The sequence below is a fragment of the Pristiophorus japonicus genome, chromosome 18 (genome assembly GCF_044704955.1).
Source record: "Pristiophorus japonicus isolate sPriJap1 chromosome 18, sPriJap1.hap1, whole genome shotgun sequence".
In the NCBI taxonomy this organism is placed as follows: Eukaryota; Metazoa; Chordata; class Chondrichthyes; family Pristiophoridae; genus Pristiophorus; species Pristiophorus japonicus.
Genome location: NC_091994.1, coordinates 114,346,970 through 114,419,058, shown reverse-complemented (window position 1 = coordinate 114,419,058; position 72,089 = coordinate 114,346,970). Strand labels below are relative to the sequence as shown.

At 48.5% G+C, this 72,089-nt stretch overlaps 1 protein-coding gene across 2 annotated transcripts; it reads right to left on the bottom strand.

Moving 5' to 3' along the window:
• Positions 1–14,812: 14,812 nt before the first annotated feature.
• LOC139228991 (solute carrier family 2, facilitated glucose transporter member 1) lies at positions 14,813–51,410 on the bottom strand. Of its 2 annotated transcripts, XM_070860647.1 has the most exons (10): positions 51,128–51,407; positions 38,186–38,281; positions 30,345–30,505; positions 26,013–26,253; positions 24,800–24,962; positions 21,854–22,041; positions 20,479–20,583; positions 18,871–18,972; positions 16,840–17,043; positions 14,813–15,517 (listed from the first exon to the last, which is right to left on the bottom strand). In XM_070860647.1, exons 1-10 carry the CDS (start codon positions 51,140–51,142, stop codon positions 15,314–15,316), a joined length of 1,479 nt encoding a protein of 492 aa, XP_070716748.1. In that variant the 5' UTR covers positions 51,143–51,407; the 3' UTR covers positions 14,813–15,313. The 2 variants fall into 2 exon arrangements, with proteins under 2 accessions (XP_070716748.1, XP_070716749.1); XM_070860648.1 differs by lacking the exon at positions 18,871–18,972 and having other exon boundaries at positions 51,128–51,410.
• Positions 51,411–72,089: the final 20,679 nt, after the last annotated feature.

The window sequence follows — 72,089 nt, the reverse complement described above, 5'->3', positions numbered from 1 at the left end:
TCCCCTGCTGCCACGGTGGGATTTAAACTCATATCTCTGGATCATTAGTTTAGGTCTCTGGATTATTAGCCCAGTAACATAACCACTATGCTACCATTTTCCAAATATCTTTGGAAGGTCTGGGGGCACCATGGGGATTCCTACATGGTGTCAGCTGTGGCTACACTAAAAGATCATCCCTATACTCTGTGGTTGTTCTATTCAGAAAGGAATTTAAAGATAGTATTTTATGATCAATTCTTAAATTACAATGGATTAGTATGTGTCACGAGAGACAAATGAAACTTCAGTTTTTAATGTTAATAAGTAGTGGGGGAATGACTGTGCAGAGTGGCAGGATGGGTTTGTATGGGATGATGGTGATGTTTAAATGTTTTAAATGTGGAATAAATCCAAACTTTAAAAAAAAATGGGTAGCAACCTCTGAGTCAGAAGGTCGTGGGTTCAAGTCCCACGCTAGGGACTCGAGCACAAAAATCCAGGCTGACACTCCAGTGCAGTGCTGAGGGAGCGCCGCACTGTCGGAGGGGCAGTACTGAGGGAGCACTGCACTGTCGGAGGGGCAGTGCTGAGGGAGCGCCGCACTGTCGGAGGGGCAGTACTGAGGGAGCACTGCACTGTCGGAGGGGCAGTGCTGAGGGAGCGCTGCACTGTCGGAGGGGCAGTACTGAGGGAGCACTGCACTGTTGGAGGGGCAGTACTGAGGGAGCGCCGCACTGTTGGAGGGGCAGTACTGAGGGAGTGCTGCACTGTCGGAGGGGCAGTACTGAGGGAGCACTGCACTGTCGGAGGGGCAGTACTGAGGGAGCGCCGCACTGTTGGAGGGGCAGTACTGAGGGAGTGCTGCACTGTCGGAGGGGCAGTACTGAGGGAGTGCTGCACTGTCGGAGGGGCAGTACTGAGGGAGTGCTGTACTGTCAGAGGGGCAGTACTGAGGGAGTGCTGTACTGTCGGAGATGCCGTCTTTCGGATGAGACATTAAATTGAGGCCCCGTCTGCTCTCTCAGGTGGCTATAAAAGATCCCATGGCACTATTTTGAAGAAGAGCAGGGGAGTTATCCCCGGTGCCCTGGGCCAATATTTATCCCTCAATCAACATCACTAAAACAGATTATCTGGCCATTATCACATTGTTGTGTGGGAGCTTGCTGTGCATAAATTGGCTGCCGTGTTTCCTATATTACAGCAGTGACTACACTTCAAAAAGTACTTCATTGGCTGTAAAGTGCTTTGGAATGTTCTGAGGTTGTGAAAGCGCTATATAAATGCAAGTTTCTTCAGTTACAGAGCACTTGCGTATCACCGCCTCACAATGCAGGTGATTTCTCAGGCTGGATCTTCCACTGCTGAAGCCTCGCTGACTCCCGTTTACTACTGCAATGTATTTGCTTCATGGGCTCTTTGCTTAAGAATTCATAGCAACACATTGCTATTAAGAACTAGTTGGTTTATTAGCAAAGGTTTAACAATCACACTACACATTACCAGTTCATCGACCGGGCTCACAACCACCTGCCCCATCGTGGATCCCCAGAACCCAACTGACTGGGGTTTTATTGAATCCTGTGAACATCACATGACTGGCTAAGCCACTCACAACAGCTTGACACTATTTTGATAAAACAATAATCAAGTGTCCCCTTTTAAGGGGCACTAGAACCGACAATTTAACCAAAAAAACTTTTTAAGCAATAAACGGTCAAATTAAAATGTGGTTGCCGGGGGTGACAATGCACTCCAGTCCCTCCGGCGCCCACCTCTCGCGGAAGGCCGCGAGCGTACCGGTGGACACAGCGTGCTCCATCTCTAAGGACACCCTGGCCCGGATGTAGGTGCGGAAAATGTTCTCGCCTGGTTTCGAACCGAAGACCTTTCACGCGTGAGGCGAACATAATAACCACTACACTACGGAATCGCAGTCCTTGGCTCTACAAACCTGTGAGCATACTCACAGGTGCATACATCACAACTAGATTAATATTGTACAAATAGTTCCCAAGTTTACTCCATATAATTGATTCAGTTATTTCACATGGAATTGAAGAATGGATCAAATTCTTGTAGTTTGCCAAAGGACACAAACCATAATCCTGCAAAATCAACAGTGCAGTTTCATGTTCAGGTCACATCCTATCATCATCATCATAGGCAGTCCCTCGCAATCGAGGAAGACTTGCTTCTACTCTAAAAATGAGTCCTGAGGTGGCTGACCAGTCCAATACAAGAGCCACAGTCCCTGTCACAGGTGGGGCAGAGAGTCGTTGAGGGAAAGGGTGGGCAGGGAGTCTGGTTTGCCGCACGCTCCTTCCGCTGCCTGCGCTTGATTTCTGCACGCTCTCGGCGATGAGACTCGAGGTGCTCAGCGTCCTGTAGACCTGTGATCCTTACCAACGTATCCATTACAGTCCCAGGTTACATCCCATTCCTGTGACTTTGGCAGTAATTGTTAATAAATAAATGATTTCACATCACATGTTGTTTGTTAAAGTATTTCTCTGGGGTCTCTCCATCTGAAAACCACTCCAATTTCACTTGACAATCCTTCACATTAAATTTTACAATTTCATGAGGTGATATTACTCAGAACAGTGTGGCCTAGATTCCGACTGGAGTATTTGCACACACGTGCTCGCGACACAGCGCGTGAAGTGGTAACCTTCCAAGTGACCTGTCAGGTAACATTTCCTTCAGGGCAACTTTGGCCATCCATTATTTTATTCATACCCGCAGGTTGGTAAAACTAGTCAGTTCACCCACATTGTTACATTCAGTTGCATTAATCAGCATCATAATCCAGATTTGAAGGGATGTATTTTATCATTAACTTGCGGCTGCTTGCTTTTACTCTGCAGATCAATAATTCATCCTGCTCTTACATTATTTAATCCGTCCCACTCACATCGCTGGCAGCAGTGCTGCTGTTAGTTCATGAACAACGATTTGTTTTATGAATACTTTATTGCTAAATTCAAATATTCATGAAATATGTTGAGCTGGTGAAAGATGAGAATCTGTCGGGAAAAAACAGCGTGAGTTTCATTGACTTGTACTTTGTCTCCGGAAAGTTCTCAAATGGGGAGGCGGAGGGAGGAAGGGAGGCAGAGGGAGGGAGGGAGGGAGGCAGAGGGAGGGAGGAAGGGAGGCAGAGGGAGGGAGGGAGGGAGGCAGAGGGAGGGAGGAAGGGAGGCAGAGGGAGGGAGGGAGGGAGGCAGAGGGAGGGAGGAAGGGAGGCAGAGGGCTCACACTGGACTGTCGATCAATCTCATTTAAGACACCAGCAAAAGTGAAGCTGCAGGGTGACACGGGAACGCGACAAACTACAACCATCAGCATCTCAGGGCTGTGGAGAGGAAGCACAAATGACATCCCAGTGTCCTCTGCTGGGAAATGTGCTTGTGTGCGCCCTGGTCCATGGGATGCTCCCCATGGCCGAGCGGCCTGCTCACACTCACTGTCCAGGCTCACATCAAACAACGGCCCCTCTGGCCATGGGTCAGCTGCCCTCCAGCAGTCCAGCATCAATCACCTGCTTCAGGAGAAGGCAGCGAATCAGGTTGGGAGCAATGCTGCTGCCAGGATGTGTGTGTGTGCGGCCGTGCAGCGATCTGCGAGGTCCCGTGCAGGCCCCTCCCCGTGGTTACACTGTCAATACCACGCATGCGCTAATCAACCTTTCCAAAGTGAGTTTTTCAGCGGTGTGGCTGTCTTAATTTGAGCGTTATCACCACTGAGAAATTCAGCATGCAGGTAAGGTTTCCAACGAGCCAGTTGCTCCCTGGCCAGGGTTTGCAGCAAGGCCCTGAGCGGGGAAGGAGGTTGGAAGGATGACTGGTGTAAGGTGCAAGGAGAGCCAACAGGGTCACTGGAGCTGGAGACACTGATGGACGGTGAGGAGGACAGGAGAGGAACACAGTTTCCTGACGTGGGGAGACCTGGCAGACCGCCAGTACATAATGCATAGAGGGAGATTGCAGGGAAGGTGTCAGGCACCTCCATACATGTGAGGACACATCCTCCCAGGAAGGTGCTGGCCAGTCTGCACCCAGCCCTTCCAGAGTGGCGATAGGTCGACACCTCCTAGCTCTGGGGCAATGGGGATCCTTCCCCTGCCCCTCCTCCTCCTCCTCCTCCTGTGCCTCCTCCTCCTCCTCCTCCTGCACCTCCTCCTCCTCCTCCTCCTGCACCTCCTCCCCCTCCCCCTCCTCCTGCGCCTCCTCCTCCCCTCCTCCTCAGGTGGTGCTGCTGGCTCGATCTCCAGTGACTGACCCCTCATGATGACCAGGTTGTGCAGCATGCAGCAGATCACGACGATGATGGCGACCCGTTGAGGAGAGTACTGCAAGGTGCCACCAGAACGGTCCAGGCACCGGAACCTCTGTTTAATGTAATGTCCTTACACACTACTATAAATTCACACGAGGCACATTCTGCAGACAAGGTCACTCTGTGACCTGAACCTTTATTCACAGGACCAAGAAGTGATGACCCTGCGTGGGACCTCCCTTTATATACCTGGATGACCAGGTAAGGAGTGTCTCCCACAAGTTCACCCCCTGTGGTCAAGGTCTGCATTTCTTAGGTGTATACAGTGTACAGTGTTGTTACATAAAGGTTACAGTTACATGAAGGTTACATACATGACATTTAAGAATGCCGATACACTGCTCGATGATGCACCTGATGGCACAATGAGCGTCACTATATACATGCTCTGGCGCTGTCCAGGGGTTGCACAGAGGAGTGAGCAGCCAAGTGGACAGGGGATATCCCTTGTCCCCAAGCAGCCAACCGCAATCCTGATTGGAGCCGGTGAAGATGGTGGGCACACTGGTCTGGGGCAGAATGAACGAATCATGGCTGCTACCTTCCTTGCCCGCTGCCTCTCTGCACGGTGCTGACAACGACACCTTCTCCTGCGTATCGCCCTGCTTCTGACCAGGTACACCAGGTGTCGCCCTCCCAACACTCCTTCCATCCTCAGGGTGAACCCGGCCAAGCAGGTCTCTGCAGCCCATAGGCCTCCACTAAAGAGTCAGACCTGAAAGTTGTACAAAAGTCTGTGCAAACCTCTGAGCAGCACTCAGCAGGTTTAATGGAGCCAAAACAATGAATAAAACTATTAAAAGATAAACAGTGGATACTGTAATCTTAAATAAAATCACTAATAATGAATAAAACGCTTTCCTTACCAAAGGGCCCCGATCGTGGCGACACTCCAGCGGTGTCCCGTTAGCAGTGACTCGAATATCTCGCGGGGGCACCGCTGGGAAAAGTCTGACCTTTCTGCAGCTGAAATTCCCGGTCCTTGCTGCTTTCCAGCGGCCCGCACGCTGCAGAGCTCTCCGCTGGAAACCTTCCTTTACAGCGGCTTTAACGCCCCTTTTCCGTCGGAGGTGCACACCGCTCAAATTCTCCCCCGAGCTGAATATGGCTCGGAGAGGGAAAATCACCCGACCGCAGTGGACCGCTCAAACTCTGCGGTCGCGTCCCTTCGGGGATGGTGAATTTCGGCCCCCAGAAATCACTGCATTCCAAAGTAATTCATTGCATGTGAAGCTCTCTGAGACGTACGAGAGTTGCAATCTGCTGTTGTGTCGCTTTGAATCAATATTGCTGCCGGTCTGTGTTTGGCGCTGTAACGTAATGTCGACACAATGTTTACACAATGTACTTCAATTACAGTCAGCTCAATAATGTTCGGGTCGGATACTCGGAAAATTGCCCAGGTATCATTTACCAACACAAATCCCTCTGGTAAAGAATTCCTGAATTAGGTTTTTAAATTGGGAGTTTTTCACACGAGCCACTTTTCTGTTCTGATTGTAGGAATATGATTCGTGTTGTACAGACAGCAACAGCTGCGAAGCAGGAGAAGGTTGTAGAGAAGCCCACCCTAACCTGAGAGAATTCCCCATCGCTTTCAGCGTGTCAGATAATCAGTCTGTCATTCCCATTGAGAGAAAGAGAGATTTGCGCACAGCAAGCTCCCACAAACAGCAATGTGACAATAACCAGATGCTCTGTTTTAGTGATGTTGATTGAGGCATAAATATTGGCCAGGACACCGGGGAGAACTCCTCTGCTCCTCTTCCACCTGAGCTCCACTTTCCCGCCCGATCCCCATATCCCTGAGTGTCTCAACAACTCAGCCCCCTGGGGTGGAGAATTCCAAAGACTCAGCTCCTGCTGAGTGAAGAGCAGCCAATGTTTGTCTGTCTGATGTGACGGCTCACCGGGCTCCTACACTGTGACACGGCCAAGACCTGAGTGGCTGCTCAGTGGGGACCCCTTGTCTACACGGCCAGCGGAGGGGGGTCTGTCCCCGTGGCTCCCCCCCCCCTCCCCACACCCATCCCCCCACTTCCACGGGCACGATATCCCATGCTTGCCTCCCCCTCTGTTATTCTGCTGTAACCACTTACATCTCCTCTGGTCCCACCTGCTGTTTCTCTACTTGTCTCAGCATCATCTCCTTTTGCCCTGCACCATCATCACTTTGGTTATTTAATCACTCCCACCCCGTCACAAACCGTCCCCTCCTGTTCTTTCCCTGCCCATTTCCCCTAAAAACTGTTCACCTCTAACTTCGTCCAGTTCTGATGAAAGTTCATTGACCTGAAACATTAGCTCTGTTTCTCTCTGCACAGATGCTGCCTGACCTGCTGAGTATTTCTAGCATTTTCTGTTTTCATTATAAATTAATGTATTCATTTCTAAGCCACATTCGACCATTTTTATTGTGTAATTTGTTCCCAAACCCAGCAGAGGGCAGTGGTAGCTTGAGTATCCAGCACATTTCTACTTTTGAACTCTACATTCAGCAGCTTTTAATGTTTTGAGAGGACTGTGTCTGCTTGGACATTGATGGGCTCGTTTAAATACAGTTTTAAGCGACACAAAAATTGTAACATTTTGCAACAGCATTCGTGATATTGAAATTCTGACCTTTGGTTTTTGAATTACTAATTAAAAACTGCAACTTTGGAGGGCGGGGAAATACAGAGAGATAAAAATACCGTAAAGGGAAGAGGTGAAGCTCTCGAGGGTAAATTCACAAATCCCCTGCTGCGTGCCAGGAGCCAAGCCCGAAGGTGATGTGAGGGGAGAATGGGTGCTATGTGCTGTAACCCTGTGTTCCCATCGAGCACAGCTCTCTCCCGGGTAGTGCAGGAAAGCTGGGTTCGCCCTTAGAGATAAGGGAAAAGCAGCAATTGCAAAATCCTGGAGCTTTTCTGAACCAAATGTTACTTAGTCACAAAGGTATGTTCACCATTTAATCAGGACTCATATCAAAGATCTTCAAATAAGGAAAACTATGTATCTTTGTATTCCTCTCAAAATTTGACCATACTATGAGATCCTCAGCTAGTAATCCAGGGCAGTGCTGATTAACTCCCTATTGATGCCAATCTAATCCATCCAATAGATGGTCAGCTGAAATCATTTTTTAAAAATTGTTCTTAAAAAAAGTAGTCATGGGACTGTTGAACTTTCAAATCAATATGACGCACGTTATATCTATTATTGCACACGGCATCTCTCCATTATCAAGTGAAGCTGTGGTGATCTGATCGAAGGTTTCAGGATATTTCGGGAACAAATAGGGTGGATAGAGAGACTATTCTCGCTGGTTGGGGAGTCTGGGACTCGGCGCACAGTCTAAAAATCAGAGCCAGACCTTTCAGGACTGAAGTGAGGAAACACAAAAGGTGGTAGAGGTTTGGAACTCTCTTCCGCAATCAGCAATCGATGCTGGGGGTCAATTGTTAATTCTAAATCTGAGATCTTTGTGAACCAAAGGTATTAAGGGATATGGACCAAAGGCGGGTATATGGAGTTAGATCGCAGATCAGCCTTGATCTCATTGAATGGCGGAACAGGCTCGAGGGGCTGAATGGGCTTCCTGTTCCTGTGTAACAGGCTCGAGGGGCTGAATGGGCCTCCTCCTGTTGCTGTGTAACAGGCTCGAGGGGCTGAATGTCCTCCTCCTGTTCCTGTGTAACAGGCTCGAGGGGCTGAATGGCCTCCTCCTGTAAGGCTCGAGGGGCTGAATGGCCTCCTCCTGCTCCTGTGTAACAGGCTCGAGGGGCTGAATGGCCTCCTGTTCCTGTGTAACAGGCTCGAGGGGCTGAATGGCCTCCTGCTGCTCTTGTGTTCTATGATTAAGTGAACACTTTGATCACCAGCTCCATTGGAGGTAATGTTGCTCAATGCCATGGGCTACCATTTAGTTCTGGCTGCAATTGGACTTTGCTGGCTGGCTTGTTCCAGCTCCGCAGACTGAACACACCACACAACTACTCACAGTCCATCCAAGTTCCCTGAAATGAGCTTCCGACCACATATCCACACCATAACTAAGACCACCTATTTCCACCTCTGTAACATCGCCCATCTCTGCCCCTGCCTCAGCTCATCCGCTGCTGAAACCCTCATCCATGCCTTTGTTATCTCCAGACTTGACTATTCCAGCACATACCTGGTTGGTCTCCCACATTCTACCCTACGTAAACTAGAGATGATCCTAAACTCGGCTGCCCCGTGTCCTAACTCGCACCGAGTCCAGCTCATCCATCACCCCCTGTGCTCGCTGCCCCGTGTCCTAACTCGCACCGAGTCCCGCTCACCTATCACCCCCTGTGCTCACTGCCCCGTGTCCTAACTCGCACCAAGTCCAGCTCACCCATCACCCCCTGTGCTCGCTGCCCCGTGTCCTAACTCGCACCAAGTCCCGCTCACCCATCACCCCCTGTGCTCACTGACCGACATTGGCTCCCAGTTAAGCAACGCCTCGATTTCAAAATTCTCATCCTTTTTTTTAAATCCCTCCATGGCCCTCGCCCCTCCCTATCTCTGTAATCTCCTCCAGCCCCACAACCCCCCGAGATGTCTGCCCTCCTGAGTATCCCTGATTATAATCGCTCCACCATTGGTGGCCGTGCCTTCTGTTGCCTGGGCCCCAAGCTCTGGAACTCCCTCCCTAAACCTCTCCGCCTCTCTACCTCTCTTTCCTCCTTCAAGACGCTCCTTAAAACCGACCTCTTTGATCAAGTTTTTGGTCACCTGCCCTAATTTCTCCTTATGCAGCTTAGTGTCAAATGTTTTATCTCATAACACTCCTGTGAAGCGCCCTGGGACATTTCACTGCGTTAAAGGCGCTATATAAATACAAGTTGTTGTTGCAGCTAAAGAGGACAATGGGATAACTAAACGGAAGGCAGAAAGGAGGCGTGTTTCCAGAGTCAAGTCAAACATTACCCTAACTCGAGGAACATTTCCTAATTTAACGGATATTTGTGTAAACGGATATCGCTCATAATTCCCGAGCTTTCCATTAGGGATGCTCTGAGTCTTGAACATTCAGATCACAATGGGAGCTGAGGGGAAGGGGTATTGTGGCCCTGAAGAACTGCTTTACCAAAGCTTTGCTGCCTGTTGCAGTCACACTTTGTCTATTGGGCCTTCCTGCTCCGATTTCCCCTTTTTTTTTTGCATTTTCCCCCATTGTTGAAGTGTTTTGTGCGTACTTTTCCCGTGCCTTTTCACGGCCTATGCTATATTCACGGCCATAAGTCCTGTGTCCTCTGGTTGTCAAACCTTCTGCCAATGGGACAGTTTCTCTCTCTCCCTACTCTGTCAGACCCCTCATGATTTGAAAGACAGAGGACCAATGGGCTTCAGATATAAATTTTGGGTGGTTTTCGAGAGCTCATTTGGTAAAATCATACTCTTGGTTAGTGATGAGATAGTCACCTCTTTGCTAACATTAAGGTCAAAATGGCATTTAAATGGCTTTTGGCCAAGAACTGCCTGGAAACATCATAAACAGCCCTTTTTACCCATTGCAGTCATAAAGCTGAAAATTGAAGCAGTTTCAGACCAATTCTGGCCACTTGCTCTCCCCGGTTTTAGTCGCTCAACCATTGGTGGTCGTGCTTTCAGCTACCTGGGCCCTAATCTCTGGAATTCCCTCCCCAAACCTCTTCGCCTCTCTCACCTCCATTAAGATGCTCCTTGAAGGTTGTGGGTTCCTGTCCCACTCCAGGGACCCGAGCACATAAATCTAGGCTGACACTCCAGTGCAGCACTGAAGGAGTGCCGCACTGTCGGAGGTGCCGCCTTTTGGATGAGATGTTAAACCGAGGCTCCGTCTGCCCTCTCAGGTGGACATAAAAGATTCCATGATGATATTTTGAAGAAGAGCAGGGGAGTTATCCCCAGTGTCCTGGCCAATATTTATCCCTCAATCAACATAACAAGAAAACAGATTATCTGGTCATTATCACATAGCTGTTTGTGGGAGCTTGCTGTGCACAAATTGGCTGCCGCATTTCCCACATTACAACAGTGACCGCACTTCAAAAGTACTTCATTGGCTGTAAAACGCTTTGAAACGTCCGGTGGTCGTGAAAGGCGCTATATAAATCCAAGTCTTTCTTTGTTTTAAAACTTACCTCTTTGAGCAATTCACCTGTCCTCATATCTCCTTATGTGGCTCGGTGTCAAATTTTGTTTGATAACGTTCCTGTGAAGTGCTTTGGGACATGTTACTACGTTAAAGGCACTATCTAAATACAAGTTGCTGTTGTACATCCCACAGTGCAGTCATGCACCAAGACACAACATGTGGTGTAACTGGTTTGTCACAAACCATCCATGAACAGCATTACAGGATGGAACATATCGACTAATTATCGCGGAGGACAGTGGCCACAGGAGGGACAGGAACGAAGAAGAACTTGTAGCCACAAGGATATTACATTTTCCAGACGAGGCCTTGGACAATGTGGACCATTTCCCATACCTCGGGAGCCTTCTGACAGCAAGAGCCAACATTGACAACGAGGTCCAACATCGTCTCCAGTGCGCCAGCGCAGCCTTCGGTCCCCTGAGGAAGAAAGTGTTTGAAGACCAGGACCTCAAACCCGACACCAAGCTCAGGGTCTACAGGGCAGTAGTGATACCCGCCCTCCTGTATGCCTCAGAGACATGGACTATGTACAGCAGGCACCTCAAAGCGCCGGAGAAGTACCACCAACACTGCCTCTGCAAGATCCTGCAAATCCATTGGCAGGATAGACGCACCAACGTTGGTGTTCTCGCTCAGGCCAACATCCCCAGCATTGACCACGCTCGATCAGCTCTGGTGGGCGGGCCACATTGACCGCATGCCCGACACAACACTCCCAAAGCACTGTACCCTGAGCTACGTCACGGCAAGCGAGCCCTTCAAGGACACCCTCAAAATCTCCTTGAAAAAATATAACATCCCCACCAACTCTTGGGAATCCCTGGCCCAAGAGCGCTCAAAGTGGAGGAGAAGCATCCGAGAAGGCGCTGAACACCTCGGGTCTCTTCGTCGGGAACATGCGCAAGTCAAGAAGAAAACAGCGGAAGGAGCGCACGGCAACCCAAGCCCCCCAATCACCCGTCCCTCACCCACCGTCTGCCCCACCTGTGACAGAGACTGTAGGTCCCACATTGGTCTCATCAGTCACCTGAGAACTCATCTTAGTGTGGAAGCAAGTCTTCCCCGACTCCGAGGGACTGCCTCAGAAGAAGACATGATCCAGAGATGTATTGTTAAATGCTCAACGAAAACGTGAAGCCATGCATTTTGTTCAAACATTTTTTTTATTTTCAGCTTAGTTGTCACTAAGGTGAGCTTCACAAGAAATGAGTACAAAATCTCAGTGTACAAACTCTATTTAAACAAAGCGGGGTGTCTGCAGGAGTGAGCTACCATAGGGCTGTTCCTCTTCACTTCTCACCTCTCAATTCCCCAAAAGAAGTTTTCATTTCTAACAAAGTCCAGTTACAAATCCAAAATAAAAAGTAACGTTCAAAAAAACAAGCAAGAGATTTGCATATATATTCACCATGGGGAATATTTTCACTTTTTAGAAAGAAAGGTTTTGTTTTTAAGATGATTTCAAAAGTCTGATTATGGTTGAGTGAGGGCAACAGATGACCAATCATAGCTCATCGTGAATAAGGAGAGGAATTTGCACGGAGGGGCAGGTGACCCAGGGGATCGGGTGGGTTTATGCTCCGCCCGCCCACCCAACCTTACTCTCCATTGAAGGGTGGAATATTGGGCGGGGGTAAAGCCAGCAGCCCCTCACTATTAATATCCACACACCTGGCCCAACCCTCTCCCGCTGTCAGGGACCCTAACCCAAGCCAGCTCCCTAGTCATAGAATCATTCGGCCCATCGTGTCCGTGCCGGCCGACCAAGAGCTATCCAGCCTAATCCCACTTTCCAGCTCTCGGTCCGTAGCCCTGTAGGTTACAGCACTTCAGGTGCACATCCAGGTACTGTTTAAATGTGGAGAGGGTTTCTGCCTCTACCACCCTTTAAGGCAGTGAGTTCCAGACCCCCACCACCCTCTGGGTGAAGACATTTCCCCTCAAATCCCCTCTAAATCTCCTACCAATTACTTTAAATCTATGCCCCCTGGTGTTGATCCCTCTGCTAAGGGAAATAGGTCCGTCCTATCCACTCTATCCAGGCCCCTCATAATGTTATACACCTCAATCAGGTCTCCCCTCAGCCTCCTCTGTTCCAAAGAAAACAACCTCAGCCTATCCAATCTTTCCTCATAGCTAAAATTCTCCAGTCCCGGCAACACCCTCGTGAATCTCCATAAGTCCGCCTCCCTGACCCAACACCGCTGACCCAGCCCTCCTCGCCCAGCTCCCCTCGCCCAGCCTCGGCTCCCCTCGCCCCGCTCCCCTCGCCCAGCCTCGGCTCCCCTCGCCCAGCTCCCCTCGCCCAGCCTCGGCTCCCCTCGCCCAGCTCCCCTCGCCCAGCCTCGGCTCCCCTCGCCCAGCACCTGCCGGCCCAAGCCCATCCTCACAGGAAGCCCACACATTCCCAATGACAGCTTGCGGCTGACCCAGTATCTGTAAGCTCATTGAGCGCAGTGTGTGAGCTGCCCTCAGGATTGGTGCTATGTCGAGGTGGTTGCCCCGGAGGGTGGGCTTGGGTCTGGGGGCTGTTCTCCGTGGTCGGGGCTCAAAACTGAGAAGGAAGAAAAAAACCTGTTCTTCGCTTTTACTCATCAGTTTAGTCACATCTAACCCTCTCCCCCCACCCCCGAGACTCTCTCTCTCCACCCCCACCATGTCTCTCTCTCCCACTCCCCGCACCCCCCTGCACCCCCCCCCCCCCCCAGCCTCTCCTTACAGGGGCTTCTTTTGCATTAATTTTATTTCTATTGTTTCTAACACAAAAAATGTTTTAAGCAAACATCACCCAAATAAAATATTTCCTTTTACATATTATTGTTCTGGTTGTATCATTTTCTGTTTATTCCCAAATTAAAACTGCCTAACCTCAACAAAGCAATTTATTCTTTTATTTAGGATGAATAGATGTTTTAAATGTTTGATTTTATTTTATTTAAAGGCCTCCCAGCACTGGCAGGGACTGAGACCCGGGGGGAGGGGATGTGGACAGCGTGTGACGGTGTAAAACAGCTGTCAGTGCGTCGGTAGCCCGTGTTACATCCCTCCCCAATTATATTTCCAAATGGGGAGAGAATATCGGGGAGAGATGTGGAACAGGCTGCCGACCCCTATCACCCAATGCACGATAACTATCGCACCGCGTCCAGATTTACCTCAGGCTCTGAGTTACAGTGAGCTCGATACTCAACCCCTCCCACCTACAGTGGAGAAGACTAAGTTTGGGCATGAAGAGGTCCCAGCAGACATGGGAGAGGGACAACGATTATCAACTGGCTGGATGGTGAGGAACACAGAACATCGCTGCAGCCTTGGCAGAATCTCTGTGCCGATGGGAAATGGCACATCACGAGAAGGATGAAAATCGAAGATCTCCAGGAATCATGCAGCGAGCAAGTCTGTTAAACTTTAGGGGAAATCATTTTAAAATCCTGGAATTGATGCTGAAAAGTCGGTAAAAATTGGAAATGAAAGCCCTTTGTGCCTGGATATGTCCTCGGGTCCCAGCGACCAGTATTTGGATACGCTGGGGATTGACACAGACTGACGGGGAGGTGGTCCACTCAACATGTTCCACCGTCACATTTTACCACCAAACATTCTGAAGTCATGCTTGATGGAGATAACACCTCAATTTGAAAATGGGACCTTGTAGAAAGTACTTTGAGGAGCAAAACACAAAATCATTTGTTTTGGCAACTGCAGCACTTATGCAGTTGACTTGTCAAAAGCGTTGGGTGTCGGGGGTCGGGTGTTGGGGGTTGGGGGGGGGGTCGGGGGTTAGTGGTTGGGGGGGGGGTCGGGGGGGTGAACAAAACCCCAATCAGTTCCCACAAACGTAAACACCAACATCAGTAAGGTCCCAGTGAGCTCGAATTGTTCAATTCACTTGACACTCACATTGAACTGCCTGCAAGGCCAATGCTTGGCACATCGGTCAATAACTACAACCCTCTCACAACATATAACTTTCCAGCACACACATTATTGATTTCAAGTGTTTTTTAAAAAAGTTACTAATAAATTATGTACTACTAGGCAACAGTGTATTTATTGTGCAGGAAATGGCTGGTATCTGGGCCTGGATATTGTTGCTGGCCAATATTAGAATTATAGAACGGTTACAGCACAGAAGGAGGCCATTGGGCCCCTCGAGCCCGTACTTAACATTTTCGGATGAAGTTCCTCTGTCTGATATTTTAATGTCAGCATAATCTGCTTATTCTAAGTGGGTTAACAGCGGTGCTAAACTAACACACAGAGGAATGTTGCACAAATGCACCAAGCATTCATCCATTAAATCTCCCGCAGGAATTTCCAGGTGATTTGAATTGCTCTCCATTCATGGCAAACATTCTTTTATATATATTAAGGGCAGACCTGGTGAGCCTGAAGTCGCTTTCTACAATACGTGCTGTACAAAAAGGAACAGTTCATATACAACGAACCGATACAGAAACTAGAGCATATTCTATGACGTTTGTACGTTATAATATCATGAATATAGCTCATTATATTTACATTAATTTTAGCTCTATAATTTATTGTACTATAAACACTATAAACATATTCGACATATAAATATTTAATTCTATACATGGAAAGCTTTGAAACATTAATCGATAATTACGTCAGTCAAAAACCGTAAGATATTCAAAAAAAGTTAGTTCTGCTTTCTGACCACAACATTTTGCACAAGTGGAGGGGTGTACTGGTGACCAATCAGACCCGTTCCTACACATGCAGAGGACTCCGCTGACAGGCCAGTCACCCCAGTGTGTTACATATTTTGTCAGTAGTGTGGGCACTCGCAAGTCCCGCTGGCTCCGGCTCTGCTCCCCGTTACACCTGAGAATCGGCCCCCAGGCTGTTCAGTTCCTCCGGCGTCAACTTCTCGGGAGAGTTGCCCCCAGCGCCCTGCCGGAAACCAGAGGCGATCTCATCAAATGTCCTGCCCTTGGTCTCAGGGACTTTGAAGTAGGTGAAGATGAAAAACATGGCCAGTAGTACAGTGAAGATAATGAAGACATACGGACCACAGAGTTGCTGTTGAGAGGAGGGGGAGGGAAAGAAATCCTTTTAATTCCAAAGAAGTTCTGCCATTTGCTGATAAAGCCCCTGCCGCCTCCACCAGGTGCCCACCACAGGGGTCAACACAAAACCACCGCTTAAAGGGGAAAGTTCCTTTGCTCCCCATTTTGGGGGCGGAGCATATCCGGGAGGCGGGACAGTTTGCACCACCCCACTCGCTAACCTCGGGATATCGCCCCTATAACGCACACCAATTCCTCGCTGGAGCGCCCGTGGGGCGGACGCAGGGAGCGGGGCAGGGTGCTACGCACTGGGCCGGGCCAGGGGAGGGGCTATTCCCATCATTAAAGGGGAGGGCCCATGCTACAAACCCTGCAGTAATGAAAGGGGCCTCCCTGGAGCACCGGGGACGCCCTGGCACTAAACACCCCAACTCCTGGCCCAGTGAGCTGGCCATGTTGTGCAGCTCAGTATTTATGATTTACAAGCTCCGCTGATTGCAGACACAGTCAGGCCTCCCGGCAGCTTCAGGTCGATGGGGTTACCTGTATGACAGCCAAATCCCGTTAGCGCGGACGGGCCCGCTGTTGGCGCTGGGGACTGCGCCCGGTCGGTGTTGTCACTGGGCGCATTGGGTTTTTCGAGACCAATGCGCCAAAATACACTTGGTGAGGCCCCATCCCCTAGGGTTGAGCCTCTTTGTGAGATGCGCAGGAAAGCGAACCCAATCCACAACACTTCCAAATGACCCATACACGAAACATCGCATTTAATCAGTATGCTTTGGTGCAGTGTGATGTTCTCAATTCATCGCCTCAAACCCCGACTCACCCGTTCTGAGTCACTGTTTCTTTTCCCAGACACAGCCCGAGTTTGGATGGGTTGCACCACTGCTGGGAGCTTGCCCCAGTTCAAGCGATATAGACGGCCCAACGTTTCACACATGCGTTACTGGCCATGCACGGGGAACACCCACAATTCTCCGCCATGCACGGGGGCCGCCCACAATTCTCCGCCATGCACGGGAGCCGCCCACAATCCCCCACCATGCACGGGAGCCGCCCGCAATTCTCCGCCATGCACGGGGGCCGCCCACAATTCCCCACCATGCACGGGGGCCACCCACAATTCCCCACCATGCACGGGAGCCGCCCGCAGTTCCCCACCGCGCATGACCTGCAGCTGAGCTTCCCTGCCGACTCCAAAATGAAAATTCACCGTTTTATCGAAAGGTCGGTCTCCATAATTTCCTACTCCAGATAATCATTCTTTAATGCTCCCTCCCGCCCCACCCCACTGTAATTTGGGGCCATGCTTAGACAAGACAATGCACCTACCTCAATGTATTGAAAGCCCATGCCGACGATGAAATTTGCCGTCCAGTTGGACAAGCCAGACACGGCGAAGGCTGCTGGTCTGGGGCCTTGGCTGAAAAGTTCGGCAACAATAAACCACGGGATAGGACCGGGACCAATCTCAAAGAAGGCCACAAACCCAAAAATGGCAATAATACTCAGGTAGCTCATCCAAGGTAATTGGTCCTGCGCAAGAAAAAAACAAGATATTAGTGTTTTATAGTTACAAACATCCAGCTCATGCCTAAAGTATAAAATGCAACAAAATCTCGCTGCCTAATGTTTCCCCTTTGACCTCCTTATGTTGTGCGTCCTCCCTGGTGAATGGGCTGAAGGCCTGCCCTCAGGCTCTTGCTGCTAGGTGCAATCACAGAGTACTACAGCACAGGAGGCTGCCATTCGCCCATTGCGCCAATGTTGCTCATCAGTGGGTCAACCCTTGACTCAGTTCCTCCCCACACCCTTGGGAACTGCCGATGTGATGGACTGTCGGCACACACCCAGCTCCTGCCACCCCCTGCTGAGACCTCGGCTACCGATCACTGCCCTTTCAGAGTTACACTTCAGTGGAGAGAAAACAGAAACCGCCCACTAGATTTCTTTGAGTTCTGGTTGCGTTGCGGCAGTTTGCTTTGATCTCTGGCAATGCCACCCTTTCCATTTCATGCAAATATCTGCAAACCCGCCGCTGTATAACTGACAATCAGCCACTCTGAGGAGCAGAGGAACAGGAAGAGGCCAATCAACCCCTCGAGTCTATTCCTCCATTGAGTTAGATCGTGGCTAATCTGTATCTTAACTCCGTCTCCCCGCCTTGGTTCCGTAACCCTTAATATCCTTACCCAACAAAAATCTATCCATCACAGTTTTCAATTGACCCCCAGCCTCAACAGCTTTTTGGGGGAAAAGTTCCAGATTCCCACGGCCCTCTGTGTAAACAATTGCTTCCTGACATCACCCCTGAGTGGCCGGGCTCTAACTTTAACGTGTCCCCCCTTGTTCTGGACTGCCCCCCACCAGAGGAAACAGTCTCTCTCGATCTACCCCATCGAATCCTTTAATCATCTTAAAGACCTCGATTAGATCGCCCCCTTAATCTCCTACACTCGAGGGAACTCCAGCCCAGTCTGTGCGACCTGTCCTCGGGATTTAACCCTTTTAGCCCCAGGGTATCGTTCAGGTGAACATCTTGTCCCAGGAGTGGTGCACAACATCAGAGCAGCACGCTGAATAGACCAATGCACAGCTGCCGTGAGCAACAATGACTTCAGGTCGTGTTAAATAATCTGGGCTGGAATCAACTTTGTTCAACCAAATGCTGCTACTGTAAATATGCACAATATAACTGTTCAACCTGCGTCCCAGCAGCCAAGGAGTCTGTGTACGCTCCCTCACAATGATCACCAAGGAGCAATCACACATTCAATTGGAACATTTTATATCTATTTGTGCTTCTCACTGAATAACTATTTACTGACAGTCTCCCAGCACAGAAGGCCATTCAGCCCATCCTGTCCGTGCCGATTAGTCCCACTCTCCCCGCTCTCTCCCTATAGACCTGAAAATCTATCCTTTTTATGTATATATCCAATTTCCTTTTTGGTATTAAAATGTTGGAAGTATTTCTTATCACAGGTGAGCACTGTGTGTAACAGGACCAAGGAGCTGTATCCTGCAATTAATCATTAGGTTGAAGTAAAACAGGCACAGAAAAATCTCACAGCTTTATTCATGGAAATTCATGGACTTTCAACAGGAGATTAAAAAATTAGATAAAAGTTCTACATAGCCTTTAGAAGGGAGGGTTTGATGGGCTTAATGAGACCTTATTTTGATCTGTACTTTCTGATCTATCTTCCCTGTTATATTGTGAGTTTGGGCTACCAGACCACTGAGCACAAAAGTCATCTGTAATGTTTATCTGTCCCAACATCACGCTCTGTAAATGAAGCAAGTTTATTGAGCAAGTAGTGAGGCTGTGCTGGGGACTGAATTGCTGAACATGTCTCTCACCAGCAGGACGAGTGCGATGGTCATCAGGATGGCGCAGCCTGCCATCCCGGCCAGGCCGATCAGGTGCAGAGTCCGCCGTCCAGCCCGCTCCACCACAAACAGCTGCACAAACAAAGATATCGCATTGGAAACCTCGGCCAAACACTCCATCCCGTCCGCTTCCGCGCGCAGAACCGTGGGCCGGCTGGGAACGCACACCAGAAACCGGAGGCCCCGGGGCTCCCGCCAACTCTGGCCTCTGCCCCCGGCACCATGTTCTCCCGGCAAGCGGCAAATGCCAATCGGACACCCGGGCGACTGAGCAGGACATTGGGGGGGGGGAGAAAACAGAGGGAGCGGGTGGGGGAGGGGAGAATGGGCGGGGGGAGAATGGGCAGGGGAGGGTGGAGAACGGGCGGGGGTGGGGAGAACGAACGGTGGGGGGCAGAGAATGGCCGGGTGGGGGGGGGGGGGAAGAACAGCCGGGGAGGGGGGGGGCGGGGAGAATGGGGGGGGGAGAGAACAGCCGGGGAGGGGGGGGGGGAAGAACAGCCGGGGAGGGGGGGGCGGGGAGAATGGGGGGGGGGAGAGAACAGCCGGGGAGGGGGGGGGGCGGGTGGGGGAGGGGAACAGGCGGGGGCGGGGGAAGAGTGGGTGGGGAAGGGCAGGGAACAGCATCCAGCGGCAGTGGTCCGCAGTAACACTCCTGCTCTCCCCCCACCCCGCCACCGGACGGTAAGTTCAGAAGTAAAGTTCAGCTTTATGGGCTCGGCCTCCGGCCGCCCCTGTAAGGCCCGCTGCTTTAGACGCTGAAGATCCCGAGACCCTGAGTGTTGGCCTGGTCGGGACATGCCCTGCTCAGTCCTGGCGGATTTGCTCACATTAACACATGTAAGGGGCCGAACGCCTGCTCTAGGCGGTGGCCAGTGAAGCCCCTGAACATCGATGTGGCATCGGATGTACTTCAGGCACTCGGGCGCAGGACACAGCACTGTGGGAAACTGGTCCCCATTCTCGCCCCCAAAACAGGCACAGTGCGATCCAATTTTGGCCCCAGAGAATTTTAATTTCCACCCTCTGCCAAAATAAGAGAACACTTGCAACTGCAATACATTTAACTTTCTAATCATCCCCTCCCTGCCCAGAGCAATGTTCTCCCCTCCTCTCTTGAAGGTTGTGACTTGCGTTAGCCTCCAGCTCGATTGGTACCCCCGGGGGCTGGGCCTGCATCTCACAACCCGCTCCGGAGCCAATCTCAGTGCATGGGCCACGGTGGTTGTTGTTGGAGGGCTGGGACAGTGGGATACAATTCTGCCCACGCCCGGAATTGGCATGTGTGAACGACCCGACAGAGATTGCCACATAGCAATGACGATCGGCCATCCTGACTGATCTCGCCTAACTCAGGGCACTGAGGCCAGCTGCAATGGCCATACTGCATCAGCTCACTTTGTGCAGACAACCAATCAAACCCTGGGATCTCGGTCTGTATGACCCAGCTTCACACTGGAAGTGAACCCATCAACTGAACCTTTGAGGAATGATGCTTCACGCTAAAGATTAATTCCTAATTTGACTGCAGTACAGTTGGGGAACTCAAGTGAAAGGATTTCGAGAAGCAATACTTACCGATACGACTGTGAAAGCGGTGTTAACCACACCAGAACCAATCGTGGCATAAACAGGCTGTCCAACTCCGGCTTTTTGAAAAATGTTCGTAGAATAGTAAAAGATCTGCGGAGAAAATGAAATGGGTATTGAGAAAAGACCAACATAAATGATATCTCTAAAAGACATGTTTTCAGAAAGAGTCAGGCACAATTCTGACTGAATCAAGTCACATGAAAGCCAAGATACAGGGACCAGAAGTTCAGTCTATCGTAGGAAGTAATCAAAAGGTGAATTTTGTGACCTTCCCCACCAGGAAGAGCCGATCGGGAGTCCGGGCGCGAAGGTCAGTGGATCGATCGCACGGGAGTTTCACAGACCAGGAGCAATATCGGGAATATTGAGTGCGGAGCTCAGTGGGCTGCAGGATTTCCCATCCATTTTAGGGCGGCCAAGAGCTCAGATTCCCAACATGTGCTGTTAGTCAATGAAACTCCACACGCAATTGTAAAATTTAGGGACACGTTAGTTTGCAACACCTAAAGCTCTGATTGATCCCCTTGGAGGATAAGACACACCCAGCAGTTCCTCTGGAATGTATAATTAGAACCGTCCAGCCCAAGTGCTCAATGACTTTGCAAAGTGTAATTCGAGCCATTCTGACTGCGGACTCCGGACAGGATAGCGCTCACTCTCACGGGTTAAGACCTTCTCCCACCCCCCACCCACCCCCCAACAAGTTCCTGACCTACTCCCCCCTCCCCCCCCGCACCCCAGATGGGGCATTGTGAGTGGGTCACAAATTGTTAACAGGTTTATGAAGTGAATAGTGACAGTGTCGTGACTTCCGGATTTCATCCAGTCTTAGCATCTGGATCACATTCTCATTCTCAACTCCCCTTTTACAACTGGATCATGTCCTTCTGCCATCCCCACTGTGCTCTTTACTACCCCCACACCACCCCCCCCCCCCCCCCACAGCACCAAGTTCCTGACCTCTTCTTCCCCCCTTCCAATCCCCCTTTCACTCCCTTCGATCACCCTCACTCACTCTCTCTCTCCAATCCCCGTCTCTCTCCCTCCCCTGCCGATCTCTCTCCCCTTTCGATCCACCCTTCTCCGAGGCCTTCTCCCACAGAGCTAAACAGATCGCCAGTTCCGGATTTAGGTGCGTGCGCTGAATATCCCTAAACCCAGACCGTGCGCAGCCCCAACAGACCCGCCTGCGTCTCGGACACGCCCGCTGGGGCCGCATATTACAGCCCAATGAGTGGAATTTCTAAAGAGAATGAATTGAGGGGTTTGGTGAGACGGTGGGTCGATGGGATTAAAGTACCAGAAAGGAAGAGGTTTGCTGGGGCTAATAATCACAAAGAGCCCTTGCTCGAACACTCACCGCGTTGATGCCCGACAGTTGCTGGGAGAGCTGCAACACTATGGCGATGGTGATGGGCTGTCGGTACATCGGTGAGCGGAACAGTTCAGGAATGGTGACCTTTTTCTCTCGCATCATCTGCCTGCTCTCCTCTTTCATCTCCTGCAGGTCGCTGCTGACGTCCGTTGTCCCACGAAGCTTCTTCAGAACTAAAAATATTCCAGAGTGTTATTTTAAGAAATATTAATTCACTAACTCAATTAAATTGCAGTCAGCATATTATTTTCTCTCTCCCCCCCAAACTTTCTCCGCTTATTGAATCAACGATTCAATGGAATATTTTCAGCGTGACGCGCGGGGGCGATTACAATGGACAGAAAATCCCGGGATTGGGAACGTGCGATTTCCCAGGAATGCCGGAGTGGATAATCTGCTCCAGAGCTCCGCAGGCACCGATCACACTCCACAATCTCTCCCGCGGCCATTCCTGATTCGCAGCTACAGCGCGAGGGTCAGCTGACTCTTGGACACGGCCAATCATATCCTCAGCTGACACCCACACACGCCCTTCCTGGGCAGGAGCTGTTGGTCAGTGACAAGGAGCAGGAACCCCAGCGGAGTCTTGCTCTCCCTAACTCTCAGACACCGAGGTTCATTGTCAGAGTCGCACTGTGGCCCAAGCCCAGCCTAGGCTCAGGATCAGACTTGGAATTACCCCGGCCTGTACCGCTCAGTGTCTGCACTACTTGGGAGTAACTCCTGACACTTTGGGAAGTCAAAGACAGAGAATCTGGGCAGGAGCCTGGCGAACTGGGAATTGCTGCGTTATCAAGGCGTTCTCTTCCAGATGAGAGTTTAAGCGAAGGCTCGATCCAAGAGATGGATGTTATAAATCCTGTGCCACGATTTGAGGAGCACCATTGACTGTGGCTGCCTGAGCCAACATCTGTCCGTCAATCAAAAGCAAATGAACAGTTAATTGTGTTCTCTGCTGCTTGTGGGACGTTGGTCCCACGTGTGTTTACATTACAGAGAGGCTGCACTTCAACTACCTGCTGGTGGGGAAGTGCTGCCAAGTGCACGGAGGGTGCAGCTAGAGGCTCTAAAAATGCTCCATTCTGATCAGTACATTTCTAATGTGTATCTGTCACAGAACAAACCCAACCGAGCCATATACAATCCATCCTGACAAGGGACCGAGCATTGGGGGCATCAGCTTTGTGTGAGGGAGATAACCATCATTCAGATAGATAGGCACGGTACTTGTACATTGTAAACTCAACACTAGATGGCCCCTCAGTGGGAGTCCACCCATTGTGGAAATGCCACCATCCCTTGTATTACTCTGTGATTCTTTGCAGGATCTGGAAATAAAGTAGCAGCAAGGTGAATGTCTATTGGGACAGAACACATTCTCGACACTTCAAAGGAGAAGGCAACTTTAGTGATGCTTTCAGTGTGAAGCATTTACTCTGCTCCATATCATTTCTTTGGATTCTCCCAGAAACTATCCATTTCCCTGGAGCAGGACCTCCTCTGGCTTCCTCGGCCATGAACAATTCCAGGTTGGTCATTCACAGCTGGCTGTTCAATTAACCTTGGTTGCTCGGTTTGTTAATGGAAACAGTCTTATTTTTAAGGGCGTGTCCAGTGAGTTGTGAACTGTGTTTGAAAAGGGAACTCGATAAACCCTAACCTGTCTGTGAATAGACAATTGTCGCGTGGATCAGTAACTAGGGGTCACTGCACCCCACACGAAGGCGATAATGGCATCAGAGGTTTCTTCAATAAAATACATTGACTTTGGACAATATGGTGGAGACCTCCAACTATGGATCTCTCGGAGAACAATAAGCATTGTGTAATGGGCAAATCCATCATTAAATATCAACTACTAATGTATGGAGTGCCCTGGGACTGCCGCACATTTCCCGTCTAAATTATCCTTACTTCCTCAATCTTGATTTTTGAGTTGTGTGTTTTAGGTCAACATCTATAAAGGCAAATCCTACATCAGCAGGTCAAAAGTTTACATTTGCCTGTCTAGTTCTAATGATTGGTTTCCACCCCATTCCATCACTCACCTCCTCCTCCACTTCTTGCCTCACTCTAGACCACACTCTCCTTTCTCGCCCCACTGCTTTAAACTCCCTTGCATTAGAACGCTGGATGTTCCATGCACCGATTCCCCCTGCAGGCCATGACCCGCATCTCTCCAGCCTCTCCTGTCCTTCAAGACCCAGCCCCTGCTTCTTCCTATGTGCGGACTACCATTTTGCCACTCCCATGTTCCAATCCGTTTTCCCAATTCTGGGATTGAAACTGTTTCCTGCTCCAAGCCTTTCCCGTGGCCCCAAAGCCTCTTGTTCCAGCTAGCTGATCTCTATGACTTTAGCCACATCACAAGTGCCACATCCTACCTGAACCTTCCTCCCTCTGTCCCATTTCTGCTGTCTGATCTTGTGAGCCAACCGTCGCTGGAGACACCGGGCACCCTCAAAGGCACCGGTAATTCCAAGAGGTACTCGCCAACCTCATTTACCTCACACAATCTTAGAATCATCGAATGGTTACAGCACAGAAGGAGACCATTCGGCCCGTCGAGCCCGTGCCGGCTCTCTGCAAGAGCCCTTCAGCCAGTCCCACTCCCAGCCCTTTCCCCGTAGCCCTGTACATTTCTTTCATTCAGGAACATATCCAATTTCCCTTTTGAAAGCCACGATTGAGTCTGCCTCCACCACCCTCTCAGGTCGTGCATTCCAGTTTTTCCTCATGTCGCAACTGTAACATGTTGCCGTGTTTTGTAATTCACCCAGTGACCAATAAGCAAATGAAAATCCATAAATCCTCATTCGTGCAGCGGTTTAAGTAGGTGGGCTCGTTGTATAATTCTGGCAAATAGCATTAAACTAACCCTGAGCAGGTGAGAGATTATCCGCACCATGTGCGTACAGTGCAGAGCCTTACCGCTCTTGGCCTTGCTTTCCTCGTTCCTGTTGATGAGGAGGAAGCGTGGGCTTTTCGGACAGAATGGTAATGTGATGCACTGGATCAGGGCGGGCAGGAAAATAAAGCCAAGTAGCAATGGCCAAAGCGATTCGTTGCCCATGATGGAGTCCAACCCAAAGATCTGCAAATACACAGAGAGATTATTGAAAATCCTTTGTGTCTGAAAAGTTGTAAAGAATGTTAATCTTATTTCATTAGGTCACATCTAAGGATCGTAGAATGTTGGAATTTGAAGAGGTTTAGCCACGGTAGAGAGGTTGGCACAAAGGCTCCCAGTGTGTCGAAGTGCAGTATCTCATTGTTACTCAGTGTCAGCTGTGGCTCAGTGAGCAGCACCCTCGTCTCTGAGTCGGGAGGATGTGGGTTCAAGTCCCACTCCAGGGACTTGAGCACAAAAATCTAGGCTGACACTCCCAATGCAGTACTGAGGGGCAGTGCTGAGGGAGTGCCGCACTGTTGGAGGGGGCAGTACTGAGGGAGCGCTGCACTGTCTTTCAGATGAGACCAAGGCTGTCTGCCCTCTCAGGTAAACATAAAAGATCCCATGGCACTATTTCAAAGAAGAGCAGGGGAGTTATCCCTGGTGTCCTGGGACCAATATTTATCTCTCAATCAACATCACTAAAAACAGATTATCTGGTCATTATGACTGTGGGAGCTTGCTGTGCGCACATTGGCTGCCGCGATTACAACAGTAACTACACTCCAAAATTACTTCATTGGCTGTAAAGCGCTTTGGGATGTCCAGTGGTCATGAAAGGCACTATATAAATGCAAGTCTTTCTCTTTTTGTACACTCATTTTTCAAATATGGAATAAACTATTTTTCAATATTAACCTACAATTGTTAAATATACTTGCTGTGTTTAAAATGATTGTATTAATCCATAAGTGGAAGATGATGCCTGTAGCCAGTTTTGCTGGACGGTTTTCCTAGACTGTCACGGATAATAGGAAATGTGCAATCAGGATATGGGGCTCGGGCGGGAAAGTGGAGTTGAGGTGGAAGATCGGCCATGATCTATTGAATGGCGGAGCAGGGTAGAGGGGCCGAATGGCTGACTCCTGCTGCTAATTCCTGTGCTGTGACGGAGCCGGAGTTCCAGCCTGAGTCTGTTGTGAGTGACTCAATGCCACTGCAGACAGTAAGGATTGAGTGACAATAACTCACCTGTGCAATGAGAATCCCAATCACAATTCCCAGCTGATGGAGGGTTCCCAGAGCTCCTCTCAAGGCCGTGGGAGCTATCTCGCCGACATACATGGGAACAAAGCCCGTGGACAAGCCTGAGTAGAGGCCAATAATGAACCGTCCCAATATCAGCATCTCATAGGAGCGTGCCAGTTTGGAGAATCCCATCAGCGCTGCTGCGATGAACGCCAGTGAATTGACCATCAGCATCGAATTCCGCCTGGTGTGAAGTTAAACAGTCAGGTCTCAGTCTTTAAGCAGGAGGTGTAAATAATTAGTATTTATCCGATAGAAAAAAATGGTTCTCAGTGTTCGAAATTGCCTTTAACTGGAAGGTACATTCTGCACTGTTTTCACACATTATTTTACGATATCCTCCACAACCCTGTTTCATTGTTCAGTAGATATCCATACTCAAGTGTGACTAACTTTATAATTTATAAATGACCAGTTTATGTGGGGGGCGGTACGGAGGGAGGGAGGTGGGGGGGGAGCACGGGAAACCTGGGAGTTTTAACTCCACGGTGTTGTGACACTATGGACAGGTTCCCCGCCCAGAGTGAGAGGCTGATTGTCCAGAGTCAGTGTCCGCTGTGGCTCAGTGGGAAGCACTCTCGCCTCTGAGTCAGAAGGTTGTGGGTTCAAGTCCCACTGCAGAGATTTGAGCACAAAATATAAGCTGACACTCCCAGTGCAGTGCTGAGGGAGTGCCGCACTGTCGGAGGGGCAGTACTGAGGGAGTGCCGCACTGTCGGAGGGGCAGTACTGAGGGAGCGCCGCACTGTCGGAGGGGCAGTACTGAGGGAGTGCCGCACTGTCGGAGGGGCAGTAGTGAGGGAGCGCCGCACTGTCGGAGGGGCAGTACTGAGGGAGCACTGCACTGTCGGAGGGGCAGTACTGAGGGTGCGCCGCACTGTCGGAGGGGCAGTACTGAGGGAGCGCCGCACTGTCGGAGGGGCAGTACTGAGGGAGCGCTGCACTGTCGGAGGGGCAGTGCTGAGGGAACGCCACACTGTCGGAGGTGCTGTCTTTTGGATGAGACGTTAAACCGAGGCCCCGTCTGCTCTCTCAGGCGGACGTAAAACATCCCAGGCACTCTTTCGAAGAAGAGCAGGGGAGTTCACCCCGGTGTCCTGGGCCAATATGTATCCCTCAATCAACGTCACTGAAACAGATTATCTGGTCATTGTTACATTGCTATTTGTGGGAGCTAGCTGTGAGCAAATTGGCTGCCGCATTTCCCACATTTATAATCGAGAAGCCGGCTTCCAGTCGGGAGCTGAGCACTGGACAAGAGGCTGAAGCAGGTGGATAGGTGCAGGTCTGGTCCGGAGTGGTGGATCTGATCCAGGATGGGGGTATATCATCAAGTGTTGGGTGGGGGGGAAGCACTCCTGCTCCCCCTGGCCCACATGGGTTTCTCCCCGAGGCTGGTCTCACCTCTCCGCCGCTACTGGGAATCCTGAGCCCCGGGACCACAGCCGGCCACAGTTACACGGCAACAGCTCCAGGAGCATCGCTCAATTCCAGCCCTACATCATCCCCCACAGCACTGGAGAAATTGAGAATTCTCGAATCGATCCCGACATGTATCACAACAAGATGGGCCTCCATTTCTCATGACCCTGTATTTGAAATGCTCTGAGGAGTCACGTGTCCAGATAAGCAGTTCATGAGATTCACTGCAAGCAATCAGCTTTTAAACAAGGCAAGATACCAAGAAAGACTCAAATGTTGAAGACTACTGCTTCATGTTGAATAGTCGAGCGAGAGATCGTGAGCGTTACAGCAGGGGGAAACCAAATCCATGATTGATCAGCGGCTTCCTGTGACGGAATGTTGCATCAGTCTGAGTCACCAATTTACATTTAAGGTGAAGGAAAACTCCGCTGAGAGGGATGACTTTCATCATTTCCTCATTTCTCTGTTTTATTCAGATGATATAACATTATTTCATGCACAGCTTGAAATAAATGAGCCCGAGGAGGAATGAATTCCTCACGCTGAGCTGGAGTTACCCAAGCATCATCCCCATTGGGGCCAGCACTGTCTCTGGAATCGCAATATTACATTCCTTCTGCCTTATTTGTGACTGATTGTTTTGGGTTCCTTTTCTTTCGTGCAGCTTTTGATAAATGGCCTTGGGAGCAGGTGAACATTCTGTGAGAAGGACATTCAGTCATATCTCCGTGTCCACCATTTTGAAGAAGAGGAACATTGGGATTACTCCCGATACCCAGTGCCCAGTCTGTCTGGGAATCCCGCAGTCTGGAGAGCTTTGCTGTGCCGATGACGGGATCTATTCATTACCAGGAGTTGCCGAACGATCAGGCCCAGCTCCATTTACCAAAGCTAATGCTGTTGTATCACTTTCTTCAACTCGATGCTGAAAACTGGTGCAACGCTTAGCTGCTTCATGAGGTTTGGCCCTGCGCAGCACGGTAAGGATCGGTCAGCTGGCAGATGAGATGCCCGTCCACGTAACCACTTCTTGCTTGAGTCTGTTCCACATGGCCTGGTCAGACAGCCAACTTTGTGCTTCGTATTCTTCTTACATTGGATTACACGGGATATACAGCACAGAATCAGGCCATTCGGCCCAACCAGTCCATGCCGGTGTTTATGCTCCACTCGAGCCTCCTCCCATCTTTCCTCATCTAAATCTATCACCATAACCCTCTATTTCCTTCTCCCCCATTGGCTTGTCCAACCTCCCCTTAAATACATCGATACTATTCGCCTCGACCCCTCCCTGTGGCAGCGAGTTCCACATTCTCACCACTCTCTGGGTAAAGAAGTTTCTCCTGAATTCCCCATTGGGTTTCTGGGTGATGATCTTCTATTGATGGCCTCTAGTTATACTCTTCCCCACAAGTGGAAACATTCTCTCTGTATCCACTATCAAAACTTTTCATCATTTTAAAGATCTCAATTAGATCACCCGTCAGCCTTCTCTTTTCAAGAGAAAAAAGAGACCCAGCCTGTTCACCCTTTCCTGATATATAAACCCTCGCATTTCTGGTATCATCCTTGTAAATCTTCTCTGCACCCTCTCCAGTGCCTCTATATCCTTTTTTATAATATGGCGACCAGAACTGTACGCCGTGTGGTCTAACCGAGGTCCGATACAGGTTTAACATAACTTCCCTACTTTTCAATTCTATCCCTCGAGAAATAAACCCCACTGCTTGGTTTGCTTTTTAATGACCTTGTTTACTTTTAGTGATTTGTGTATTTATACTCCCAGATCCCTTTGCTCCTCGACCCCATTTAGATTCTTATTTTCCAAGTAATGTGACCTCCCTATTTTTCTTACCAAAATGCAAGAGCTCACATTTATCTGCGTACCAACTGTTGGATGTAGATGGGTGATGGTCAGCCATGTCCTTTGGTTCTATAACGTGAACAGAACCATTGGTCAATGTTAAACTGACTGAAGAATCAACCAGTGACCCTGGGGAAGTGTGCAACAGTCGTGGGGCTGGTTCCTTTGATTCTCAGCCGTGGTGGAGACTGAAGTTATTGATCAGGAGAGTTGGGCGAGGGAACATTGAAGGGCAGATGGCAAATGTCTGACACTGGTATTTGAAAGGTAGGGGAAGGGGGAACCAGCAGTAGATATGGAGCAATCAACTGGTTCTTGAGAAGAACTTTGTAATGTACGCAGCTGTGAGTATGCTCACAGGTTGGTAGAGCTGTTCCATTGTGAGTGGCTTAGCCAGCCATGTGCTGTTCACAAGACTCAATAAAACCCCAGCCAGTTGGGTTCGGGGGATCCACGATGGGGCAGCTGGTTGTGAGCCTGGTGGATGAACCGGTAATGTGTAGTGTGATAAACTTTTGCTAATAAACCAACTAGTTCTTAATAGCAATGTGTTGCTATGAATTCTTAAGCAATCAACCCATGAAGCAAATTCTTAAAGACTTCTATCCCAAGGACTTTAAATGGATTTGTTTCTGAATGCTCCAACTTGTGCTTGGAATAGAATGCACTGCTGTCCCCAGCTATGCCACAGTCCCACGAAACGTGATCATGGGTACAGCCTCATGTGCTGCCTGTTTGTTGAGAGGAACTCCGAAGTCGCTGGTATATCTGGATTGCCAGAGTTGCAGCACCAGTGAGGGGGTAACAGGTTGGCCTTCTGTAAAAATGCAAAAGCTGAAGTTGTTGAACGACTGTTTCCCCTTGAGCTGTGTGATATCGTAAAATACTGGGTCAACGTCACACACCGCGATATTGCACAGTGTATTAGTGAGTGAATGAGGCACTTGCATAGACTAGAAATAAATATGTTGCATATCAAATATTACCTTCCAAACCGGTTGACGAACAATCCGACTGAAAATGATCCGAACATGCCCCCCACGGAGAAGATGGCCACCGCCAGAGACCAGAGTGTGGTGAGCGTTGAGGAATGAATGGGTTCATCGTAACGCTGCAACCAAGTGTTGTTGATAAAGCTTTCAATAACCTAAGAAAGAAATCAGCAACACTGAGCAAACTGTGTGATATTACAGATGAACCGTAGTTAAACTAGAGGTGATCCAAAACTCGGCTACCCGTGTCTAACTGTCACCAAGTCCCGCTCACCCATCACCCCCTGTGCTCGCTGCCCCGTGTCCTAACTCGCACCGAGTCCCACTCACCCATCACCCCCTGTGCTCACTGACCCCGTGTCCTAACTCTCACCCAGTCCCGCTCACCCATCACCCCCTGTGCTCACTGACCCCGTGTCCTAACTCGCACCCAGTCCCGCTCACCCATCACCCCCTGTGCTCACTGCCCCGTGTCCTAACTCGCACCCAGTCCCACTCACCCATCACCCCCTGTGCTCACTGCCCCGTGTCCTAACTCGTACCCAGTCCCGCTCACCCATCACCCCCTGTGCTCACTGACCCCGTGTCCTAACTCGCACCCAGTCCCGCTCACCCATCACCCCCTGTGCTCACTGCCCCGTGTCCTAACTCGTACCCAGTCCCGCTCACCCATCACCCCCTGTGCTCACTGACCCCGTGTCCTAACTCGCACCCAGTCCCGCTCACCCATCACCCCCTGTGCTCACTGCCCCGTGTCCTAACTCGCACCCAGTCCCACTCACCCATCACCCCCTGTGCTCGCTGCCCCGTGTCCTAACTCGCACCCAGTCCCGCTCACCCATCACCCCCTGTGCTCGCTGCCCCGTGTCCTAACTCGCACCGAGTCCCACTCACCCATCACCCCCTGTGCTCGCTGCCCCGTGTCCTAACTCACACCGAGTCCCACTCACCCATCACCCCCTGTGCTCACTGACCCCGTATCCTAACTCTCACCCAGTCCCGCTCACCCATCACCCCCTGTGCTCACTGACCCCGTGTCCTAACTCGCACCCAGTCCCGCTCACCCATCACCCCCTGTGCTTGCTGCCCCGTGTCCTAACTCTCACCAAGTCCCGCTCACCCATCACCCCCTGTGCTCGCTGACCGACATTGGCTTCCGGTTAAGCAATGCCTCAATTTTAAATTTCTCATCCTTGTTTTCAAATCCTTCCGTGGCCTCGCCCCTCCCTATCTCTGTAATCTCCTCCAGCCCCACAACCCCCCGAGATCTCTGCGCTCCTCTAATTCTGCCTCCTGAGCATCCCTGATTATAATCGCTCAACCATCGGTGGCCGTGCCTTCTGTTGCCTGGGCCCCAAGCTCTGGAACTCCCTCCCTAAACCTCTCCACCTCTCCACCTCTTTCCTCCTTCAAGATGCTCACACCCATTTCACCACATCAGCAAATCTCGTCTTTGAAGTCACAGAGAGACAATGTTGAGTATTTGATTACCTTGAACCTTAAATGAATTTCCCTGATTCATTGTGGCTTTTGGTCGCCTGCATTAATTTCTACTTGTGCAGCTTGGTGTCAAATGTTTTATCGCACAACACTCCTGTGAAGCGCCCTGGGACGTTTCACTATGTTAAAGGCGCTATATAAATGCAAGTTTTTCTTGGTACCAAGACCTTTCGGAGCGCTGCTTTTGAAATACGTAATAAATAGTAAAATCCGAATGCTGATAATTATGACGTTTGTTGACTAATATTACAGCTTTTCCTTTTGTTTGGGGGAGAAAAGTCTAGTTTAAAAAAAAATTATTTGAAATCGCCACAAAATGATGGCGTTCCTGACCCAGTGTCATGTGGTCACTAGGTGGCAGGAGCAAGCCGTTTGCTGAGAATAAGCCTCGGTCTTTGTCAAGGTGGAGTTTTGTGGACACTTTCACGTTGTATCTGCTTGTGTTGACATAACTTGAGGTTGCTTTGGAGAAAAGGTCACAGCGAAGGTTATCATCCTGGTCTGGTCCTTGTTACCATCTGGGCCTGAAACTGCCTCTCGAGTGGAACACAGACTCTGGCATCATATCAGACTCCGACTGAATGCCACAGATATCGGCAGTTAGATACCAATATTTACTGGCTTATCCGCCACCTCGCACCCATTTCACCACACCAGCTAATCTCACCTTTGAAGTCACAGAGAGATAATGTTGAGTATTTGATTACCGCGCCTTGAAGCTTAAATGAATTTCGCTGATTCATTGCGGTCTCGTTTGGGCATTAGCATCTTTCTCTCGAGTTTAAGAAACTTTGTGTGAACCGAACGGTTTTCATTCTTTAGATAATACAAAGTGACGGTGATCTTTGGCTGGAGGCAACACAGTCTGATCACTCGCCCTTGCACTTGCCTCATCACAGACTCTGCACCCATGATTTATAAAATCTAAATATTAACACATAGCAAAATTAAAGTAATTAATCCCAGTGTGCATGGAATTGAACAATAAAAGTTTGGAGTTTTGCTTTCAGTTATACACAAAACATCATGTGTGGAGTGTGTTCCGAATGTTATCACTGTCCAGTGGCCAGAGATGTACGTATTTCAGGAGTAGCCATCAGATCTGATTATCTTTGCTGGCTATCGGCTCACCATGGCTGTGTAGAGTTTCTTGGGGCAATGTTTGAACAGATATTTACTCATTAATTTTAAACCCATTAAAATGGTGTACAGGGGATTTTAACATGAGAGCATTAAGATGTTTGCTACCAGACTAAGTGAGGTATCAGGAACAAAGTGGATTTTTTACTTTATTCATTGACAGGATGTGGGTGTCGCTGGCAAGGCCGGCATTTATTGCCCATCCCTAATTGCCCCTTGAGAAGGTGGTGGTGAGCCGCCTTCTTGAACCGCTGCAGTCCGTGTGGTGAAGGTGCTCCCACAGTGCTGACTTTGCCGTAGCAGTTTGGTACAACGGAGTGTCTCGCTGGGCCATGTCAGAGGGCAGTTAATGGTCAATCATTGCTGTGGGTCTGGAGTCACCTATCGGCCAGACCGGGTAAGGACGGCAGATTTCCTTCCCTCACGGACATTAGTGAACCAGATGGGTTTTTACGACAATCCAGTAGTTTCATGGTCACTGTTACTAATACTAGCTTTTTAATTCCAGATTTTTTTTTAATTACCTGAATTTAAATTCCCCAGCTGCCATGGTGGGATCCTCCCTCTCTGGGGAAAAACAAATGGTATCCCCACCCATCATTCACATGACTTTTCCCAAAGAGACCTACTTTGACAAGATTTTCTTAAATGTCAAGGTCTCAATTGTTTACCTGGGACGGGCGAGAGGATGAATGGCACTCCACATCCACCAATGGGACAGGGGCTTGAATCCTGCCCAGGTATGTGGGTTGAAAGCCTCTCTTTATTGACTGCCTGCATGGCTTGCAATGAAAACCGGTTTGGGCAGACCCAGTTAATGCTGGCAGGTCACAATTTGGCAATCGCACCTAAGATACAGTCAGCAAGATTGCACCAACTGAGAGAGATCTCCACAGGTGAGGGGGCGGGGCTGTTCCACAGGTGAGGGGGCGGGGCTGTTCCACAGGTGAGGGCGGGGCTGTTCCACAGGTGAGGGCGGGGCTGTTCCACAGGTGAGAGGGAGGGGGGGCCTGTTCCACAGGTGAGAGGGAGGGGAGCCTGTTCCACAGGTGAGAGGGAGGGGGGCCTGTTCCACAGGTGAGAGGGAGGGGGGCCTGTTCCACAGGTGAGAGGGAGGGGGGCCTGTTCCACAGGTGAGAGGGAGGGGGGGCTGTTCCACAGGTGAGAGAGAGGGGGGGCTGTTCCACAGGTGAGAGGGAGGGGGGCCTGTTCCACAGGTGAGAGGGAGGGGGGCCTGTTCCACAGGTGAGAGGGAGGGGGGGCTGTTCCACAGGTGAGAGAGAGGGGAGCCTGTTCCACAGGTGAGAGAGAGGGGGGCCTGTTCCACAGGTGAGAGGGAGGGAGGGCTGTTCCACAGGTGAGAGGGAGGGGGGGCTGTTCCACAGGTGAGAGAGAGGGGGGCCTGTTCCACAGGTGAGGCATGAGACTGGGGAGAGGGAGCATTTACTCTGCGTTGGGAAACGCTATAGCGGTGGTGGTTGGACATTGTGCTAACTGCAGTAGCTGATGCCAACGTTCCATAGACCACTGCACATCTCGACACGATGGCCATTGGAGCTGATATTGTGGGTTCGAGTCCCACTCCAGGGACTTCAGCACTAAAATCTAGGCCGACACTCCAGCGCAGTGCTGAGGGAGCACTGCACTGTCGGAGGCGCCGTCTTTCGGATGAGACATTAAACCGAGGCCCCGTCTGCTCTCTCAGGTGGATGTAAAAGATCCCATGGCACTTTTTCGAAGAAGAGCAGGGGAGTTCTCTCCAGTGTCCTGGGGCCAATATTTATCCCTCAATCAACATAACAACAACAGATTATCTGGTCATTAACACATTGCTGGTTGTGGGAGCTTGCTGTGCGCATATTGGCTGCTGCGTTTCCCAAGTTACAACAGTGACTGCACTCCAAAAGTATTTCATTGACTGTAAAGCGTTTTGAGACGTCCGGTGGTCGTGAAAGGCGCTATATAAATGCAAGTCTTGTTACTTCTCTATTGCTACAAGTTTGACTCCTGTGGTCAGCAATGCGCCAGTGGGCAGGTGGACCTGTCAATACACAGGTCCATAAATTACATGTGTGCAGGGGTGATCTGACCAACCCAAGAACACCGCCTGGTCAGTGCAAGGCCAAGGCCGAGTCTCCTTCATGCTGCCAAGTTCGACAGTAACACATTTTTAATTTCACTTTCATGACTTGTGTCAGCTTCTAGTTTTCCTGTTTCCGAGCCAGAATTCGAAGCCCTGGTTTCGGTGCAACACTCTGTTTCACCGAGTAATTCTGCTTTTGACAGCCAGTAGGCTAGTAACAGACCGAGATCGTGCAAACTCAGAAGAACTACGGCCGTGTTTGAAGAAAGACTTTGGCACCAACCTCAGCGATTAATAAAAAGCCGAGAATATAGTTTTAATAAGTATTTCCTCTTCAAAGCACTAGCATTCTTCATCGCCTTTAAATCAGATGTAGGAAGGATTGGTGACATAACAATAAACAAGCTGAAAAAACAGCTTCATACGTTTAATATTGCTACGATCTCGAAGCTTGTCTCTCCACAGCTGACTGCACCAGATGCCAGATGTAGTGAGGCCCTGCTCCCTGTGCAACACCAGACCCGATCGATCAATCATCAATCACCCGATCCGCAGCACACTGTGCACCCACTCAAAACAGCAGCTTTATTCAGGGAGAGGAATAAATGATACCCATTTGCACTAGTTCCTTCAACAAACCACATAACTAAAAACATCTATGTTCCCAAATATTGTATTTCCAATGGCTTCAAGCTGATGTGAAGATGGGTGTTAGCAGAAACTAATTCACTCAAACTATATTTTTAAAATGGTACAATTGTGTTTGAGAGGACTTCCCTGCGAGCTCTGGGTGAGAACTTCCCCATCCAGGAATACCCTTTCTATTCACCACCTACTGTAATGTATTTGCTTCATGAATTCTTAAGCAAAGAACTCATAAAGAGAACTAGTTGGTTTATTAGCAAAGGTTTAACAATCACGCTACACAATACCAGTTCATCCACCAGGCTCACAACCACCTGCCTCATCATGGATCCCCCGAACCCAACTGGCCGGGGTTTTATTGAGTCTTGTGAACATCACGTGACTGGCTAAGCCACTCACAATGCAACAGCTCTACAGGCCGGTGAGCATGCTCACACGTGCGTACATTATACCGGCCGGTCTTTGGTTATCACGGACACACCACTCTCATTGCCAGAACTACCCTTCAGTGAGTGACTGCACCAGCACACTGAGCCCTATAACCAGGGCGCCCTAGGCTATGCTGAATTATCTGAGCCCGGCTGCAGTGAGGTCCACAGATGGCTCGTGCAGTTGTGAGAGAACATAAGTACAAAAGAAATAGGAGCAGGAGTAGGCCACCTGGCCCCTCGAGCCTGCTCCGCCATTTAATAAGATCATGGCTGATCTGATCATGGACTCAGCTCCACTTCCCTGCTCGCTTCCCATAACCCCTTATCGTTTAAGAAACTGTTTATTTCTGTCTTAAATTTATTCAATGTCCCAGCTTCCACAGCTCTCTGAAGCAGCGAATTCCACAGATCCACAACCCTCTGAGAGAAGAAATTCCTCCTCATCTCAGTTTTAAATGGGCGGCCCCTTATTCTAAGATCATGCCCTCTAGTTCTAGTCTCCCCCATCAGTGGAAACATCCTCTCTGCATCCACCTTGTCAAGCCGCCTCATAATCTTATACGTTTCGATAAGATCACCTCTCATTCTTCTGAATTCCAATGAGTAAAGGCCCAACCTACTCAACCTTCCCTCATAAGTCAACCCCCTCATCCCCAGAATCAACCAAGTGAACCTTCTCTGAACTGCCTCCAAAGCAAGTATATCCTTTCGTAAATGTGGAAACCAAAACCGTACGCAGTATTCCAGGTGTGGCCTCACCAATACCCTGTACAGCTGTAACAAGACTTCCCTGCTTTTATACTCCATCACCTTTGCAATAAAGGCAAGATTCCATTGGCCTTCCTGATCACTTGCTGTACCTGTATATTATCCTTTTGTGTTTCATGCACAAGTACCCCCAGGTCCCGCTGTACTGCAGCACTCTGCAATCTTTCTCCATTTAAATAATAATTTGCTCTTTGATTTTTTTTCTGCCAAAGTGCACGACCTCACACTTTCCAGCATTACACTCCATCTGCCAAATTCTTGCCCACTCACTTAGCCTGTCTATGTCTTCCTGCAGACTCTTTATGTCCTCCTCACACATTGCCCTTCCTCCCATCTTTGTATCATCAGCAAACTTGGCTATGTTACACTCAGTACCCCCTTCCAAGTCATTAATATAGATTGTAAATAGTTGGGGTCCCAGCACTGATCCCTACGGCACCCCACTCATTACTGATTGCCAACCAGAGAATGAACCATTTATCCCGACTCTCTGTTTTCTGTTAGTTAGTCAATCCTCTATCCATGCTAATATATTACCCCCAACCCCGTGAGCTTTTATCTTGCACAGTAACCTTTTGTGGGGCACCTTGTCAAATGCCTTCTGGAAGTTCAAATACACCACATCCACTGGTTCCCCTTTATCCACCCTGTTCGTTACATCCTCAAAGAACTCCAGCAAATTTGTCAAACATGACTTCCCCTTCATAAACCCATGCTGACTCTGCCTGACCGAATTTTGCTTTTCCAAATGTCCTGCTATTGCTTCTTTAATAATGGACTCCAACATTTTCCCAGCCACAGACGTTAGGCTAACTGCTCTATAGGATGTCCTTGATCGCTCCCCACTGTCCCCTGTGGGGAAAGGAATGCCGCTGAGCATGGCAGCGGATGATGCCATCCCACTGCCAATCAGCCTGCTGGCACTCGCTGTGTGACCTCACACTTCGGGAATGGTCGCTTGAGCAAGGTACTGCGGGGCCGCGGGCTGTAACCCTGCGAGCATCCGAGGGAAAGATATTCACCGCGGTAATTCAGTCCAGGTACTACAACTATTACACTGGTTGCAGAATAAAACAAGCCATCACATGAGGATGAATTCTCAAACTTTTTCTTCTATTCTACATTCAAACTGAAGAATTCATATTTAAATCCTATTAACATTTATTACCATAATATATGCCGAGTGAATTGAAAGTCTCAATCTTTGCCACAAAGTGCACAATCCTATTATGAAGCCAAGTGAGTCTTAAAATGAATTTTACATTTACCTTCTGTGGAGCATTGATGACCCCGGTGTTGTATCCAAACTGCACAGACCCCAGCACTGCCGTGCTAACTGCAAATATTAGCCTTCCAGTAACTTTCTGAAACAAATTTAAAAGAAAAAGAAAAAAATCACATTCTGTACTTTGTGTACCAATGTAAACATATAACTGGTGTGAACAAGACATGGAGAAACTTAGGAACAAGTTTCACAATAAAACTTTTCCTGGAGGCAGATTGCAGAAATGTAATGGTTGGTCCGTGAACAGATACTTGTTTGTTCCTTCCTTCCATCTGTTCTTTATTCCTTGCAATTAAAAGATGGCCAAAATATTAAATAATTATTTTGCTTCAGTATTTACCAGGGAGATAGAACAGGTGGACATGACATTGGATGGTGAGATTAATGAGATAAGTACATTTAAAATAAAAAGAGGGGATATATGAAATAAACTAATCAAAGAGGATAAAACCCCTGCATCCACACATTTTAAAAGAATCTCGGGATGATAGCAGGGGCATTACTACACATATTTAATAATTCGTTAGAACACAATGTAGTGGCAGAGGGCTGGTGGAAAGCTAATGTAATATCTATATTTAAGAACGGGGATAGAACCTGTCCAGGGAATTATCGACTAGTCAGTTTAACATCGGTGGTAGGAAAAATAATGGAATCCCTGCTAAAGGAGAGAATAGAAGAACATCTAGAAACCAACAATGTAATAATGGATAGTCAGCATGGATTTCAAAAGAGAAAGTCTCGCTTGACCAACCTCATTGAATGTTTTGAAGAAGAAACAGAGAGAGTAGACAAGGGTAATGCAGTAAATATAATTTATCTAGATTTTCAAAAGGCCTTCGATAAGGTATCCCATAATAGACTGATGATCAAGGTCAGAGAATGCAGAGTCAGGGGACAAGTAGCAGAATGGATCGCTAGCTGGCTTCATGACAGAAAGCAGAGAGTGGGGGTAAAGGGCAGTTATTCAGAGGGGCAGAAGGTGGGTAGTGGTGTTCCACAAGGAGCAGTGTTGGGACCACTGCTGTTCACAATCTATATTAACGATTTAGACTTTGGAATCAAAAACACAATTTCAAAATTTGCAGATGACACCAAATTGGGGGTTAGTTAATACCGAGGAGGACTGCAACAAATTACAGGAGGATATTCATAAACTTACAGAATGCACATATAATTGGCAAATGAAGTTCAACACCGATAAATGTGAGGTATTACATTTTGGGAGGAAGAATAGGGAGGTCACTTATTACTTGGAGGGTGAGAGTCTGGGTGGGGGAGAGGAACAAAGGGATCTCGGATACAAATACACAAATCACTGAAAGTTGCGACACAGGTCAGTAAGGCCATAAAAAAGCAAACCAAGAACTAGGGTTTATTTCTAGAGGTGCAGAATTGAAAAGTAGGGAAGTTATGCTAAACCTGTATTAAACCTTGGTTAGACCACACTTTGGGCCTGAATTTGGTCAAAGCCAAGTTCCGCCCGTTTTTCAGCAGTCCTCGGGCAGTGAGTGATTTCTTATGGCCCGGTACCACTGGGGCCGAGTGGGCAGGAGATTCATCCTGTGACGGGGGCGGGGGCCGGGAGCGGAGTGACGGAGGCGGAGTGACGGGGGGGGAGGCGGAGTGACGCGGCGGAGTGACGGGGGGGAAGGCGGAGTGACGGGGGCGGAGTGACGGGGGCGGAGTGACGGGGGGGGAGGCGGAGTGACGGAGGCGGAGTGACGGGGCGGAGTGACGGGGGGGAAGGCGGAGTGACGGGAGCAGAGGCGGAGTGACGGGGCGGAGTGACGGGGGGGAAGGCGGAGTGACGGGGCGGAGTGACGGAGGCGGAGTGACGGGGCGGAGGCGGAGTGACGGGAGCAGAGGCGGAGTGACGGGGCGGAGTGACGGGGGGGAAGGCGGAGTGACGGGGCGGAGTGACGGGGGGGGAGGCGGAGTGACGGGGCGGAGTGACGGGGGGGAGGCGGAGTGACGGGGCGGAGTGACGGGGGGGGAGGCGGAGTGACGCGGCGGAGTGACGGGGGGGAAGGCGGAGTGACGGGGGCGGAGTGACGGGGGCGGAGTGACGGGAGAAGAGGCGGAGTGACGGGGGGGAGGCGGAGTGACGGGGGCGGAGTGACGGGAGCAGAGGCGGAGTGACGGGGCGGAGGCGGAGTGACGGGGGCGGAGGCGGAGTGACGGGGCGGAGTGACGGCGGAGTGACTGGAGCGGAGGCAGAGTGACGGGGGCGGAGGTGGAGTGACGGGGCAGAGGCAGAGTGACGGGGGCGGAGTGACGGGGCGGAGGCGGAGTGACGGGGGCGGAGGCGGAGTGACGGGGCGGAGGCGGAGTGACGGGGGCGGAGGTGGAGTGACGGAGGCGGAGTGACGGGGGCGGAGTGACGGGGCGGAGGCGGAGTGACGGGGGCGGAGTGACGGGGCGGAGGCGGAGTGACGGGGCAGAGGCGGAGTGACGTGGGCGGAGTGATGGGGCGGAGGTGGAGTGACGGGGGCGGAGGCGGAGTGACGGGGGCGGAGGTGGAGTGACGGGGGCGGAGGCGGAGTGACGGGGGCGGAGTGGCGGAGGTGGAGTGACGGGGGCGGAGGCGGAGTGACGGGGGCGGAGTGACGGGGGCGGAGTGACGGGGGCGGAGGTGGAGTGACGGGGGCGGAGTGACGGGGGCGGAGTGACGGGGGCAGAGGCGGAGTGACGGGGCGGAGTGATGGGGCGGAGGCGGAGTGACGGGGGCGGAGGCGGAGTGACGGGGGCGGAGTGACGGGGGCGGGGGGGGCGGAGTGACGGGGGCGGAGTGACGGGGGCGGAGTGACGGAGGCGGAGTGACGGGGGCGGAGGTGGAGTGACGGGGGCGGAGTGACGGGGGCGGAGTGACTGGGGCGGAGGTGGAGTGACGGGGGCGGAGAGCAGCGGGTGGCCTTTCGACTCGGGAATCATTGGCTCCCGAGTTGTGCGCACGACTATCCAGCTCCACCCCCCGAGAAGCACCGACGAGAGGTCGGGGACTGCCGGCCCGAGATCACTGTGGGGGGGAGAGATCACTGGGGGCGGGGTGTGGGGGGGGAGAGATGGCTGTGGGAGGGGTGAGACTGGGGGGGTGAGAGAGACTGGCGCGGGGGAAGAGACAAACCTGTCAGCTCTGTGTAAATATCACCCATTAAGATTCACTTAAAAGCACGGTCTGCAGTTCCGGCAATATGCCATGAACCTTGCACTGGTGGACACTATATGGGCGGTTCTATTTGGGCGGGCGGTATACATACCGCCTGGCGTTATGTCACTCATCAAACTTCCGCTGGGCGGTAGGTCGATGAATTTCAGGCCCTTAGAGTACTGCATTCAGTTCTGGTTGCCATATTATAAAAACGATATAGAAGCACTGGAGAGGGTGTAGAGAAGGTTTACAAGGATGGTACCAGAAATGCGAGGGTATACATATCAGGAAAGGATGAACAGGCTGGGTCTCTTTTCTCTTGGAAAAAGGCTGAGGGGTGATCTATTAGAGGTCTTTAAAATGATGAAAGGTTTTGATCGAGTGGATACAGAGAGAATGTTTCCACTTGTGGGGAAGAGCATAACTAGAGGCCATCAATATAAGATAGTCACCAAGAAATCCAATGGGGAATTCAGGAGAAACTTCTTTACCCAGAGAGCGGTGAGAATGTGGAACTCGCTGCCACAGGGAGGGGTCGAGGCGAATAGTATCGATGTATTTAAGAGGAGGTTGGACAAGCCAATGGGGGAGAAGGGAATAGAGGGTTATGGTGATAGATTTAGATGAGGAAAGACGGGAGGAGGCTCGAGTGGAGCATAAACACCGGCATGGACTGGTTGGGCCGAATGGCCTGTTTCTGGGCCATATATCCCGTGTAATCCAATGTAAAAAGCAATTCATAATGTTATATATTATTAAAGTTTCTCCTGTTTTCAGTTTACACTCAAGCAGGAACATTATTTTTGTGGAGTAAGCTGGGTACTGTCAACAACTGGCCCTTCCCGAGCAAAATCCCAACTTTGCTGCAACCTCACACCTTCATCGTTTGTCGGCCAAAGTCTGCTTTGCATCTTTCAGTCCACTTCATTAGCAGAACAATTTCTCATTTGTTGCCATTTAAAGGTTAGCTTCCCAGCCGCTGGTCACATTGCTTCTAATCCCCTCACTGCAGCTCAGCAAGATTCTGGGAATGGGGACAGTCAGTGCTGTTTGCACTTGTCGAAATCCCAGCCGCTGTTGTCAGCGCAGACACTAAGCAGCTTTATTTACTTCCCCAGAACACAAAGCATGGAATTGATTGAAAAGCACATCAGATTAAAACCCACTCGATAAACTCGCACAGTTGTGCAACTAATGAATGCACTCCCTCCACTATCCTCCTAAAAATGTCAAACAAGTAAAATCAGAATGTAAAATCCTTTCCTTTTAAGTAAAGTAATAAGATTACTTTACTGAAGATTCTATTTCAACACAAAACTAAACATGCATCATTTTTGAAGCGTAGCTGGAATTATCAGCATCCAATTAAGGCGCTCCCCTAATTGGATATCGTTGTCAGCCAAGGTTCAGTGGGTAGCATTCTTGTCTCTGAGTCATGGGATTGTGGGTTCAAGTCCCACTCCAGAGACTTGAGCATTAAAAGCTAGGCTGAGGGAGCGCCGCACTGTCGGAGGGGCAGTGCTGAGGGAGCGCCACACTGTCGGAGGGGCAGTGCTGAGGGAGCGCCGCACTGTCGGAGGGGCAGTGCTGAGGGAGCGCCGCACTGTCGGAGGGGCAGTGCTGAGGGAGCGCCGCACTGATGGAGGGGCAGTGCTGAGGGACTGCTGCACTGTCGGAGGGGCAGTGCTGAGGGAGCGCCGCACTGTCGGAGGGGCAGTGCTGAGGGAGCGCCGCACTGTCGGAGGGGCAGTGCTGAGGGAGCGCCGCACTGTCGGAGGGGCAGTGCTGAGGGAGCGCCGCACTGATGGAGGGGCAGTGCTGAGGGACTGCTGCACTGACGGAGGGGCAGTGCTGAGGGAGCGCCGCACTGTCGGAGGGGCAGTGCTGAGGGAGTGCTGCACTGACAGAGGGGCAGTGCTGAGGGAGTGCTGCACTGACGGAGGGGCAGTGCTGAGGGACTGCTGCACTGACGGAGGGGCAGTGCTGAGGGAGTGCTGCACTGTCGGAGGGGCAGTGCTGAGGGAGCGCCGCACTGTCGGAGGGGCAGTGCTGAGGGAGCGCCGCACTGACGGAGTGGCAGTGCTGAGGGAGTGCTGCACTGACAGAGGGGCAGTGCTGAGGGAGCGCCGCACTGACGGAGTGGCAGTGCTGAGGGAGTGCTGCACTGACGGAGTGGCAGTGCTGAGGGAGTGCTGCACTGACAGAGGGGCAGTGCTGAGGGAGTGCCGCACTGTCGGAGGGGCAGTGCTGAGGGAGTGCCGCACTGTCGGAGGGGCAGTGCTGAGGGAGTGCTGCACCGTCAGCAGGTGCCATCTTTCAGATGAGACATTAAACTGAGGCTCCGTCTGCTCTCTCAGGTGGCTGGAAAAGATCCCATGGCACTATTTCGAAGAAGAGCAGGGGAGTTATTCCCGAGTTCTGACGAAGGGTCATCGACCCGAAACGTTAACTCTGTTTCTCTCTCCACAGATGCTGCTTGACCTGCTGAGATTTCCAGCATTTTTTGTTTTTATTACAGATTCCAGCATCCACAGTATTTTGCTTTTGTATAAGTTATCCCCGGTGTCCTGGGGCCAATATTTATCCCTCAACCAACATCACTAAAACAGATTATCTGGTCATTATCACATTGCTGTGTGTGGGAGCTTGCTGTGCGCAAATCGGCTGCTACGTTTCCCACATTATAACAGTGACTACACTCCAATGTGGGATATCCTGAGGTCATGAAAGGCGCTATAGAAATGCAAGTCCTTTTTCTTTCTTGTCTCTATTTTTGTGAAAAAGCCAAGTTTCTAATAGTTTCAAGACAAAAACAAAATATCTGAAAGGAAAACAGAAAATGCTGGGAACTCTCAGCGGGTCAGGAGGCGTCTGTGGAGCGAGAAACCGAGAGTTGGGGAACAGGCAGGAAAAGAACAAGGGAGGGAAGGTTTGTGACGGTGCGGAGAGCGGGAGTGATTAAATAAGCCAACTGATGAGGGTGCAGGGCAAAAGGAGGTGATAATAAGACAAGTCGAGAAGGAAAAGATGGGATCAGAGGAGGTGTGAATGGTTACAGGGCGGGAAGCATGGAGCACCAGGCAAAGAGAAGGCCGGGATTGTGTGGGAAGAAAGGTTGGTAGACCCCAGGGCTGCGGACCACCCCAACAGCTGTGACCCCACCCCACGCACCAGCCCCCCGCCCCCCCACCAGTCCCAATGGCTCTGGTGCAGCCAACCTCCATTACTAGCAACTCCTGTCTGAAGGAAAATGGGAGTGATGATGTTGGGGTAAAATTGGTAAACTCAATATTTAGGCTGGAAGTCTGTAAAGTGTTTGGTAGAAAGATGAGATGCTGTTCCGAAGAAGCCCAACGCAAGCTTGAGGCCAAGGACAGAGAGCTCAGAGGGGGGCTGGGGTGGAGAACTAATGTGACATGTGACCAGAAGCTGGGGTCACCCTCGCGGACTGAACAAAGGTGTTCAGCAATGCGGCCACCCAATCTACACTTGATCTCTCTTATGTAGAGGAGATGGTGTCGTGAGCAGTGAATGCCATGTACTAAACTGGACAAAGTACAAGTAAATCGCCGTCTCACCTGGGAGGAGTGTTTGGGACCCTGGACTCTAGGAAGGGAGGGGCCTCTAATCATTTCTGCTTCTCCATTGGTTCTGTACTTTTGTTCTTTCTGATTGGTCATGTTTTGCTATTGTCCATCAATTATCCAAAGTTACAATTTTCTCCTCAATCACATTCCACCAGAACAACATTCTCGCAAAGCAACATTTGAGAATACAGCCGCCAAGACTATTCCTCACCCACCTCACAATGTACCTCTCAGAACACTTCAATATTTGCAAACTAAAGTACAAACCTGCCCATAAAGTTGGCCCTGACAATTCCCCACCCCCACCCCACCACTGGCCACACATGACTGAGAACATCTTTTCCTCTAATCGTCACGATTCTTCCTCTCCCACCTTGCCTAACCGAGTCGCCACAGTCTCCGGGAGGCCACTATACTAGCCCCAGTGTACATGGACAAATACCAAGGCACTTACTGTGTTAAAGGCACTAAAGTGGGGTTTAGTGGTGGTTAGTATTGGGGTTTGTGGTAGTTGGTGTTGGAGTTTAGTGGTAGTTGGTGTTGGAGTTTAGTAGCTCCAGTGTGGTCCTTTTATGGATACACATGCCCAGTCCTGATGACATCACTGGGACCGACTGCAATGTTACATGATGTCCTGAGCAGGAATCTAACACCGAGCGGCATCAGGAGATATCAGGACAGGTGACCGAAAACTTGGTCAAAGAGGTCGCTTTAAGGAGCGTCTAAATGGAGGGAGAGTGATGAGGAGGAGTTGAGGGAGGGAATTGCAGAACTTAGAGCAACTGAAGGCACTCTGTCCAAAGGGGTACTCCGTCCCTCTATATCCGGTCTGTATCAGTCTGAAGTTGAGAAGGAATTTCTTTTCCCAGAGGGTTGTGAATCTGTGGAATTCTCTGTCCAAGGAAGCAGTTGAGGCTAGGATATTGAATGTATTCAAATCACAGATAAGATAGATTTTTAACCAATAAGGGAATTAAGGGCTATGGGGAGCGGGCGGGTAAGTGGAGCTGAGTCCACGGCCAGATCGGCCATGATCTTGTTGAATGGCGGAGCAGGCTCGAGGGGCTAGATGGCCTACTCCTGGTCCTAATTCTTATGTTCTTATGTTCTTATGTTCTTATGTTCTTATGTTCTTGTTCAGGAGACCACCCTCTGACTGTCAAAGGAGCTGTCGTCCCAGGGAAACATTCTTTCATTGGTCACAATACCCTGTCCAATGACATTGTTTGACTTTAGACGTATTAAAAGATCGTCATTGCTTGTATCTGATGTCAGCATGGCAAAATTGATGTGGAATTGTGTCTCTCGCCCCTTCAGACATCAGTGTCAGGGTTCCTTAAATATATCACACATTTTGGGAAAGGAATTTCCCATCTGAAACCGTGCGGCAGCTGAAAAACTTCTTAAAATAATCCAACACTTCACTGTAGGCTGCTGTGTTGTTTTCAGTGAAACCCTGAGTTGCAGAGCCAGAGTGCCTCTCATGTAACACTGGAACTGTGTGGCCACAGCCTTAATCACCAGCAGGAGCAGGAAGAGCAATAAATATAAGCAGACAAAAGTCAGGAGGCAATTTGCATACTGCTTTTCCTGGACGGGCACAATGTAAATAACGTCCCATTTGTCATCCCCATTTCCATGGCACTCTGTCAATGCAGTCAGAGTTCCACGGTACACCTTGCTACATTCAACTGTGTTTATATTCTTTGAATTGTGACTGTGCAACCCAGCTTCAGGGACTGCCTGTCATTCTCTACATTGACAGGCTCCCAGCCCGAGCATTACTGCCTCTGTCTCCTGACTATGGGAACAGCATAAACACCCAGCAGGGTGCGGGCATCCACAATCCGCAATATAAAAACAACCGTTGAGAAATGTGAGGGGGGTGAGGGGAAGGATTTTAACTTTCCGATGGGACGTTAAACCGAGGCCCATTCTGCTCCCTCAGGTGGATGTAAAAGATCCCATGGCACTATTTTGAAGAAGAGCTGGGGAGTTCTCCCAAGTGTCCTGGGGCCAATATTTATCCCTCAATCAACATCACTAAAACAGATTATCTGGTCATTATCACATTGCTGTGTGTGGGAGCTTGCTGTGCGCAAATTGGCTGCCGCGTTTCCCACAATACAACAGTGACTACACTCCAAAAGTATTTCATTGGCTGTAAAGCGCTTTGAGATGTCCAGTGGTCGCGAAAGGCGCTATATAAATGCAAGTCTTTCTTTCTGTAACCATTCTATGATTCTATGACGGGGATTTACTGTGTCGCCAGTTGATGCGGTGTGTTCCATATTTGTTTAATACTGAATTAAGTAAGCGTGCCAAATATATTTCTCCCTGTCAGTCCCCAAACGTAAGTGAATCACTACCACCTGATCTGTCGTGTCCCTTTAACCTTGCCGGTGTCCTGATGTGGACAAGTCAAGTGACTTTGCTGCAGCAATCTGATACTGCTCAGAGCCACTCGGGTCTTTGCCAGATTTGATGCCAAATTGCGTTTTTCAGGCTCCACGGTAATTATAGAGAGCTGTGAGAGTTGGTGTTAGCTGTCACCCTGCCGTGACACATGCTTATTGTGTCATGTCTACGGTTTGACCATTTTTCTGTAGATTTAAGATTGATTACTTTGTGACGCTGTTCTCCCAGCACAGAGCCACAGTAAAAGACAGACTTGCATTTATATAGCGCCTTTCACGACCACTGGACATCTCAGAGCGCTTTACAGCCAATGAAGTACTTTTTGAAGTGTAGTCATTGTTGTAATGCAGGAAATGCAGCAGCCAATTGTGTACAGCAAGCTCCCATAATCAGCAATGTGATAATGACCCAGGTCATCTGTTTTTGGGTGTAGGGATAAATATTGGCCCCAGGATACCGGGGATTACTCCTCCCACCCCCACTGCTTCAAAATGATACCACGGGCTCTTTTACATCCACCTGAGAGAACAGACGGGACCTTGCTTTAACATCACATCCAAAAGACGGCAGTTCCGACAGTGCAGCACTCCTTCAGCACTGCCCCTCCGACAGTGCAGCATTTCCTCAGTATTGCCCTTCCGACAATGTGGTACTCCCTCAGTACTGCCCCTCCGACAATGTGGCACTCCCTCAGTATTGCCCTTCCGACAATGTGGTACTCCCTCAGTACTGCCACTCCGACAATGTGGCACTCCCTCAGTACTGCCCCTCCGACAATGTGGCACTCCCTCAGCACTGCACTATGAGTGTCAGCCTAGATTATGGGATCGCTGCCCACTGACCCACGGCTAACACAATAGTGGCAAACGTGGATTGGAAAGTCAGAACGACAGTGTTGCAGCACCAACTAGGTTACCTTCAGTGCAAATGCAGCCTCGCAAAATGGGACCTCCAACTTCAGGTTCCATGTGATGGAGCCATGGCTGCCTGTCACAGCACCCGGTAAGGCAGCAAGCAGCAGGAACAGTGCAGTGTGTACCTGATGGCTACATTTCGCCAGCTCATCCGTCACTCCACAACTGCTAAATTATCTTGCACTTTGTTAGATTTCAGGAATAACTTTTCTGTCCGTCTGTCATTGTTAGCACTTTACTATTCCCAAATCTCCTTGAAACTTAAACACCAGTGTGTGTACATGTCTATTAAGCAACACAAATCCTTCAAATCCTGTTGGCTTACAACTAAATTTGAGGATACGTCATTTTTGATTTTTAATGTTTGATTTTGATTATCGATTTATTAATTTTTTCACCATGGTGCTACATTGAGGCGGATCCATTTAAAAATGTCACATTTTCCTTTTGTCGTGGTATTTAATTTAAAAAATGTAAGCAGACCGTCTATTCCAAATATTCATTGTGAATAATTCAGTGGGAGAGGAGCACCTTATTTTGCCCCAGGTTCCTGAATCTCACCGTTTACACAGAGCACAGAACCGACCAAACCAAAGGGTACAACTGTCTCCAGACCTTGTCGATGCAATGAGGAATCCGTATATATGTAATTGTTATTACACGATGTTAATCAGGAAATAGTGTTTTATTGGTAAAGTGCCCTTACACTAAACGTCTCGCCGAGTTATTTCGGTTGAGTGAAGGTTTTTTCCTGGTTTAGTTGATGGACTTGATGTGGATTTTGCTGATTAAGAATTTATGATATTCATTGTTGCTACAGTGACAGATCCCTGAAAGCACTTGAGCTCTGTTAGTCCTTTCACATGACTTGGTCACACTTCCCCTTCACATCACCCAGCAATTGCTGCACCAGCTCTGCTTGCACAAGATAAGCTGGAAACGATTCAAATCAGTTTAAATACGGAAATTAAACCTTAACCTTTCAAAATATGCATATTTCAAGTGATATATCCCGAAATACAATAGGTTTCTTCTAAACCAGTAATGAAAATAGTACAAGATTAAAGATCAATAATGATTTAGTTATAGGCCAACACGGATTTATGTTGCTTAATGTAAGCAATCCCAAACAGGCATATGTAAACACTGGGGTTTAAGTTATAAGGTGCAAAGTGATTTGGGAACAGGAAGGATGCAAAGTGCGAACAATGACAGAGGGGATGGAAAAGTTACACCTTCCCGAAATGCAGCATAAAAGTGGATGTTAATTGAGCACAGGAGTGGTGGGGTGCAGCGGAAGAGCCCGGCCATGCACGCACCCTGCCTCACGTACACACTACACTGCCTGTTGCATTGAGCCGGCAGCCTGCAAACCACTTCATAGTCAATTCACAAAAATGACTTAAAACATTTGCTGCTAAAATTCAAAAACAGCGGATGTGCAGTGTTCAAATGTCTGAGATGGGGCAGCAAGCAGCGAAATAAAATCGGAAAATGCTAGAAACACTCAGCCAGTGCTCAACATCAACTCAATGCACATTCCCAGCTCTCCTTGTGTCATAACCGAAAGTGCACTTGTCCACATCTAGATGTGTGCGATATAACCGCGAATAAAGGGGTCCACATGAGGGTCTGGGAAATCCTCCCCCCACAGTGTGAAATAGATTGGTTTTGGCCCAGACTTTGAAATCTGTGCGGAGCCAGCATTGTGCCAGGTGCTGGAAGTGGGATGCTCCACAGTCTGCTCCCAGGGGGAGGGGATATTCTGGGGGGGGGGGTGAATATTCTGGGGGGGAATATTGTGGGAGAGGTGCATATTCTGGGGGGAGGGGGATATCCTGGGGGTGGTGAATATTCTGGGGGGAGATGCATATTTCGGGGGGGAGGGAATATTCTGGGGGGGGGGGGAGGGAGTCCTGTGGTGCTGCTCACGTAATGATTTTTGAAGATATATAAATTATATTTAGACCCGTTCGCCCCTTTTAATTAATATCACCAGTTTTTAAACTGACTGTACATTTGGTGTATATACATATAAATGGCCATTAAGTGGGATACTTTTGCAATCCGAACTATTTTATATGCAAATAGACATTTGGTTCACTGGTTCTTCTGCTCCTGTTGAATTTTGATCCAGAGGGTGTCCACTCACGATTGAAATTCGCGTGTGCTGCCTTCCTGTGTGAGTGAGTTATATTAACCCATTGAAAATGTCGCTTCAGCCCAATGACCTCCGAACTCTGGGCACGTTGGAGCCTTTTGTTTTGAGTGTAGTCCGTGGAATGGCTCCTGGACTGACCGCCCTGGAACTAATACAACCAGTTCTTGAACTATCTTCACATCTGAGCAAATGGCCTCACCCTTCCAACACTGCAAGATATTGGCAACCCCAGGCTAACCTTTCCGAGACAATATTTTACCTTCGACACTATCATTTCATTGATCCCAGTACTGTTCAAACCGTGCTCATGTTTTGCCTTGTTATTATATGAAAAGGAAGTTCCACTGCTTTATTTGTGGTAACATGAACTGCTGCCCGGGCCAGGAAGCCTTTGTGTTTCTGTCTCTCCCTTCAGATAGTCAGTCCACAGAGGGTGATATTTCGCTCCCTGGGTGTACAAGCACAATTCAACCAGCCCCTGACTCCCTGCCTACAGCAGCCTCTGCCACAGCCTCTGCCCCCTCACTCTCCGGCTCTGGCAGCCCGGATACTTTCAAACACAAAGAATACTCTCGAGAGGAAATTCATCCCCACTTACTGATCTTGATAGTTTAATAATCCTAAACAATTTAAAGCCTCAAAGAAGTTACACATTACACTGCGGGGGAGGGGTTTGTAATGTAAACCTTCTTACCTTTTCTGAAGCCATGATGTCACTCAGTTAAAGATTTCGGGCCACTTTTTAGCGCCTTGTCTTGAGTGTTTTTTTCCTGATTCACTGTAACGTGCGAATGTTCAAATCCTTCTGTGATTAAAACTTTCAGTAAGTCCTCACAACAAATGCAGTAAGTGTGTTGGCCGTAGGCAGAGGAGGGTCTCCGAGATCGAGTGTGTAGAAAGTTGCTGCTCTGTGTCTCTTCTCTTCTGTAATGGCTCATGTAAAAAACTGATCTGCTCTTTGTGTGCCTATGGTTTGAATGGGATTGGATATTAATGAATGACGTCCGAGGGGTGTGTGACGGGCTTGCCGCATTCCCATTTGCTCAAAGATACAACTACAGATCTCTCCCGCAGTGCACTCTCCCCTCCCCCTCCGAACAGGCAGGCAAGGTTGTAGCCTCCGGCACCAAATGCTGCATTACAATTCTGCCTGTGTGATCTATCTCTTACCCCCACTGGCGCCCCGTGGCATTTCTGAAGTTACAAGAACAGTTCTAAGTCAATGATAGATATTAACTGACACTGTACAATATACTATTATACAGTAAACAGTGGCGCGGACCCGCTGGACTGCTGTGTGGCAAGGAGATCGCAGTTTGCACCGACTATGGGCCTCTCAGAACCTCAGGGTAGATTTGGACTGCAAAAGCCAGTTTTCGGAGTGTGCAATCTGGAATTTCCTGAATATAAACCAGACATCACAACTTCCTTTATAACTTTTTTTCATTTTACTTCTACGTTTTAACTTCCGGTTTTAAATGCATTTTTTGGCAAAATAAACCCCTCAAAACACGAGCCAAAACCCCACCCCTCACTGTACTCTTAAAAAGAAAGTCTTGCACTTATAGAGCACCTTTCATGGCCGTCAGACATGCCAAACCACTTTAGAGCCAATAACAATAACTTTTCATTTATATAGCACCTTTAACGTAGTAAAATGTCCCAAGGTGCTTCACAGGAGCGCGATCAAACAAAATTTGATACCGAACCACATAAGTTGTGTCAGCTGTGACTCAGTGGGCAGCACACTCGCCTCGGAGTCAGAAGGTCGTGGGTTCAAGTCCCACTCCAGGGACTTGAGCACAAAAATCTAGGCTGACACTCCCAGTGCAGTGCTGAGGGAGTGCTGCACTGTCAGAGTTGCCGTCTTTCAGATGAGACATTAAACCATGTTCAGCCATGAACTCATTGAATGGCGGTGTAGGCTAGAAGGGCCGAATGGCCTACTCCTGCACCTATTTTCTATGTTTCTATGTAAAAGATCCCAGGGCACTATTTCGAAGAAGAGCAGGGGAGTTATCCCCGGTGTCCTGGCCAATATTTATCCCTCAATCAACATCACTAAAACTGATTATCTGGTCATTATATATTGCTGTTTGTGGGAGCTTGCTGTGCGCAAATAGACTGCTGTGTTTCCTACATTGCAACAGTGACTGCACTTCAAAAAAGTACTTCATTGGCTGTAAGGCGCTTTGGGACATCCGGTGGCTGTGAAAGGCGCTATATAAATGCAGGTCTTAACTTTTTTAAGGAGATATTGGGCCATAATTCTCTGTAGCAGGACATCAAATGGCATCTGCTGTTAATTAGATTTGCCCCTGCACGTTTAGATTTTTGCCTGGTAAGTTGCTGAACGTGCGAGCTGGTAACTTCGCAGCGAGGGAATTAACAATGCAAGGTCTGAGAGGGTGAATTCAATATCAAATCAGGGATAGAAAGAGAAATAAAAAGACAGAAAGTTACATTTAAAAATTTTTTTAAATTATATTTTTTAAATCTCGAACAACAATTAAAACCTTAAAGGTTGAGATTACACATTTGTGCTAGTTCAAGCATCCGTGCCAGAGAGGTTATTTGGCAATAATTAACACTGCTGCGTTGGCCAAATGGATAAGGCATTGGTTTTCTCACCAAGGTTCTGTAATATATAGATATATATATATATAGCTCCACCCAATGGACTACTGTGGTAATGCAGCCATTGCTGTTTACAATAATAAAGAGGGAACGGGTCACCTGGCAGGTTCCTGAAGTTATCAGCTATCTTGGAGCCTGCGTGTTTGTGAGGTCGTACAGAAGGTATCACATTGGCAACGAAGGATAGGATTTCTGGATAAACTAGCTGAAATTTTTGTTGGTGGATGATTCAGCTAACCGACAGAGAGACTTTGAGAGCTTCTTTGTTTTGATTAACAGCTAAAAATCCAAGGTAAATTACAAGCACAATTGGCTGGAGTGCCAGAGTCCAGATGGCGGCGCACATGGGAATAATAGGGTGCTTGGGTGAGTTTCAACATATGTGGAGTGGCTAAAATTGTTTTAGAAACATAGAAACATAGAAAATAGGTGCAGGTGTAGGCCATTCAGCCCTTCGAGCCTGCACCACCATTCAATAAGATTATGGCTGATCATTCACCTCAGTACCCCTTTCCTGCTTTCTCTCCATACCCCTTGATCCCCTTAGCCATAAGGGCCACATCTAACTCCCTCTTGAATATATCCAATGATCTGGCATCAACAACTCTCTGCGGTAGGGAATTCCACAGGTTAACAACTCTCTGAGTGAAGAAGTTTCTCCTCATCTCGGTCCTAAATGGCTTACCCCTTATCCTTAGACTATGTCCCCTGGTTCTGGACTTCCCCAACATCAGGAACATTCTTCCTGCATCTAACCTGTCCAGTCCCATCAGAATCTTATATGTTTCTATGAGATCTCCTCTCATCCTTCTAAACTCCTGTGAATAAAGGCCCAGTAGATCCAGTCTCTCCTCATATGTCAGTCCAGCCATCTCGGGAATCAGTCTGGTGAACCTTCGCTGCACTCCCTCAATAGGGAAATTAAGGATAGTGTTAAATCCAAGGAAGAGGCATATAAATTGGCCAGAAAAAGCAGCAAACCTGAGGACTGGAAGAAATAAAAAATTGAACAGAGGAGGATAAAGGGTTTAATTAGGAGGGGGGAAATGGAGTACGAGAGGAAGCTTGTCGGGAACATAAAAACTGAATGTAAAAGCTTCTATAGATATGTGAAGAAAAAAAGATTAGTGAAGACAAATGTAGGTCCCTTGCAGTCAGATTCAGGTGAATTTATAATGGGAAACAAGGAAGTGGCAGACCAGTTAAATAAATACTTTGGTTCTGTCTTCATGAAGGAAGACACAAATAACCTTCCGGAAGTACTAGGGTTCCCGTCAAATCAAAGGACACATCACTTATGGAGATTCTACCGCGAATAGTAGCATCGAAGTCCCCGATGATGAAAACCGTAACCAGGTGGTGTTGGAAAGAAAACAGGCTGTTTTCTTAACTGAAGCAGGCCCCGAGGTGTATGAAACCATGAAAAATTTGCTTGTTCCCATCAAGCCAAAGGCCACATCACTTATGGAGATTCTAATTAAGTTAGAGCCCCTGGAAATTGCTGAAAGTTATCGTTTCGGAATACGAGATCAGTTATCCGACAAGAGTATCAGTGAGTACATTGTAGCATTAAAAAAAAGCTATTCATTCACTGTCTTTTCGGAAACTTTCAGGACTGAGCATTGCGTGACCGCTTTGTTTGTGGGATGGAAAAGTTGTTGACAACTCCGAACTTGACTTTTGATTTAGCTTGTTACACAGCTATGTCAATGGATATGGCCGAACAATATTCCCGAAAATTTCGTACCATTTCCAGTCATCAGACAACTGAGATGAATCGCCTGCAGGTTAAAAGTAAAAGGCAGTTGGGCCCAAGGCCTCAGAAACTGGCCAAGGTAACAATACATTGAAGTCCTGCTATCGGTGCCTGGGACAATGAATTGCTCAAAGTTGTCCATATGTGAAGGCAGAGTGTTTCTTCTGCAGGAAAACTGGGCATCTTGCGAGGGCATGCCAACTGAAGAGTAAACCAACTTTCAAGGCTATAAGTAGAAATCCCCAGAGACTACATAGCATGGAAGAAAAGCAACAGGATGAAGAGATACATGTCATCAGGAGCACGAGTGTATCTAACAGCGATTCGAAACGTATCATCATCCACGTAGATGTTGCAGGAACCAAGATACCCGGGAAATCGACACTGCGCCTCCGTGAATGTAGTACCGGAATCGCTATATCTCAACAAATTGCGTGATTTCCCATTGGAGAAATCCAAGATAGAGCTGCGAGGCTACTCAGAAGAGAACATTCCTGTGGTAGGTGGTATCACTGTACCGGTGAAATACAAGGATCAATTTCAGTGCTTGCCTTTCTTAGTAGTAGCAGGAGACAAACCTGCCTTACTAGGAAGAAATTGGTTGGGATCACTGAAGCTGGATTGGAGTGAGATTTTTCGTGTTGAAACAAGATTTGCATCGAAGAATGATGTCATCAAGAAGTATCCGAAGGTGTTCTGCAAAACAGGCAGTCCAATCCAAGGCTTCAAGGCAAATGTCCGGGTACAGTCGCTGCAGAGCGACTTGGATAGGTTAGGTGAGTGGGCAAATGCATGGCAGATGAAGTATAATGTGGATAAATGTGAGGTTATCCACTTTGGTGGTAAAAACAGAGAGACAGACTATTATCTGAATGGTGACAGATTAGGAAAAAGGGAGGTGCAACGAGACCTGGGTGTCATGGTACATCAGTCATTGAAGGTTGGCATGCAGGTACAGCAGGCGGTTAAGAAAGCAAATGGCATGTTGGTCTTCACAGCGAGGGGATTTGAGTACAGGGGCAGGGAGATGTTGCTACAGTTGTACAGGGCCTTGGTGAGGCCACACCTGGAGTATTGTGTACAGTTTTGGTCTCCTGAGGAAGGACATTCTTGCTATTGAGGGAGTGCAGCGAAGGTTCACCAGACTGATTCCTGGGATGGTGGGACTGACCTATCAAGAAAGACTGGATCAACTGGGCTTGTATTCACAGGAGTTCAGAAGAATGAGAGGGGACCTCATAGAAACGTTTAAAATTCTGATGGGTTTAGACAGGTTAGATGCAGGAAGAATGTTCCCAATGTTGGGGAAGTCCAGAACCAGGGGTCACAGTCTAAGGATGAGGGGTAAGCCATTTAGGACCGAGATGAGGAGAAACTTCTTCACCCAGAGAGTGGTGAACCTGTGGAATTCTCTACCACAGAAAGTTGTTGAGGCCAATTCACTAAATATATTCAAAAAGGAGTTAGATGTAGTCCTTACTACTAGGGGGATCAAGGGGTATGGCGAGAAAGCAGGAATGGGGTACTGAAGTTGCATGTTCAGCCATGAACTCATTGAATGGCGGTGCAGGCTAGAAGGGCCAAATGGCCTACTCCTGCACCTATTTTCTATGTTTACAGAAGGACGCTAGACCAGTTTACTGCAAGCCACTTCCCGTACCATATGCACTCAAGGAGAAAGTTGAGCAAGAACTCAAAAGACTAGAGACTGAGAACATTATCTCTAAGATAGATCTATGTAATTGGGCTACACTCATTGTTGTTGTACCCAAGTCCGATGGTAAGGTAAGTGTCATGTATCCTACATGGCTACTGTTGGTACTATCACAAGGTGTGCCACCAGAGGGCACTGCAGTGGGAGACTTGTAGGTTACCTGTACAGGTGTGCCTGGCCTAGTATAAAAGGCAGGCCACCAGGTGTGATCCTCACTCTGGAGTTAGCAAATAAAGGACTAAAGTCACTGCAGTTCAAGTACAACACATTGCCTCGTGGAGTCATTATTAGAGCATCAAAGGTCACAAGTAAGGTTGTGTGGTGATTATAAAGTAACCGTAAACTAGGTTCTAGAGGGAAGTACTAGGGGACCGAGGGTCTAGTGAGAAGGAGGAACTGAAGGATATCCTTATTAGGTGGGAAATTGTGTTAGGGAAATTGATGGGATTGAAGGCCGATAAATCCCCGGAGCCTGATAGTCTGCATCCCAGAGTACTTAAGGAAGTGGCCCTAGAAATAGTGGATGCATTGGTGATCATTTTCCAACAGTCTTTCGACTCTGGATCAGTTCCTGTGGACTGGAGAGTAGCTAATGTAACACCACTTTTTAAAAAGGGAGGGAGAGAGAAAGCAGATAATTATAGACCGGTTAGCCTGACATCAGTGGTGGGGAAAATATTGGAATCAATTATTAAGGATGAAATAGCAGCGCATTTGGAAAGCAGTGACAGGATCGGTCCAAGTCAGCATGGATTTATGAAGGAGAAATCATGCTTGACAAATCTTCTGGAATCTTTTGAGGATGTAACTAGTCGAGTGGACAAGGGAGAACCAGTGGATGTGGTGTATTTGGACATTCAAAAGACTTTTGACAAGGTCCCACACAAGAGATTGGAGTGCAAAATCAAAGGACATGGTATTGGGGGTAAGATACTGACGTGGATAGAGAACTGGTTGGCAGATAGGAAGCGGAGAGTCGGGATAAACGGGTCCTTTTCAGAATGGCAGGCAGTGACTAGTGGAGTGCCGCAGGGCTCAGTGCTGGGACCCCAGCTCTTTACAATATACATCAATGATTTGGATGAAGGAATTGAGTATAATATCTCCAAGTTTACAGATGATACTAAACTGGGTGGCGGTGTGAGCTGCGAGGAGGATGCTAGGAGACTGCAGGATGACTTGGACAGGTTAGGTGAGTGGGCAAATGCATGGCAGATGCAGTATAATGTGGATAAATGTGAGGTTATCCACTTTGGGGGCAAAAAATGAAGATAGAATATTATCTGAATGGCGGAAGATTAGGAAAAGGGGAGGTGCATTGAGACCTGAGTGTCATGGTTCGTCGGTCATTGAAAGTTGGCATACAGGTACAGCAGGTGGTGAAGAAGGCAAATGGTATGTTGGCCTTCATAGCTAGGGGATTTGAGTATAGGAGCAGGGAGGTCTTACTGCAGTTGTACAAGGCCTTGGTGAGGCCTCACCTGGAATATAGTGTTCAGTTTTGGTCTGCTAATCTGAGGAAGGACGTTCTTGCTATTGAGGGAGTGCAGCGAAGGTTCACCAGACTGATTCCCAGGATGGCAGGACTGACATATGAGGAGAGACTGGATCAACTGAACCTTTATACATTGGAGTTTAGAAAGATGAGAGGGGATCTTATAGAAATATATAAGCTTCTGACGGGACGGGATAGGTTAGATGCGGGTAGAATGTTCCCGATGTTGGGGAAGTCCAGACCCAGGGGACATAGTCTTAGGATAAGGGGTAGGCCATTTAGGACTGAGATGAGGAGAAACTTCTTCACTCAGAGAGTTGTTAACCTGTGGAATTCCTTGCCGCAGAGAGTTGTTGATGCCAGTTCATTGGATATATTCAAGAAGGAGTTAGATATGGCCCTTTCGGCTAAAGGGATCAAGGGGTATGGAGAGAAAGCAGGAAAAGCATACTGAGGGAAACCAGGAAAAGGATTAACGAATTTATCCTCTGTGAGCAGGGTTTGAACCTGTGATATCTTCTGTACGACCTCACAAACACACAGGCTCTAAGCTGGCTGATAACTTCAGGAACCTGTCAGGTGATCTGTTCCCTCTTTATTGCTGTAAACAGCAATGGCTGCATTACTACAGTAGTCCACTGGATGGAGCTATATATATTGCACCTCCTTCCTTAATGAAGAGTAATTATAACAATCATACATAACTTGCATGGTTATATGTAACAAAAGATATGGATTTATTTTGCCATATTTAGAAATCAAGCTTAACCACTTGTTTTCTGTTTTGAAGAGGATACCTTCGCTCTTGAACAGAACTTCCCAAACATGGTGTCGAACTTAGACTCATTCTAGGCTGATCCTGAGGAAAGTTTTCCTCCAAGGTATGCCCTTGATTTACATTTGATCTCTCTACAACTTCAGACTGTTTGTCTGCCTGACTCGGACTTAAATTCTGACTTTCTCTTGGACTTGTTTCTAGTACATTTGATGTAGGATTTTCTACTGGTACTCTACTTGTAATAAGACTATCTGATGAGAAATAATTGGATCAGAAATAATTGAATCATTCCAACTTTCAACTCCTTCCACGTCTGTGTAAAATATGATCAATGTGAACAAACCTAACCTGTCCATGATCAAACATTTTGATCAAATATGTGTGAGGACCACATATCTTCCTGGTAACCACTTTAACCATTTATGATGATGGTTCTTCACTCTAACCTTCTGATTTAATTTCACACTTCTCTCTCTTACTCTACCTCTATCATGATTCTCTTTTTGTCTTAATTGTTTCTTTTCGACAGACTGTGCCAAGTTTGGTTGTAACAACGAGAATCTGGTTCGTGGCCGTCGTTTGAGAAACAACTCTGCTGGTGTTCTACCAGTAGTTGTATGAGGAGTATTATGATACGTAATTATAAAATTCGCCAATTTGTGGTCCAATGACAACTGTCGTTTCTTTGGATTTGGATCCAACATCTGTTTGATGAGGGCATGTTTTACAATTTGTACAGTGCGCTCTGCTGCACCATTTAAGCAGAGTGGTACAGTGGAACCTTGGTGTGTTTCACACCCTTTTTGCTCCTGAACTGTGCAAATTCTTCTGAAAAAAATTGTGGTCCATTATCTGAAACAATTTCTTCTGGGAGGCTAAATGAAGAAAATAATCTTCGCAAAATGTCTAATGTTTTACTTCTTGTTATTTTCCACATTGGAAACACCTCGACCCACTTCGAATGGCTATCAATCACAATGAACAATTGCTGTCTAAGCTCAGCAAAATCGATATGTAACCTTTGCCGCACCCTGGGAGGCCATTTCCATGGCTGTAATGGAACTGATGGTGGTTGCTTGCTTACCGATTGACATGTCGTACACTTACTGACGATGTACTCTATATCTTTATCTAGACCTGGCCACAATAAGCTACTGTGTGCAAAATTCTTGGTCAAGCACATTCCCAGGTGCTGGTCATGAAGATCTCCTAATAATTTGGACCTGAATTTATTTGGTATAACCACTCTTGCACCCCATATGATACAACCTTTATCCACGGACTGTTCATTCTTATGAATGAAGAATGGATGAATATCTTTCTCGGTTACCTGGTATGGCCAGCCATTTGCAATATAATCATACACCTTTGACATAACTGCGTCACATTTGGTTGCTCTACCAATCTCTTCAGCTGTGACTGGCAGTTCATCAATGTATGAAAAATAGAACACTTCTTCACTATTAGGTATAACTTGTGATGGAAGGCAATCTAGACATAGCATCAGCTTTACTGTGATCAGCTGATCGTCTGTATTCAATATCATATGTATATGCTGACAAAATCAAAGACCATCTCTGCATTCGGGCTGCAGCTAATGTTGGAACTGGGGACTTTGGATGGAGGATTGCTGTCAGGGGCTTATAAGAACATAAGAATAGGAGCAGGAGTAGGCCATTTGGCCCCTCGAGCCTGCTCCACCATTTAATAAGATCATGGCTGATCTGATCATGGACTCAACTCCACTTCCCTGCCGGCTCCCCATAACCCTTTATTCCCTTATCGCTCAAAAATCTGTCTATCTCCGTCTTAAATATATTCAATGACCCAGCCTCCACAGCTCCCTGGGGCAGAGAATTCCATAGATTTACAACCCTCTGAGAGAAGAAATGTCTCCTCATCTCAGTTTTAATGGACGGTTCCTTATTTTGAGACTATGTCCCCTAGTTTGAGTTTCCCCTATGAGTGGAAATATCCTCTCTGCATCCACCTTGTCGAGCCCCCACATTATCTTATATGTTTCGATAAGATCACCTTTCATTCTTCTGAACTCCAATGAGTATAGGCCAAACCTACTCAACCTATCTTCATAAGTCAACCCCCTCATCTGCGGAATCAACCTAGTAAACCTTATCTGAATAGCCTCCAATGCAAATATACCTTCCTTAAATATGGAGACCAAAACTACACGCAGTACTCTAGGTGTGGCCTCACCAGTACCCTGTACAGCTGTAGCAGGACTTTTCTGCTTTTATAATCTATCCCCCTTGCAATAAAGGCCAACATTCCATTTGCTTTCCTGATTACTTGCTGTACCTGCATACTAACTTTTTGTGTTTCATGCACAAGGACCCCCAGGTCCCTCTGTACTGCAGCACTTTGCAATTTTTCTCCATAACGATGGTCTGTAACAATGGTAAACTTACAACCATACAAGTATTTGTGCAACTTCTTGACCCCAAAAATTAATGCCAAAGCTTTCCTTTTGATTTGCGCATAATTACGCGCTCACTGGCCCTGAGAGTGCGTGAAGCAAAAGCAATTGGTCACTGTCCCAACTCCATACGGAGAGGCGTAGCATGCTAGCTTCATCTCCTTAGATCTTGGTAGTCTGTCATATCCAACAAAGACGTTGTTGCGCTAATCATCAATGGCATGTGTCTTCAAGTGGCTGTATGGGCCACTTGAAGACACATAGGCCTGTATAGGCTGTATACGTCATAGTGAACTAACATGGTGCTCTCTACCAATTGGCTTTTACACTCCTTGAATGCTGTGTTGCATTCTTCTGACCACTTCCAATGGACCTGTTTTTTCAATAGTTCATTCAGTGGATGTAACACTGCAGCCAAATTTGGTAGGAACTTCCCATAATAGTTCAAAAGACCCAAAAATGATTGAAGTTCAGTGACATTCTTGGGAGTGGGTGCATTTCTGATTTCATCCAGGTTTCCCTTGGTTGGATGTAAACCATATTTGTCTACTCTGTGCCCTAGGTACTCTACTGAGTTTTGAAATAACTCACACTAGCGAGCAGTTACTCGTACTCTGTGCTTCTCTAGCCATTTGAGGACTTCATTCAATATGTTATTATGGATTTTCCTGTTTGTTGTTGAAATTATTATGTCATCTAAATAACATGCTACCCCTTTAATACCTTGCAGAATCTGGTTCATCACCCCTTGGAATATGGTGGGGGCGGAAGACACTCCAAATGATAGCCTATTAAATTGATGTAGGCCTAGATGAGTGTTTATAGTCAAGCATAACTTGGACACCTCATCTAGTTCAAGTTGTAAGTAGGCATTTGTGAGATCTAACTTTTAGAAGATCTGACCACTTGTCAGAATTGTGAACAAATCTTCTACATTTGGCAATGTATTGGAGAGATTACATAGAAACATAGAAAATAGGTGCAGGAGTAGGCCATTCAGCCCTTCGAGCCTGCACCACCATTCAATAAGATCATGGCTGATCATTCCCTCTGTACCCCTTTCCTGCTTTCTCTCCATACCCCTTGATCCTCTTAGCCTTAAGGGCCATATCTAACTCCGTCTTGAATATATCCAATGAACTGGCATCAACAACTCTCTGTGGCAGGGAATTCCACAGGTTAACAACTCTCTGAGTGAAGAAGTTTCTCCTCATCTCAGTTCTAAATGGCCTACCCCTTATCCTAAGACAGTGTCCCCTGTTTCTGGACTTCCCCAACATCGGGAACATTCTACCTGCATCTAATCTGTCCCGTCCTGTCAGAATCTTATATGTTTCTATGAGATCCCCTCTCATCCTTCTAAACTCCAATGTATAAAGGCCCAGTCGATCCAGTCTCTCCTGATATGTCAGTCCTGCCATCCCGGGGATCAGTCTGGTGAACCTTTGCTGCACTCCCTCAATAGCAAGAACGTCCTTCCTCAGATTAGGAGACCAAAACTGAACACAATATTCCAGGTGAGGTCTCACCAAGGCCCTGTACAACTGCAGTAAGACTTCCCTACTCCTATACTTAAATCCCCTAGCTATGAAGGCCAACATACCATTTGCCTTCTTCATCGCCTGCTGCACCTGCATGCCCACTTTCAATGACTGATGAATCATGTGTATAAAATCTTGAAGGGTTTAGATAGAATAAATAAAGAGAAACTGTTTTCAATGGCTGAAGGATTGATAACAGAGCGCACAGATTTAAGGTGATTGGTAAAAGAACCAGTGTTTTAAAAAGGTTCATCATAACTTCCTTCCTTTTACTCTATTGGGAAAAAATTCAGTATCGCCCCGTTTGTGGGCGGTGACAATCGTGAGGTACGAGACTTTGCGCAGGGCGCTGAAACTCCGCCCCACTCCAGAAATTCAGGTTACCGCCCCCGAAAAGAAGTGGGGACTAAATCAAGGCCCCACTTCCTTCCCGGGACATTAACGGGTGGATGCCTCAGCACGCTGCTCACTGGGCTGTGCAGCGCTGCCGTGTCCGAGGGGCCCATCCCTCACTTAAAGGGAAAGGCCCACGCTGCCGACTCTGCAGGGGGATAAAGGACCTCCCTGGACCACCGGGGAGCGGGAGTGCCACACGATCAGCAGAGTGCGGGCTGAGCCAATCGCGGCCAGGACCCTGCCAAGAAACCAGAGCAGCAGCGGGAAACAGCAGCTAAGTCTTTTGTATTTTCCCTCGGCCACCTTGCCTTTAATCACCGCCCCGGTAACGGCCGGCCGCCCGATCCGTGCCTCCTGCCGCTTTCAGTGTTTGCGCCCGGCGCTACTCCCGGCGGCGGAAGTGAATTTCGGGGCTGGGGGTGCGAACGGGGTGATGCACACAGCAATGACATCACTGGGTGCAGGAGATCGGCATGCAAAGCCGTACTGCCGCCACTAAACGCCCGCCAATATGGCGGGAAGTCGGTAACAGTGCCGCGCGTGGTCGCACATTCATTTGCACCCCCCGCGGACGCTAACGGGAAGCACAAATTAGTTGAATTTCTAGCCCCCAGTGTTTTATAAAGGTTCATCATAATTTCCTTGCTTTTGTACACTATGCCTCTAATTATGAAGCCCAGGATCCCGTCTACTTTTTCAACCACTTTCTCAACCTGCCCTACCACCTTCAACAGTTTGTGCGCATATACCCCTCAGCCTCTCTGTTCCTGCACCCCCTTTAGAATTATATTTAACGAAAGCATTACAAGTAGGGTAAAGTTTGCACCAGGGTTCGAGCTGTGTGGGGAAGCAGGGTGTTCACTGGAGAGGGACAACTGGGAGGTGATCGGCAAGTGATACCCATGGAGGAATGCAGCCATGCATCGTGGTGCTAAATATGGTCAATACGAATGCGAGGTGAGGCTAAATCATAAAGTAAAGTGAAGTGAGAGAAACCTCCCGGTGTAATAGGTGGCCAGACAGTGAGCACACTATGTTGTCCGGGCTCCTGGGCTACAGGAAGTGCATGTTGTTAGCGTATGAAGGAAAATTCTATTTGGTTGAAAGAATTGTTGAAAACACGTGAACACCTTTTGAGAGAAATGATAATCTGGAATAAAACAGCAACATTCCAATGTGTTTTGCTCCCTTACATTTTCCCTGTAGTTTTTTTCTCCCCCTCTTTATCTCCTGTCCTAAAAACGATGTTTCCACAATTGCTGGTGGCCCTCCCATTCTTCATGTTGCCTTGTGTCATGCCTGAGCCTGGACCGTGAGAGTCGGCAAGCAAGTGCACCGCAGGGATCATCATAGCTGATGTCTTCAGCAGATAATGGGGGGCGCAGGTGGTGATCAAGAACTAACAAACCTGGAGGATTTCCCCACTCCCGAACCCAGAGATACTGATGTTATATATAGCAACTGGCCAAGGTGGGCTAACGGAGCACAGGCCAAAGGCTAAAGTGCAGAGCTTCCCGGTCTGTCTAGCCCGGTGACGCACGATGTTGTGCATTTTCAGACTGACCCATTGGGAGAGCTCTGGGTTTCAGCATTTTATTTCATGAATACTACAAACTAGGAATGATTGGGCAATTCAGTTTCTAGCATCAACTTTCTTGTATTGAGTGTGTTCCGGAGAAACACTGGAGGAACCTCCCAAACCCATGACCACCTAGAAGACTTGAATATAGGGGGTAAGATTCAGAAGTTTGCAGATGATACTAAAATCGGCCGTGTGGTTGATAATGAAGAAGAAAGTTGCAGACTGCAGGAAGATATCAATCAACTGGTCAGGTGGGCAGAACAGTGGCAAATGGAATTTAATCCAGAGAAGTGTGAGGTAATGCATTTGGGGAGGGCTAACAAGGAAAGGGAATACACATTAAATGGTAGGACACTGAGAAGTGTAGAGGAACAAAGGGACCTTGGAGTGCAGGTCCATAGATCCCTGAAAGTATCAGGCCAGGTAGATAAGGTGGTTAAGAAGGCATACAGAATGCTTGCCTTTATTAACCGAGGCATAGAATACAAGAGCAGGGGGGTTATGCTCGAACTGTATAAAACACTGATTAGGCCACAGCTGGAGTACTGCGTGCAGTTCTGGTCACCGCGTTACAGGAAGGACGTGATTGGACTGGAGAGGGTACAGAGGAGATTTACGAGGATGTTGCCGGGACTGGAGGATCTAAGCTATGAGGAAAGATCGGATAGGCTGGATTTGTTTTCATTGGAATAGAGGAGGCTGAGGGGAGACCTCATTGAGGTGTATAAAATTCTGAGGGACCTGGATATGGTGTATAGAAAGGGCCTATTTCCTTTAGCAGAGGGGTCAACAACCAGGGGGCATAAATTTAAAGTAATTAGTAGAAGGTTTAGAGGGGATTTGAAGGGAAATTTCTTCACCCAGAGGGTGGTGGGGGTCTGGAACTCACGGCCTGAAAGGGTGGTAGAGGCAGAAACCCTCACCACATTTACAAAGTACTTGGATGTGCACTTGAAGCGCCGTAACCTACAGGGCTAGGGACTGAGAGCTGGAAAGTGGAATTAGACTGGATAGCCTCTTGTTGGCCGGTGGGGACACGATGGGCTGAATGGCCTCCTCCCGTGCTGTAAACTTCTATGATTCTATGAAGGACAAGGTCAGCAGGCGCACAGGAACACCACCACCTCCACGTTCCCCTCCGAGTCACACACCATCCTGACTTGGAAATATATCAGCCGTTCCTTCATCGTCGCTGGGTCACAATCCTGGAACTCCCTCCCTAACAGCACTGTGGGAGCGTCTTCACCACACGGACTGCAGCGGTTCAAGAAGGCGGCTCACCACCACCTTCTCAAGGGGCAATTAGGGATGGGCAATAAATGCCGGCCTTGCCAGCGACGCCCACATCCCAGGAATGAATAAAAAACATTTTTTTTAAATATGTACTCATAACCAATTGAAGCAATAAGCAGAATTAGAATGATTAGGAAAGATATGTTTGCACAGAGAGGAAAATCAGGTTGTGAGGATCTCGCATCTGTAACAGAACCTACCTATTTTCCATCCATATAAGCATCATCAAATGTTCATGAAAGAACAAACTAATTATTTTCAACCAACGAAACCTATTGACCATTAAGGACCCTAAGCAATCGGATCTTTTGATTAAAGACACCATCGGATCTTTATCTAAGTAAACTAATTCAAATTTCTCTAAACCAATCTTCATCTGTGGGCCAAGGCCGCAGGTTTTCCAACTATAGTAAGCCAGCAAGATCTCCACAATCCATCATCATAGGCAGTCCCTGGGAATCGAGGAAGACTTGCTTCCACTCCTAGCGTGAGTTCTTAGGTGACTGAACAGTCCAATACGTGAACCACAGTCCCTGTCACAGATGGGACAGGCAGTGGTTGAGGGAAGGGGAGGGTGGGACTGGTTTGCTGCACGCTCCTTCCGCTGCCTGCGCTTGATTTCTGCATGCTCTCGGCGAGGAGACTCGAGGAGCTCAGAGCCCTCCCGGATGCACTTCCTCCACTTAGGGCAGACTGGTCTTTGGCCAGGGACTCCCAGGTGTCAGTGGGGATGTCGCACTTTATCAGAGAGGCTTTGAGGGTGTCCCTGTAACGTTTCCGCTGCCCACCTTTGGCTCGTTTGCCGTGGATGAGTTCCGAGTAGAGCGCTTGCTTTGTGAGTCTCGTGTCTGGCATGCAGACTGTGTGGCCTGCCCAGCGGAGCTGATCAGTGTGGTCAGTGCTTCAATGCTGGGAATGTTAGCCTGGACGAGGACGCTAATGTTGGTGCGTCTGTCCTCCCAGGGGATTTGCAGGATCTTGCGGAGACATCGTTGGTGGTATTTCTCCAGCGACTTGAGGTGTCTACTGTACATGGCCCATGTCTCTGAGCCATACAGAAGGGCGGGTATTACTACAGCCCTGTAGACCATGAGCTTAGTAGCAGTTTTGAGGGCCTGGTCTTCAAACACTCTTTTCCTTAGGCGGCTGAAGGCTGCACTGGCGCACTGGAGGCGGTGTTGGATCTCATCATCAATGTCTGCTCTTGTTGATAGGAGGCTCCCGAGGTATGGGAAATGGTCCATGTTGTCCAGGGCCACGCCGTGGATCTTGATGACTGGGGGTCAGTGCTGTGTGGCGAGGACAGGCTGGTGCAGGACCTTTGTCTTACGGATGTTTAGCGTAAGGCCCATGCTTTCGTATGCTTCAGTAAATACGTCGACCATGTCCTAGAGTTCAGCCTCTGTGTGCACAGACGCAGGCATCATCAACAGAAGTTGGGGTGGTCACGGACCGGGCCTGGAGATGGTGAAGGTTGAACAGAACCCCACTGGTTCTGTAGTTTAGTTCCACTCTAGCGGGGAGCTTGTCGACTGTGAGGTGGAGCATGGCAGCAAGAAAGATTGAGTAGAGAGTTGGGGCGATGACGCAGCCCTGCTTGACCCCAGTCCGGATGTGGGTTGGGTCTGTGATGGATCCGTTGGTAAGGATCACGGCCTGCATGTTATCGTGGAGTAGGCGGAGGGTTGGGACGTACTTTTGGAGGCATCCGAAATGGAGGAGGACGCTCCATAGACCCTCGCGGTTGACGGTGTCAGAGGCCTTTGTAAGGTCGAAGAAGGCCATGTATAAGGGCTGGCACTGCTCCCTGCATTTTTCCTGCAGCTGTCGCAAAGATCATGTCCGTTGTGCTCCGGAGGGGACGAAATCCGCACTGTGACTCCGGGAGGAGCTCCTCGGCCACAGGGAGAAGACGGTTGAGGAGGACTCTAGCGACGACTTTCCCAGTGGCTCCACAACCACACAGTTTCCAGCAGGAGACCGAGGAGAAATAGGAACGCTGGTTGATAGTTTGTTTCTTCTTCCCAAACCCACGGGCCCTGAGGCTAACTGTCCCTTCTCGTTGGCCCCCATTCAGCTCCCCTAACTCCACACCAGGGACTTTCCTAAATCCTCCCTGATTTTAATGCAGTACCGAAGCGAGTAGACTTAACAGCCGGACCATTGGGGCTACCACCAGCAATGCATCCTTATTGCAAAGCTTGCCCTGTTGAAAGTGCAGTCACACCCGTCGTTTCCTGGATCTTTTCCCGTTGAACGATGGTAAGATTATTTGTGGCGTCGGACTGAAGATGAGCTTGGTGTTCCAGTTCCATTATTCCTGAATAATCACACTGCAACAACAACAGCAACAACAACTTGTATTTATATAGCGCCTTTAACATAGTGAAATGTCCCAGGGCGCTTCACAGGAGTATTGAGATTAAAAATTTGACACCGAGCCGCATAAGGAGAAATTAGGGCAGATGACCAAAAGCTTGGTCAAAGAGGTAGGTTTTAAGGAGCATCTTGAAGGAGGAAAGAGAACGGAAAGGTTTAGGGAGGGAGTTCCAGAGCTTAGGGCCCAGGCAACAGAAGGCACGGCCACCGATGGTGGAGCGATTATAATCAGAGATGCATTAAGCATCTACTAACTCAATGACCAAATCGGTATCATTTACACTGGGAGTGGCAGAGACTTGGAGCTTACTAGGGTGGCACTGGTGCCATGCAAGTGTAGGCGAGGTGCAGCTCCAGTCACAAAGATAACTTTTCTTCACGTGATGCTATGATCATGGAAGCGCCGATCAACATCTTAGACTTAAGCTTTCCTTTCATTCAATGACTGTCGGAGAATCTGACAAATATGAGTAATTGGTTTGAAAAGCATAACTAATTTGAGCAAGACTTGGGCCCCAATAACTGGACGTGGAACAGACTGCAACTCATTACCTTTGGATGTTGCTCAATTATATTTCTTCAGGTCACTTCGTGCATTGAACAGTTGGAGAGCAAACTATGAAACACATAATTACAAATGCTCTCCAGCAGCCAGCAGATTGTTAGATCTCTTAGTTTCCAATGAAATACGAACTCCAATGGTAGTTTTAACTTTTTAATCTTGGCAGAGAGCAACAAACTTCTTGGCTTCAAGCCAGGTCTTTGTTCTTACTTGAGACACATGGTCAAAATGGCTGTATTTTATACCTGGATCAATTTACAGAAAAGAACTCGCCTTCTTTGACCTTATTGGCTCACTACCCAAGGTCCGAAAATGTCAAGTTGATTGATGAGTTAATGCAACATGCCAAACTGCATGTAGCAGCCTTGACTTGGGGGTCTGTGAATTTTCACAGTCTGTCTAAATGAGCCTGTTTGAATACTCTATCACAGACCAACTGCAAACATAAGAAAAAAGTGGAATTCAAATTTAAGAGCACTGTTGCCCTTGCTGTCCGAGGGTCAATGAAGGAATAATCTCCAGAATACTTATTTTCTTGTCACCAAGATTTTAGTAAGTGCTACAAACACATTCCAAGTGTATTCTGGTAAATCCTGTAAGAGATTGATGGAGGGGGGCATTAACACCATGAGTACCAGTTTGAATTGGTGGCAGTTGACAGCAGACTTAAATTATACTCCCAGCTCTGCATTTCTTTCCGGTTGGAGAAAGCAGAGCTCAGTCCAAAGGCCTCCACTTGGTCCCACCAGCCTCCAGTTCAAGTTATATTTTAATGCTAATGAAAATCCAGTGGAATACTGCCTTCAGTGCACCAGCACAGCCTTCGGTTGCCTGAGGAAGAGTGTGTTTGAAGACCAGGTCCTCAAGCCCGACACCAAGCTCAGGGTCTACAGGGCAGTAGTGATACCCGCCCTCCTGTATGCCTCGGAGACATGGACTATGTACAGCAGGCACCTCAAAGCGCTGGAGAAGTACCACCAATGATGCCTCCGCAAGATCCTGTAAATCCACTGGCAGGATAGACGCACCAACGTCAGTGTTTTTGCTCAGGCCAACATCCCCAGCATCGAAGCATTGACCTTGATCAGCTCAGTTGGGCGGGCCATATCGTCCGCATGCCCGATACGAGACTCCTGAAACATGCACTCTACTTGGAGCTCCGACATGGCAAGCGAGCCCCAGGTGGGCAGAGGAAACACTTCAAGGACATCCTCGAAACCTCCTTGAAAACGTGCAACATCCCCACTGACACCTGAGAATCCCTGGCCCAGGACCGCTCAAAGTGGAGGAGAATCATCTGGGAGGGCACTGAGCACCTCGGGCCTCTTCGCCAGGAGCACGCGGAAGACAAGCGCATGCAACCCAAGCCCCCCACCCACCCGTCCCTCCAACCACCGTCTGCCCCACCTGTGACGGAGACTGTAGATCCCGCATTGGTCTCATCAGTCATCTTAGTACTCATTTCAGTGTGGAAGCAAGTCATCCTCATTTGGACATTGAATCATGCTTTTCTAAATCAAGCAGAGTCAACATGGATTTATGAAAGGGAAATCATGTTTGACAAATTTGCTGGAGTTCTTTGAGGATGTAACGAGCAGGGTGGATAAGGGGGAACCAGTGGATGTGGTATATTTGGATTTCCAGAAGACATTCGATAAGGTGCCACATAAAAAGTTACAAGATAAAAGATCACTGGGTTGGGTGTAATATATTAGCATGGATAGAGGATTGGCTAACAGAAAACAGAGAGTCGGGATAATTGGGTAATTTTCCAGTTGGCAAACAGTAACTAGTGCAGTGCCGCAGGGATCGGTGCTGGGACCTCAACTATTTACAATCTATATTAATGACTTGGATGAAGGGACCGAGTGTAATGTAGCCAAGTTTGCTGATGATACAAAGATGTGTGGGAGAACAAATTGTGAGGAGGACACAAAAAATCTGCAAAGGGATATAGACAGGCTAAGTGAGTGGGCAAAAACTTGGCAGATGGAGTATAATGTGGGAAAATGTGAGGTTATCCACTTTGGCAGAAATAATAGAAAAGCAAATTATAATTTAAATGGAGAACAATTGCAAAATGCTGCAGTACAGAGGGACCTGGGGGCCTTGTGCATGAAACACAAAAAGTTAGTATGCAGGTACAGCAAGTGATCAGGAAGGCAAATGGAATGTTGGCCTTTATTGCAAGGGGGATAGAGTATAAAAACAGAGAAGTCCTGCTACAACTGTACAGGTTATTGGTAAGGCCACACCTGGAGTACTGCGTCCAGTTTTAGTCTCCGTATTTAAGGAGGGATATACTTGCATTGGAGGCAGTTCAGAGAAGGTTCACTATGTTGATTCTGGAGATGAGGGGGTTGACTTATGAAGATAGGTTGAGCATATTTCAACTCTGCACCGTGGGACTCATCAGTTATTTTCATTCAACAAAACAGAGAAGAAATGAAGATATATAAAACAACCTGCATTTATATAGCGCCTTTAATGTAATAAAACATCCCAAGGCACTTCACAGGAGCATTATCAGACAAAAATTGACACTGACCCACACAAGGAGATATTAGGACAAGTAACCAAAATCTTGATCAAAGAGGTAAAAAGAAAGAAAGTCTTTATTTATATAGCGCCTTTCACAACCACCAGATCTCTCAAAGTGCTTTACAGTCAAAGAAGTATTTTTGGAGTGTAGTCACTGTTATAATGTAGGTTTTAAGAAGCGCCTTCAAGGAGGAAAGAGAGGTAGAGAGACGGAGAGGTTTAGGGAGGGAGTTCCAGAGCTTGGGGCCCAGACAATAGAGGGCACGGCCACCAATGGTTGAGCGATTATAATCAGGGATGCTTCAGAGGGCAGAATTAGAGGAGCGCAGAGATCTCGGGGGGGGTTGTGGGACTGGAGGAGATTACAGAGATAGGGAAGGGCGAGGCCATGGAGGGACTTGAAAACAAGGATGAGAATTTTGAAATCGGGGCGTTGTTTAACCGGGAGCCAATGTTGGTGAGTAAGCACAGGGGGTGATGGGTGAGCGGGACTTGGTGCGAGTTAGGACACAGGGGTGATGGGTGAGCGGGACTTGGTGCGAGTTAGG

Bases quoted from the DNA above. Each gene is read 5' to 3' on its own strand.
- LOC139228991 (XM_070860647.1), bottom strand. The intron at 30,506-38,185 runs GTAAATGTAAAA...TTTCTTTCTTAG, and splicing joins TCATCAATGCTCCACAGAAG to GTTATTGAAAGCTTTATCAA. The intron at 20,584-21,853 runs GTGAGTGTTCGA...TTTTCTCCGCAG, and splicing joins AACTGTCGGGCATCAACGCG to ATCTTTTACTATTCTACGAA.